This window comes from Diospyros lotus, chromosome 10 (assembly GCF_014633365.1).
Source record: "Diospyros lotus cultivar Yz01 chromosome 10, ASM1463336v1, whole genome shotgun sequence".
Taxonomy (NCBI): domain Eukaryota; kingdom Viridiplantae; phylum Streptophyta; class Magnoliopsida; order Ericales; family Ebenaceae; genus Diospyros; species Diospyros lotus.
The window spans coordinates 14,386,213-14,458,301 of NC_068347.1; the positions used below are offsets into that span (position 1 = coordinate 14,386,213).

The 72,089-nt window shown below is 38.9% G+C and overlaps 3 protein-coding genes and 1 pseudogene across 3 annotated transcripts; all 4 read left to right on the forward strand.

The window, feature by feature from the left end:
* The first annotated feature begins 1,361 nt into the window (after positions 1 to 1,361).
* Positions 1,362 to 35,042, forward strand: LOC127812028 (disease resistance protein RPV1-like). Its single transcript, XM_052352286.1, has 2 exons — positions 1,362 to 1,943; positions 34,648 to 35,042. Exons 1-2 carry the CDS (start codon positions 1,630 to 1,632, stop codon positions 34,898 to 34,900), a joined length of 567 nt encoding a protein of 188 aa, XP_052208246.1. The 5' UTR covers positions 1,362 to 1,629; the 3' UTR covers positions 34,901 to 35,042.
* A 2,295-nt stretch (positions 35,043 to 37,337) lies between these two features.
* LOC127811124 (uncharacterized) lies at positions 37,338 to 38,702 on the forward strand. Its single transcript, XM_052350835.1, has 2 exons — positions 37,338 to 37,898; positions 38,091 to 38,702. The coding sequence occupies exons 1-2, from the start codon at positions 37,338 to 37,340 to the stop codon at positions 38,700 to 38,702; spliced, it is 1,173 nt and encodes a 390-aa protein (XP_052206795.1).
* A 457-nt stretch (positions 38,703 to 39,159) lies between these two features.
* On the forward strand, positions 39,160 to 41,706 carry LOC127811125 (uncharacterized). The gene is made up of 2 exons (XM_052350836.1): positions 39,160 to 39,993; positions 41,026 to 41,706. The coding sequence occupies exons 1-2, from the start codon at positions 39,160 to 39,162 to the stop codon at positions 41,704 to 41,706; spliced, it is 1,515 nt and encodes a 504-aa protein (XP_052206796.1).
* An 8,010-nt stretch (positions 41,707 to 49,716) lies between these two features.
* LOC127811126 (albumin-2-like) lies at positions 49,717 to 61,345 on the forward strand (annotated as a pseudogene).
* Positions 61,346 to 72,089: the final 10,744 nt, after the last annotated feature.

Consider the following 72,089-nt stretch of genomic DNA (forward strand, 5'->3'; position numbering starts at 1 on the left):
ATGTGGGGGTATTCACACGCAAGGTCTTTCCCAGTCATGTACAAGTAGGGTTGGCAATTGTTCGATTTGGTTTCGGTTTTTACCAAAATCATAACCAAACCAAACTTAAATTACTAAAACCAAAACCAAACTATTACCCATTTGGTTTTAAAAATTTAAAACCATAACCAAACCATTCGGTTTCGGTTTAACCATGATTTTTTTTAGTTTAATCCATATCAACAAACAAAGACAAATAGCATTCATAAATTTTTTTGATAATTTCATAACAAACAAAGATAAATTATAATAAAGTTACCTTATTCTTGCATAAAGTTATAAAACTTATTGGATATAAAATCACATTTCCAAACCTACAGTTGTTAAGATCAATAAATTAATATGTGCATAATTAAATTATAATTTAAGCTAAAAAAAAAATAGCTACGAAAAGTTAATATCTTCATCAACAATATTAATATATTCTTCGTAAATTGATGCATATCCATATGAAATGAATGAGCCAACTCCATTTAACAAAATTATAAATATAAAAAATAAATTAATATAAAGAGAGATGAGGCAGAGAGCGAGAGGCAGCAAAGGTGAGAGAGATCCAGGGCGAGCGAGAGCAAGAGGGGCTCGACCCCAGTGAGAGCAAGAGGGGTCGAGCCCTAGCGAGAGCAAGAGAGATCTAGCGAGGGCGAGTGAGAGCAAGAGAGATGCAGAGAGCGAGGGCGATTGGCGAGCTCTCGCGAAGGAGCAAGAGAAATGAGGCAAAAAGGGTGAGAGAGATTGAGGGCAAACGAGAGCAAGGGCCGAGCCCTAGCGAGAGCAAGAGAGATCCAGCGAGGGCGAGCGAGAGCAAGAGACAAGCAGAGAGCAAGGGCGAGGGCGGGCGGACGAGCGAGAGGCAACAAGGGTAAGAGAGAGTGAGAGCGAGGTTGAGAGAGGAAGGAGAAGAAAAGGGGAGAAGGGTTTGCAAGCAAGGCAATTGGGCTGGGGTGGGCTAGCCTCAGGTGGGCTGGGCTCAAGTGGGAAAGGTTGTATATAATATATATTATATATACATATTATACATATTATATTATATATATATTCGATTCGGTTCGGTTACCCACCATTTGGTTCGGTTTCGGTTCGGGTTTTGGTTTGGTTTTAGTGAAAACCATAACCAAATCATACCCATTGAAACAGTGTTCGATTTTTCCCAAAACCAAATCATTACCCAGTCAAACGATTTTTAACCGCGTTGACCGATTCAATTTCGGTTCGATTCCCCACAATTTCGATTACAATTGCCATCCCTACGTAGAAGGCATTTTGGTACATATAGGGTCCCACGGACAATGCTAGACAAACAACTCCCTAGCCAACTTATTTGACAACCTAATTTATTCCCATCCCATATACATGAAATTACAAAACAAGTTGTCAAAAAGGAAAAAGTAGATAAATTAAGTTTGAGAACCGGCCGGAGAGGGAAAAAATGGAGGAAAAAGACGGTGTTGTGGAGTCGACTCCGGCGTTCCGGCTAAAATGGGACGTGTTCTTGAGCTTAAGAGGCGAACATACCGGAGACGGATTCACTAATGATCTCTACAATAGTATCTTCTCGAATGGAATCGAGTCTTTGTAGACAATGAAGAAATGGATTGGGGCGACGAAATAGCGCCGAGTTTGCTAGAAGCGATTGAGGATTCGGCTGCAGCAATTGCTGTTATATCACCTAAGTATGCATCCTCCCGGTGGTGCTTGGAGGAGTTGGCGAGAATTTGCGAGGTGAGAAAACTTGTGCTTTCGGTGTTCTTTGAAGTTGATCCGTCGGATGTACGGAGATTGAAAGTACCATTTAAGAAGGACATTGAGGATCTGGAGAGAAGATTTGGAGTGGAAAAAGTGGTGAGATGGAGGAACGCCATGGAAAGAGTTGGAGGGATTTCTGGCTGGGTTTACAACCACAGGTTCTCTCTTTAACCCTTTGTCTTTTTGTACGTAATTGAAGATCAGGTTTGATTTTTTTTTTTTTCATGTTATTAGTATATTTACAAGGTTATAATCTATGAGGATTACATGATAATAAACATAATTTAGCAATCTTCAAAATTTGAAATTGGTGCTTTTGGCTTTTATTAAGAACACCAATCTTGATTCGTGAGAATTTTTGGGCCTATCTATTAGAATAGGAGAATTGGATCCCCCTATATATCATTCTATTGATTCATTTTGTCCGAGATCGAGGAGAAAAGCTTCGATCTACGTATGAAACAAAAGGGTCCTAACAATTTGTCAAATAAGAATAAATGAATTTGGAAATATGTATTAGATGAAAATAAGGAGTATAATGGAACCAAGTTTCAATTTTCTTTTAATAGAAATATTACAGTAGGAGTAGGAGATTTTGCAATCGTAATATAGATCTTCATTGTTCATAGTTTAGACTTTTTTATTATAATTTTCATGAATTTTGAAGGTCTTTTAGTGTATGGTATATGTTTTGACTAGATGAATTTATGAGACCAAATACGTGTCCATTCTCCTTTTTAATAATGTTTTTTTTTTAATTTTATTTAAAAAAAAAAATAGAGTTTCGACGATGAAAACATATTATTATTGATAGGAAATTTCAATAAGCTCGAGATGTGATAAAGTCTCGTAAGAGCCAATCATGTATCCATAAAAAAAAAAAAAAATTGGTGGATAATCTAGTTATATAATTGTTTTTTTCTTTTGGAACGATGGAAAAGTAATTAATTAAAAAATAAAATAAATAATTAATAGAGTGTTGAGCGCCCAACGCCCGATGAAGGAATCTTTCAAAGTCCTGAATAGTCATGCAATTATCTCCTTAATTCAAATGTGGTGTAGTTAGTCAAGCAAGAATTTTTCATTGGTAGATGATTTATTTGACTTTAGTACTCCCATCATTTTTAGAATGTTTACATTAATAAGCCAAATACTCTGATCGAGGGTTCCAAGAAATAAATGAAGTTTTGAAATAAAGAGGCCGTAGCTACTTAAACGTGCATCACATATTTATCTCTATTAATTTGGCCATGTAAAATTGGGTAGGCAAACTCGAGTTCGGATATATCGATTTATCTGTCTGGCAATATATATATACTAGGGTATACCCATGCCTAAAGACACGGTGTAAATAATATTAAAATTAAAATATAATTATAATTTATATATATTATATTAAAAATTATAAAAAAAATTCTTGTATTAAACACTCTACAAAACTCAAATAATAAACAAACATATAAGTATTATAATGTTCACCAGTATATTACAAATTAAAATATAAGAGCAAGTAAAAAAAAATTGTAAACACTGAATAAAAAATAAAAATAAAAATTATTGTATATACTTGTTAACATTTTATAATAAAAAGAAAAAAAATTACTAAATTTATATAATAAGTACATCAATAAGTGTTATACAATAAATACCAGCCGTCGTTGGCTGCCATGGGCATGACCGTGAGTGGTCGGGAACCCTTGTGTTCCCGAACTTTGTGTTCCCAACTCTTGTGTCTAAATTAAAAAATAAAATTAATAAAATAAATAAATTTTTTTTAAATATTTAAAAAAAAAAAATAAAAAATGAAGGGAATCCGACCTGTAAAACCCACCCATCAATAATTTTCAAACAACACTAACCAAAAGTTTAATTCAACCAAACCAATACTTATTTTACATTGTCCCGCATAATATAAATAATTTAAAAATAATTATTTTTACATCAATTAATCTAGAGGAGAAACCCAGTAAACGCTTATACCTGCGTCACCTCTTTGGCTGCCTCCCTTACTCTAAAATCCACCCATCAACAATGTCATTTCCCCCCATTTTCTCTTCTTTTTTTTTTCATATTTCATATAATTTTTTTTTTCTTTTTTTCCTTTTTTTTCTTTTCTTTCTTTATTTTTTTTTCCTTCCCATCTTTTTCTTTCTCCCACCCATGCCAGTTGCCTCCGACTACCGATTGAGGGTTCCTTGAACCCCCCATAGTCACCGATCGGGGGCGATAGGTCGGTTGTTATCGGCGGCCAACCGATGCGAGCACCGTTGTCGCCCCCCACCGCCGTGAGTAGCATTTATCGTTTGTTGCTCCCCCGCCGCGAGCACATCGTGCGAGTGTATGTGTGTATATGTGTATATATATATGTATGCGTATGTATGTGTATATATGCCTCTGTATGTATATTCATGTGTGAGAGAGTGAGTGGGTGGGTATGTGAAAGAGAGAAAGAAAGAAAAAAGTTGGGCGGAAAGTCTAATTCATCTCAGCCATTCACCAACATTCAAAACTCATCTCAATCATAGGATTGTATCTCTAATACATTTTAGATATTTTCAAAAAATCATTCTGTTTTATTATATAAATAGTTACCACGCGTTTTTATTTTTAATCGACAGAGAACACGATGATAGAGTTAGGAACTTGCCTTGAAATGACCAATTATCAACTTGTACGAACTCCCGCTAGCTCGAAACCTTATTGGCTGCCACCCTGTACCTTGATTCTATTTTCGAGCCTCTGACACGTTCATCGAGCTCCAAATTAATTTTCAAAAAGATACATATATATATGTTGCTGCTGAAACATTGTTGATTATTTATTCGTGGGAAGTTTTGTGGGTGCGTTAATATACAAATTTATTATTGCTGCTTGCTTGTTGGGTCTATAGTATTTTCAGGGGGTTTGCTGTTATTATAGTTATATATATTTGTACAGTTATTCCAACAGGTAATCCCAAATGTCAAAATCACATAAATCATACAATGTTGTGTTGTATGTGATGACCATGCATCGATGTTTTGGATGAAAGTCAAATAGTTTCAATACACAAAATAATTTAAATATCATTTTTTTATAATTTTATTTTTATCGATAATTTAATTTAAATATTATTTTTAAATAAACAAAATTAAATTTACACAATAAAAAAAGAAAATGGCTATAATGCTTTTGATTAATTTTAAATAATTACATATAATTCTATTATTACAAATCATTGACAATTATGGCTAAGTAAAAGAAATTTGTACCACTTGATAATTTGGGAAGGAAAAATAGATAAAAAAGTAAAAAAATATAACCACCAACTTTAAATATACCTTAAACCTAAACAAAATCTCAATTTATTCCAAAAAAGTACAAAAATCAATTCGTCCATAACACAACAAAATCTATTTCATTTTTGAATTTTGGGTAAGATAATTTTTAAAGAATTAACTTTGTTAAGTTTTCTTATTTTTGTCTTAGTAAACATGGTTTTTTTTATTGACATTTTAAATAATAATTTTTTAAAATTTATTGTTTTTTTATTTAATATAATTTTTTATTGAATTTTAAAACACTATATTTGTATTCTAATTTTTAAAGTTAAAATTATTTTACTTTCACAATTAAAGATAAATTTGAGATTAATTTGATTTTGTTACTTTAAAATAAATTGAATTGTGCTTACGTTATGGACTTATTGGCTTTTTAATTTTCTTTAGAGGTTAATTAATTTCTTTAGTAGTTAAATTCCTTTACTTTTTTTCCTATTTTTTCCTTTAAATTATTAATTGTCGTTACTTTAAGTTTGAAAAAAATAAAAAAATTTCTTCCTTCCTCTTCTTCTTCATGAGCACAACTCGCTGCGCACAGAGCCGCCGCCGATCAGCGCTGCCTGGGCCTCATCCGGCCACCGTTGCAGCCAGCTTCGCCACCGCTGGCCGCCTCCGACCGCCGCGAGCCATCGTAGTTGGTCCCTTACGTCTCCAGCCATCGACCGTCGCAGCTGCTTCAGCCATCGCTGGCCACCAACGCTCCTGGCCACTTCGCTGCGGCCGCCTTCCACCTCCGCTGAGATCCTAGCCAACCGCTTTCCACCTCCGTTGAGACCACTGCTGCACGGCCGCCCTTATCGCTGGTTCGCCCCTTACAGACTGCTGGTTCGCCCCTGCCGCTGGCTCGGTGTGTATATAGATATATATATATATATGTGGCTGTGTGTGTATATGAAAAATGGTTGTGCTGTGGGTGTGTTTGGAGGGAAGATGGCTGCGTTGTGCGTGGCTGTGGGCGGATATATGTGTATATAGATTTATATATGTGCCTGTGTGTATAGAAAAAATGGCTGCGTGGCTGTGGGCGGGAAAATTTTTAATCCCAGCCATCAATCCATCAGAAATTGATCCTAGGCATTGAAATGTCTTCCTTTGAGACATTTTCAAAAACCATCCTGTTTTATTATATAGATATATATATAATTGGCCATCCATCCCAACTCACGAAACTGCATGCATGCGGCCCTAACCCTAACCCGGACATGCCCTAATTTCATGTTCACAACACGTCTAGGTTGTCTGTCGATCGAGCCACTTTTTCAAAATAGGAGCCAACTAGCTAGGGCCAGGCCTATCCCATAAAATGTTGATCAAGCTGGTCCTAGTGAAGAGTAGGCCATGCGTACTCTTTATTCATGTTAAGGTTAAGAAAGAAATTCAAGACAAGAAGAACACTCAATAACTTTCCCTATATTTTTGGTTTTTATTTTGTCTACAAATTGGTAATTATGTACAAATTAATTGTATAATTGATTTGAATAATAACACTAGTTTTAAAATTTAGCTAGGTGGAGTGATTATGGGAGTATTTGTTTTATATAATTTGTGTGTTGCACAAAATACAGAAATGCACACACACACTGATACCACTGACGTCTTTTTCGAACCCAACAACAGAGATATAATCGGTACTGAAAAATAAACACAAGTAGCAAACACACAAAGACAAAAAGTAAAGAACACGAGAGATTTTACCGTGGTTCACCCAAAAAAGAGCTACGTCCACGTTGAGTTCCAATGAGAAGAGCTCAGTGCACTATATGAGAAATAGAGATTACACCCACGAAAGAAGCTCACAAAACACTCTGAACAATATTGATTTGATAAACAAAATCGCTCAAAATCACTAATATAGATGAGGGCACAACTATCAAACTAGAAAGAAAATCATATGTACACAGACCTTGTAAAGAGCTTTACTAACCAAAACGAGGGACACTACAAAAAAAATGATTTTTTGCCGCAGTTTAGAAAATCGCTGCAAAAAAACGTTTTTTGTGACAGTTTTTTTTACATTTTGCAGCAGTTTTCAAAAATCGTCGCAAAATTCACTAAAGCATTTAATTTTGCGACGGTTTTTGAAAATCGTCGTTAAATTAACAAAATAATTAAAAAATTAAATTAAATTTCACGACGATTTCTTAGAAATCGTCACTAAATTAAAAAATAATTAAATAATTAAATAATATTTGTGTCAATTTTTGAGAAACCGCTGCTAAATTCAAAAATAATTAAATAATAAAATAATTAAAATTAATCACAAAATTATTAAAAAATAAAATGAAATTTAACAAAATTTTAATAATTTTAAAAAATATATAAAATCTTCTTTTTATATATTAATTTTAAAATCACAAAATTTTAATATTAATTTGTTTAATTTAACTCAATTAATTTATTTTTAATTTATATTTTATATTAAAATAATGAATTAATTAAATTTATTCTTTTATATTAAATTTTAATAATGAATTAATTAATGTTTTTTAATTTATATTAAAATATATAAAATATAATTCTATAAAATAATGATTGTATTTGTATATAAATTATATGTGCGCACATAAGACAAGTGGGCTTCACAGATCAAGCGGTTCGCTCATGCATGCGCGTAGGAGAAGTCTGAGGATCGAAACTTGGGGTTGGGAAGGGGGCGGAATTAATTTCCAGCCGGCCACGTGGCGCGCGCGCAAGGAGGGCTGCGGCGCGGGCGGGGCCGAGTCTGCTAAAATTTAAAAAATAATTTTTTAATTTTAGTGATAGTTTTGAAACCGCCACTAAAATAATTTAAATTAATAATTTTTTTTTGCGGCGGTTTTGAAACCGCCGCTAAAATTAAAAAAATATTTTTTTTTATTTTTCGCTAAAATTTAAAAATTAAAAATATTTTTTTTTTAATTTTAGCGACGATTTTGAAACTGCTGTTAAATATTTTAAAAACCGCTGCTAAATCACATATTTAGCGGCGGTTTTTAAACCGCTGCAAAAAATGTTACTTAGCGGCGGTTATTCTAGTGGTTGTTGAAAATCGCCGCTAAATACTCCGCGACGGCTAGTTAAATTACTTTTAACCGCCGCTAAATGCAAAAAAAATCGCCGCTAAAAGTCATTTTTTTTGTAATGGGAAGCCACAAGGCTACCTCAAACGAAAAACACCAGAAGAACTTACCTTCTTCCTCTCTTTTCTTTCTCTGCTCCTAGGCCTTACCTTCTTCTTTCTGTCAATGGCGAAATCGGGGTATATCAGATGCCGCTTCAAATCTTGAGAGAAAGATAAATAGCTATCTTGGACAGATGAGATGAGGCAGCATAAAGCAAGATGGAGGGCTGTGATCAAATCGTGCAACATGATATTTCTCAGCACAGAAGGCTCAGATAGGCGCCATCTGGAATGCACGGATGGTTGCCACGTGGCCATCCATTGGGTGCCAAAAGGAAGCCCGAGGTTGCCTACGCGACCTTCTAGCTCCTGCAATTAAATGGTGCCGCTTTGATGCTTCACACGAAAACAACAATCTCCACCTTTAAAGCATCAACCATATGGGTAACCTCACATTCTCATATTATGTGCAGCATGCTCATATTCTCACCTTCACTGCTCGTGTAGGTTAATTAACCTACTCCGACATGCAGCAAGCCCAAACAGTGCTTGAACTTAGCTGCAGTTACTACCTTTGTTCCAATGTCGGTTGGGTTATCCTCAGTAGGCACTTTAAGGATTATAACAGTTCCATCACTCACCTGATTTCTTACAAAATGATACTTTACATCAACATGTTTAGTTCTTTCATGGTAAACATGATTTTTACATAAATGAATAGCACTCTGACTATCAGAAAATACCTTGACCTTACCCTGTAACAGATTGATTTCCCGCAAGAGACCTTGAAGCCAAATGGCTTCCTTAACAGCATTAGTAACAGCCACATACTCTGTTTCAGTGGAAGACAGAGCTATCAAAGGCTACAGTTGAGACTTCCAGCTAAAATAATTACCTCATAAGGTGAAAAAATATGCTGTGGTGGACTTATGAGAGTCTCTATTTCTTGCAAAATTTGAGTCTACATATCCCACTAGTTCAAGAGTATCACTCATTATCTCAAAATTTAAGCCAGCATGTAATGAACCATTAATGTATTTTAATACATATTTTAAAGCTTCCCAGTGAGGTTTTCCAAGGTTAGACATAAACCTACTAAGTAGGGATATAGAATATGCTAGATCTGGCCTAGTGCTTATCATGGAATACATTATGGTCCCAATTATATTGGCGTATGATATATTTTCTATTTTAAGAGTTTCTGATTCAGATGATGGACATTGAGTTTTAGAAAGTATAAAATGTCCAGCTAAGGGAACATTAACAATTTTACACTCAGCCATACCAAATTTTTGAACAGTTTTAAGTAGGTAATCATGCTGGTGTATTTTCAGTTTGCTTTTACTTTTCTTTCTTTCTACTGTCATCCCTAAGATTTTCTTAGCTGGTCCTAGATCTTTCATGTCAAAGTTAGTATTTAACAGAGACTTTAATTCACATATTTTTGACTTGGACTTGCTAATGATCAAGATATCATCAACATACAATAAGAGATAAACAGGGATATCAGATAGTATGTAGTAAAAACAGCTATCATATTTACTTCAGTTAAAACCAATCTTAGCAGCAAAATTATCAAACTTTTTGTACCATTGCCTAGGAGATTGTTTTAATCCATACAATGATTTTTTAAGTAAGCAGACATGATCAGGATGATTATTGTCAATGTACCCAACAGGTTGTTCCATGTAAATTATCTCATCTATGTCTCCATGTAAAAATGCAGTTTTGACATCCATTTGTTCAAGTTCCAAGTCAAATTGCACTTCAACAGCAAGCATCATACGTATGGTTTTAAATTTAACTACTGGTGAAAAGATTTCAGTGTAGTCTATTCCTTATCTTTGAGAAAAACCTTTAGCTACAAGTCTTACTTTAAATCTTAGAGGATCAGATGGAGACATTCCTTCTTTAAGTTTAAACAACCATTTACATTTAATTAACTTCTGCTTATCAGGTCTTGAAACTAGTTTCCTGGTCTCATTGACTTTTAAAGAGGTCATTTCATCATCCATTCCCTATTTCCACTTAGTGTTGTCATGGGAGCTGACAGCCTCCTCATAGTAGGTAGGCTCACTGCTCCTCATTTTCATTTTGGAAACTAAGGCACAGAATGCCAGTTCTGAATATGCATATCTAACAGAAGGCTTAATAGACCTCCTTACTCGGCCTCGGGTGAGTTGATAGTTACTGAGGTCTTGTTGAGGAGAGTCAAACTCCTCAACCTCAGGCTCATCAGGTTGAGCCTCATGATCACTATCTTGATAAGAGGTTTCTTCTTGGTTTAAGGGCTCATCAAAGGTGTGGGGGTAATGAATGGGTGAAGCTACAAGATGATCCTGTTACTCCACCTCAATCTGAGTACTTCTACTTATTATAAAGTCATTAGGGCTGCTAGGTCTTGGGTTATCTTCATTATTGTCAGTTTTGCATGGAAAGATTGATTCATTAAATTTTACATCTCGGCTAATAATGATTTTAACTCCACCTGAAGTTCTGTCCCATAGCCTATAACCCTTGGTTCCCTCTTGATATCCAACAAAAACACATTTAATAGCCATGGGATCTAATTTTCCTACTGATTGATGGGCATAAGCCTCACAACCAAACACTCTTAGATAGTCTAAGTTCAATTGTCTCCCAGTCCATTACTCATCTGGACACTTAAAATTAATAACAATCGAAGGGCTCCTATTCACTAGGTGAGAAGCTGTAGACAGGGCTTCTCCCCAAAAAGTTTTAGGCATTCCAACAGTAAACAAAAGGCATCTAATCTTCTCTAAGAGGGTTCTATTCATCTTCTCAACAACCCCATTTTGCTGAGGGGTGTTCCTTACTATTCTATGCCTAAGAATACCATGGGTTGTACATAATTCATCAAAATCTCTATTACAAAATACCAATCCATTATCTGTTCTTAGAGTTTTGATCTTTCTATCAGTTTGGTTTTCAATCAAAGTTTTCCATGATCTAAATTCTCTAGAGTTTGATCCTTAGATTTCATTAAAAATATCCATACCTTTCTAGAAAAATCATCAATTATGGACAAGAAATACATGTTTCCACCGTGTGAGAGAACTTGGGAGGGACCCCAAAGGTCTGCATGTAAGTACTCTAGGCATGCCTTCGCCAAGTGAGTTCCTTTTGGGAAACTCAGCCTGTGTTGCTTGCCTAGTGTACATGGCTCACAGAAGCCTAAGGCATCTGCAGACACTGGACCAAGGTACTCTTGGTTTGATAGTGCCTGTAGCCCTTTCTGGCTCATATGACCAAGTCTCAAGTGCCATAGATCTGTTCTATCAGATTTAACTATGCATGTAGATGGAATATGACAATAGCCATTCAACACGTATATGCCATATTTCTTTGTACCAGAGAGAATAAGGTCATCATTCTTAAACACATGCAAGAAACCATTTTCAGCTTTATAGGAAAACCCTAATTCATCTAAGGCGCTAAGAGAAAAAGTTTCGTTTTAATTTAGGTATCTCACATCAGTTAACATTCTAATCTTGTTATCATGCAATTTCAGAGAGATGTCATCTATACCTTTAATTTTACATGAATGATTATTTTCCATAAACACAGTACCAGTTTCTTTAGTGCTAAAGTTTTGAAACTAATCTATATTTGGACACATGTGAAAAGAGCATCCTGAATCCATAATCCATTAATTAACAGTTTATGTATAAGAAACATTTAAAACTTCAGCTAGAGAGTTTGAATTACTGGCAGCTACTGTTACATTCCCACCCTGTTTCTATTTCTTAATAAAATCATAGCAGTATTTCTTAATGTGGCCCTCTTTCCCACAGCGGTAGTATTTCCATTAAGATTGTTTTTGTTTTCCCTTCTTTCCATTATGTTTTCCCTTATGTCCTGTACCACCATTTTGATTGTTGTTAAAACTATTTTGACCCTTTTCAAGTTTACCCTTAACAAATAAATTGTTACTTAGTTTCTTAGAAGTATTAAGTTCTAACTCCCTTGCCTTGATTCTAGAGATTACTAGTTCTAAGGTGGGCATAATACCGGTATACTGTAAAGCATGTTTAACTACATTGTAATTCTCAGGTAATGAGTTTAATAGTATCATTAGCTCACTGGTGTCTCCTAAGGCTTGGTCAGTTCCTCTTAACATCAATGTAAGTTTAGTAAATTCATCTATATTATCACCCATAGACTTTGATGCATTCATTTTAAAATTGAATAACATACCTTTCAGATAAACTAAGTTAGAAGTAGAAACAACAACATACAAAGATTCAAGTCTATTCCATAAATCAAGGGGGTTAGTCATACCGTCTACCTTCCTGATAATAGTATCCCCCAAATGGAGAAATATCAAGTTGAATGCCTCTTCCCTTATCTCATCGGTCCTAGCTGATTGCTCAGTGGACCATTTTCTGTCATCCGGTTCAAGTGCAATAAACACTTTTGTGATAAGAGAGTAATACTCTCATCTTCTTTTTCCAACTTTCGAAATCCCCCTTTCCATCAAATGTACCGATTTTAAATCGGGTGACTCTTCAAAAAAACCTTAGAGATTCAAAATAGGACTAATCGAGCGAAGAACAACCCTAAACCGACTCTAAGTGGAATAAAACAAAGACTCTCTCAGTGCGTATCAAAGAAATGGCTCTGATACCACTTGTTGCGCAAAATATAGAAACACACACACACACACTGATACCACTGACGCATTTTTCGAACCCAACAATAGAGATATAATCGGTACTGAAAAATAAACACAAGCAGCAAACACACAAAGGCAGAAAGTAAAGAACACGAGAGATTTTACCATGGTTCACCCAAAAAAGGGCTACGTCCACGTTGAGCTCCGATGAGAAGAGCTCACTGCACTATATGAGAAATAGAGATTACACCCACAGAAGAAGCTCACAAAGCACTCTGCACAATACTGATTTGATAAACAAAATCGCCCAAAATCACTAATACAGATTAGGGCATAACTATCAAACCAGAAAGAAAATCATACGTACACAGACCTTGTACAGAGCTTTACTAACCAAAACGAGGGAAGCCATAAGGCTACCTCAAATGAAAAACACCCGAAGAACTTACCTTCTTCCTCTCTTTTCTCTCTCTGCTCCTCGGCCTTACCTTCTTCTTTCTGTCAATGGCGAAATCAGGGTATATCAGATGCCGCTTCAAATCCCGAGAGAGATAAATAGCTATCTTGGACGGATGAGATAAGGCAGCATAAAACAAGATGGAGGGTTGGGATCAAATCGTGCAACACGATATTTCTTAGCACGGAAGGCTCAGATAGACGCCATCTGGAATGCACAGATGGTTTCCACATGGCCATCCATTGGGCGCCAAAAAGGCAGCCCGAGGTTGCCTACGCGACCTTCTAGCTCATGCAATTAAACGGTGCCGCTTTGATGCTTCACACGAAAACAACATTGTGAATAGGAAATTTATAATAATAATAAGAAGAAAAATCCTTTTTTTTTGTGGCGGTTGGGGGGTGACCGTGGTGCGGTGAGAATGGCGATTTGGGGGGGGGGGGGCAGTGGTGGCCGTTTGAGATGCAGTGTGATGGGTGCAGAAGGTTGCTTATGATTGAGGGTGGGGCCGATGGTGGTCCCAGCGGCAGAGGGAGGGCGACGATGCTTTGTGGCCGGTGGTGGGTGTGAGTGGTAGAGGAAGGGGTGACGGCGGCCAGTGCTTGAGCCGGGGGGGGGGGGGGCGACAATAGTCGGTGCTCGCGATAGGGGGCGATGACGGATTGTGCTCGACACGATGGGGGGGACGATGATGTCCAACTTGATAGGGGGCGACAACGGTGCTCGATGCCGTGGTGGGGCAAGGGGGGCGATGACGATTGCGGAGGCTTAGGGTCTGCACAATTAAATCCACAAATTTCAATATTATATGATACTTGTAGGTAACTTCACGAAATATATATGATTGTATCCAATAAAAATAAACCGGACGAGCCAAGCCATCTCATCCTACCACTACCCGAGCTTGGGCTCTGCCCTATGCAATAGGAGTCAAGTTTGGGCTCGACTCATTATGAGTTTGATCGGAAGACAAGTTAATTTTTTTTTTTTCGCAAAAACAATTGTTGCAAATTTTGAAAATAAACTATAAAAAACAAGCATAACACGTGTGTGCTCATGTAGGCTCATTCAACTCACGAGCATTGAATGTCGAGCTCGACTTGATTCCTTAGATCGAACCTGGAGGTTGGCTTTACCCAGAGAGCTTGTACAAACATGAAACATGAGCCCCAACCACCCACTATAAGAAATTGGACTTTTAGTGATCACATTTAATGATAACCAGTCAAAAGTTGTCACTAATTTCAATATTTAGTGATGGTTAGATAGAATCCATCACAGATGGTGGGCAATAGTGACGATCACATATGGTTGTCACTAAAAATGCAACCTTTAGTGAGAGTCGTGGAACGTCAGTCACAGATGGAGGCACAATAGTAACGGCTAAAAGTAGTCGTCTCTGAATGTGCAATCTTTAGTGAGGGCCAAGAAATGTCGGTCACAGATAGGGGAGCAATAGTGATGGCAAAGCACGTCATCACTGGATATGAAACCTTTAGTGAGGGCTAGGCAACATTGGTCATACATGGGGGTGAAATAGTGACGGTCAATGATAATGGTCTTTGAATGTGCAACCTTTAGTGAGGGTCGGGTAAAGTTGGTCATAGATGCGGGAGCAATAGTGACAACTAGGGTTTAGGCCCATTGCCACCAGTACTCAAATCCCATTTGATTATGGTCATTGGTTGCCAAACAACAGATTATCAAATTAATCGAATACCAACTCCAAAATTGGGTAATAAATAGCTATTGGAAGTTCTATTTCATACTTCCTTAAATCGTCAAAATCTTTGAAATTTTAATCTCCAAAGCCAAATATTTCACATTTTGTAGAACACACAACTACTACCCACTTTTTCACCGCTCATTTCTTTCGATTATAATTGAATTATAATAGAATCCAAAACTGCAACCCATCCAAAATTACCTACACATGCCACAAATTGGATTCCAAATCACATCCATGCATGTGTTTTCCTTGGTTACAAACTCTCCCATATTTAATACCTATATATAATGTAGCTATAAATATCTTCTATCTTCAAAAGTTTTAATGATTGACATGCATGCACTAGCTAGCTACTTGGGGAACATGCGTTTTCTTGTTGTAATTAATATTCGTTCACAGTATTCCTGTGAGCTCCTAAACCCTAAACACATTGTGTTATTGTAAAACATGTTTCATTTGACTATGGAACACATTACCATTGACTTTCATTTCATGCGAAAGTAAGGCTTCGTACTTTTTGTTTTCAATTTTCAGTTTTGAGTTTTGAATTCATTTTCAGTTTTCTGTTTTGATAGTCTATTGTTAGAAAATTAAAAACGCGTTCTCTTTATTATTTTGAAAAATTATTTCTTAAAACAGAACATTAGAAAATGTGTTCTTTTTGAAATTTTAAAAATAAATTTTTAATGATATTTTATTTAATAAATTTGATTATTCAATAAATTAAAAATATTTAATGTTTATAAATTATTAAAAAATATCTAAATTTTAAAGTTAATGAATTTTATAATATTTTTTACCATTATAATAATAAAATATGAATCTATATAATAAAGCAAGACTGTTTTTGAAAATGTGTAGAGACAATCTATCTTTGTGTGGCTGAGATCCATGGCTGAGATCCATCAACGGCTGAGATCCACGTCGCCCCCCCTCCCCCCGCGCGGCCGCCCGCCCAAAACCATCCCATCACGCCTCTCTCTCTCTCTGTTTCCCTCTCAGCCTCTCTCTCTCCCTCTCTGTTTCCCACTCGCCCGCCATTGTCGCCCACGCCCACACTGCATCTCTCTCCCTCTCTCTTTCTCTCTCTCACCCGCGGCCGCTCACGCCTCTCTCTCTCTGTTTCCCTCTCAGCCTCTCTCTCTCCCTCTCTGTTTCCCACTCGCCCACACCGCCTCTCTCTCTCCCTCTCTGTTTCTCTGTCTCACCCGCGGCACCCACCCAATCGCCCACTGCCTCTCTCTCACCCGCGGCCGACCCTCGCCCGCCCCCTTCTCTCTGTCTCTCTCCTTCTCTCGCCTCCGCGTAGCCCACCCACGCCAGCGTCGCCGCCGCGTCTGCACACTACCGTCGCCCCCCGCCACGCCTCCGCCGCCGCCCACTGTCCCTTTCCCTCTCTCGGCCGACCCTCACCCGCCCCCTTCTCTCTGTCTCTCTCCCTCTCTCGCCTCCGCGTAGCCCACCCACCATCGCGTCTGCACACTGCCGTCGCCCCCCCGCCACGCCGTCGCCGCCCACTTCCAAGGTCCTCTCTCTCTCTCTCTATATAGATATATATATATATATATTTGGTGTTAGTTTAGTGTTCACTTCCAGGTCTTCATTTTAATTTAGTGTTAATTTAATTTAGTTTAGTGTTAATTTAATTTGATTATGTGTGTATTTGATTATTTTCTGTATATAGATTTACTGTTTTATTTAGTTTAGTTGACTGTTTTATGTTTTAATTTCGTGTATTACACGTGTGTGTGTATTTAGTTGTTTTAATTTATGTTTTAATTTAGTTGTCTATTTTCTGTATTTAGTTTAGATTTACTGTTTATTTAGTTTAGTTGACTCTGTATTTGACTCTGTATATAGATTTACGTGTGTGTGTTACACGTGTGTGTATTTAATTTAGTGTATATAGTTTAGTTTAGATTTACTGTTTATAGATTTACTGTTTTAGTTTAGTGTTAATTTAATTTAATTTAGTGTTAGTTTAGTGTAAATTAATTTAATTTAATTTAGTTTAGTTTATGTAAACAAATATGTGTGTTAATTTATGTACAATTCATTATTTCTATCCTATTATTTTGTGTATTTTTATAGTGTTTTATGTTTTATTTAGTGTATTATATAGATATACACGTGTGTGTGTTAATTTACTGTTTTATGTTTTGTGTACATTTAATATTTTAAAATTATTAATTTAGTGTATTATATAGATTTACTGTTTTATTTAGTTTATTATTTAGTTTAGTTTACTGTTTTATGTTTTAATTTAGTGTATTACACGTGTTTGTGTGTGTGTGTTAATGTATATTTGATTATGTGTGCTAATTTAGTTTAGTGTAAATTCATTTAGTGTTAATTTAATTTAATTTAGTGTTAGTTTAGTGTAAATTAATTTAGTGTTAATTTAATTTAATTTAGTTTATGTAAACAAATATGTGTGTTAATTTATGTACATTTCATTATTTTTATTCTATTATTTTGTGTATTTTTTATAGTGTTTTATGTTTAATTTAGTGTATTATATAGATATACACGTGTGTGTGTGTGTTAATTTACTATTTTATGTTTTGTGTACATTTAATATTTTAAAATTATTAATTTAGTGTATTATATAGATTTACTGTTTTATTTAGTTTATTTAGTTTAGTTTACTGTTTTATGTTTTAATTTAGTGTATTACACGTGTGTGTGTGTGTATATTTGATTATGTGTGTTAATTTAGTTTAGTGTAAATTTAATTTAATTTAGTGTTAGTTTAGTGTAAATTAATTTAGTGTTAATTTAATTTAGTTTAGTTTATGTAAACAAATATGTGTGTTAATTTATGTACATTTCATTATTTCTATCCTATTATTTTGTGTATTTTTTATAGTGTTTTATGTTTTGTGTACATTTGATATTTTAAAATGTTAAGTGTATTAATTTAGTGTATTATATAGACATACACGTGTGTGTTAATTTAGTTTAGTGTAAATTAATTAATGTAAAAATATTTTTAATTACTGTAAAAAATTGTTGCTTTCTACAATAATTGAAAATTTTAAAATAGTCTGTTAAAATATTATTATTTATATTTATATTAAATAATTAAAATATTTATTTTTTTTGTCATTTAAAAATTTATAAATTGTTTATAAAATGACTAATAATAATTATATTATGAATATTAATAATAATATTTATAATAATGAATAATTATATATGAATAATCAATAATAATGAATAATTATAAATAATATTTATAAATTTAATATTTGTTATTTTACTAAAAAAGAATATTTAAATATTAATTTACTGAGTTTAATAGAAATTAGTTAATAGAAATTTGTCAAATATTAAAGTTTAATAGAAATTGGTCAAAAATCTTCTTGCTTTATAATAAGAGAATTTTTTTTTTACTATCAAAGTTTAATTTACTAAGTTTAATATTTAATTTACTATCAAAGTTTATTTTATTATAATAATTTTTTTAATTAAAATAACATAAAAAAAAAACGTGTTCTCCGACCAAGAATTCCTAACCCATAGGGGTCGGAGAATACAAGAGTTCTCGACCACTCATTGTCATGATTGCAATCATGTGTGTTTGTATATATATTATATCTATATAATAAAGTAAGAAGATTTTTGAATTGTATAACATAAATGTAAGGGAGGATATTTTTTCAATGGTTGAGATGGGTTTTGATTTTTCATCAATGGCTAAGATCAAGCTATGTTTCCCCCCCAAAACCATCACATTCTCACACGCACTCTTTTTATATGTATACAAATTTTGGAATTAAATTTTATATATATGCACAAAAGCAATAAATTTTGGAATTAAATTTTCAATATAATTTTTTTATATTTGATATTTATATTCACAAATTATATTTTTTTATACTGTGTGTATTGTTTGATATTTAATTTTTAATTTAATTTGTTTAAATTATAAATTATTTTTTTTTAATTTAATTTTTTTATTTTTTATTATACAACGTTAATAAATATACACCGTGTCTTTAGGCACGGGCATTCCCTAGTAAATAAATATGTTTTGAGTTTGTTTTGGATGAAAACACTCAAAACAACTTTTTATTATTTTGAGTTTTCTTTATAATTTTTTTTTTGGTTTTCAAAAATATATTTTTAAAAACAGTAAATAGAACGGGTTTTTATTATTTTAGAAAATTAAAAACTAAAAATGATTTGAAAACAGTAAAGAGAACGCACCCTAAATGTCCAAGAATCACTTTGTGTTTGACATCACTTGTTCATTCCACCAATTAACTAGCCAAATCTTTCATCAAACCCCTCTCACACTAGCAACTTCAACAACAATGGACAAGATAAGAGTTCTTGACCGAACACCTATCTTGTATGACTGAACGCCTATCTTGCAAAAGCGTAATAAAAAAAAAGAAAAAGTGACTAGTTCATTTAGCAAAACCCATATGGTAACTTCTAATTAGTATATTCGTATCTAACTTAATATAATTAAATCAATTTAAGTACATAAATAAGGTCTATGCCGTTTCTTGTATCATATACTTCACATGCATATTACTTGTCAAGTGTCCTCATGTGAAGTATATAAGGGTTATTTGTTTTATAACCCGGACTGGTCGTCACTAAATGTGATTACTAAAAGTCCAATTTCTTGTAGTGGGTGGTTGTGGCTCATGTTTCATGTTTGTACAAGCTCTTTGGGTAAAGCCAACCTCCAGGTTCGATCGAACGAATCGAGTCGAGCTCGACATTCAATGCTCGTGGGCTGCATGAGCCTACATGAGCACACACGTGTTATGCTTGCTTTTTATTGTTTATTTTCAAAATTTGTAACAATTGTTTTTGCAAAAAAAAAAATAAAAAAAATTTAACTTGTTTTCCGATCAAATTCATAATGAGTCGAGCCCAAACTTGACTCCTATTGCATAGGGTAGAGCCCAAGCTCGGGTAGTGGTAGGATGAGATGGCTTGGTTCTTCCTGTTTATTTTTATTGAATATAATCATATATATTTTGTGAAGTTACCTACAAGTATCATATAAAATTGAAATTTGTCGAAGGATTTAATTGTGCAGACCTTAAGCCTCCACATTTGTCATCGGCCCCCCTCGCCCCGCCACCGCATCGAGCACCGTTGTCGCCCCCTATCGGGTTAGGCACTGTCATCCCCCCTCATCGTGTTGAGCACAGTCTGTCGTCGCCCCCTATCGCGAGCACTGGCAGCCGTCGCCCTTTCCTCTGCCACTCACACCTACCACCGGCCATAGACCATTGTCGCCCTCCCTCTGTCGCTCGGACCATGCCCCCACCCTCAACCGCGAGCAACCGCTTGCACCCACCACATCGCGTCTCAAACGGCCACCGCTAGACCCCCATTGCCACTCTCACTGCACCACGGTCACCCCCTGACCGCCAAGGCCCCCAACTGGTCAACCCCACCAGTTGCCCCCCCCGACCCTTTCACCTGCCATTCGTCCGACTGAGTTGGCCCCCCGGGGAGTTGCACATACATTTATATATTTTTGTAATACCTCATTTTGCAAAGTGTCAAGTAAGTTCAAGGAACTGAAAATCAGTTTAAGAATTTAGTTAAGTAATTGCCGAATCGATCGAAGGAAGTACCCTAGAATGTAATATCTAAGGAAAAAGGTATGTCATTGACAAGTGTCTTGAGACATGATTTATGACACTTAAAGAAATTGGAACAGAGATAATTTCTCGGTACGACTAATTTTAGTTTGGAAAATCGAATGATCGTAAGGAATGTAATACTCGAGATTTTTAGATTCAGATATGTAAGGAAATATGATATTTTAAGGAATTGTGGATATTTGGAGACAAAAGTTCAATTTCTGAACTAGGGGTAAAATCGTAATTTTTGAGGTTCAGGTCATAAAAGTTCAATTTCTGAACTAGGGGTAAAATCGTAATTTTTGAGGTTTAGGTAAAAGTGTAATTTATCTAAAAATTAGGGGTATTAGCGTAATTAATCCATTCTTCACGGACTAAAATACAATTAAAAATTAGCTTGGAACCATGTTGAAAAAGGTCTAAGTGCAATTACTCAAAAGCTCGGGCCAAAGTGTAATTCTTGAAACCTTTTTCATAAGGGCATTTGGGAGATTTAGGAAAAGCCTCATAATGACTTTAGAGATAAGGATCAAGTCTCATGATGACGTTGAAGATAAGATGAAGCCTCATGATGACGTTAGAGATAAGATAAAGGCTCATGATGACTTTAAGGATAAGATTTGGATAAGGTTTGATTGGATAAAATAAGATTTTATTGGATATGATTTGATTTGAATAAAGATTTGATTTGAATAAAATTTGATTCAGATAACAATGATTGCAGAATATCTTAGAAAATTTACAATGATGCAGATGATCTTAGAAGATTTGGAATGATTGAAAAAGATTCTGGAAGATTTGAAATGATTGCAGAATATGTATTTCTTGGTGGCTAAGTTTTCAAAACCTATAAATAGGGGTTCATGGCTAAGGATTCTCTCATTCAAAGTTGTGATAAATTTCGTGTTAGACGAGAGTGCTTCGGGTTTAGTGGATAGAGGGCTTTTAAAACATACGCGAGGCATCACACGTGCAGAGCACTCGGGCACCGCATGAGGGCGTGTAAGGAGGTGGTTTAGGTCAAAATACTTGAGGAGTTGCACAAAAGTCGAGGTTGGGCATAAGATTTGAGGTGTTATGAGTTTCAGGTGAGTGGTTCTTTGTAACACCCAGTGTTACCGGTGTTAAGAGAATGAGAAAAAAAGTAAGAAAACTTTCAAAAATGCCCTTGAGAATGTGTTAGATCCTTGAGAATATTAGTGCCCTATGAGGGGCATTCTGGTAATTTGGATAGTGAAGTCCAATAAAAAGAGTATTTTGGTAAATTGGAAATAATTCCTATGTGGAATTAAGTGAGTAAGTGAATTAAATCCCAATTTTGTATTTATGTGAAGATATATGGGATTAATAAATTTACAAAGGATATTTTGGTAATTTTGGAATTAATTCCATAGAGGAATTTAATTATGAAAAATTGAAAAAATTGTGGATATTCAATTATGTGGTAAGATAATTAATTTTCCCTGTATTGGAGAATAAATATGGTGATGCCACATGGATGGATAAGATTAGAACTTGGAAGCCAAGATTTGTGTCTTGGAGTGACACATGGCTTAATGTGGTCCAAGTTAAATAGAGAAGAATTAAATAAATGCAAAAAGAAATGATATTGGTCATTCTTGCATTAATGAGAGACATGATTATATGGATCAAGGAAAAATCCAAAAGAAAATGAGAAATTAATTGCCCATTAATGCTTTGGAAAATATGGGATTTATTTAAATGCATAAGTAAGGATTTATGTCTCTTATGTGATGGTTGGAAAATAGTCAAATTAAATTAATTGAAAATAAAAAGAAAATTTCCAAGTGATCCAATGGTTGTGCTTGAGTCTTGAAAAGAAAAAAATAATCCAATGGATAAGATTAATCAAGATAAAAAGCATGGATTGTACTTTCTCCTAGAGAGGAGACTTGTTTTTTTGAAATGAATGGTGGAGATTTAATTCTCCCAAAGCACATGGATTGTGCTTTTAATGAATGGTGGAGATCCATTCTTGAAAATGGGAAAGAGTAGTATTTAAGGGCAAGTGAGGAGGACTTGTGTAACGTCCCGCTCCCACTTACGGGTGTTACTCGTGAACAATCGCCCGAATTGTCCACCTGCTCGGCCTTTGGCGAATGATGGACCATATTTCAAGACGAAACGCCCTAGGTGGGAACTAGGCTCGTCCTTCTCTTCGCAGAATCCTGAATCCCAGGATTCACTAGCAGAATTGGGCTTTAGCCACACCGCATTGGCTATAAAGAAAATCTCATTCCGATGCCCAATCGCCATTTTCTCAATTAATTTTAATTCTTTTCCCATTCAAGAATTTTTACCGGGCTCCACAAAATCACCATTTAAATCAATCAATTGATTGATTTCCAAATTTGGAGGAAAAACTCAAATATTCAATTTTCTAAAATTTCGGCATTTTCTCAAAAAATGCCCGAAAAATTCATATATTTTGAAAATTCCTCCGGGGCCCAAAATCAATTTAGAAATGTCCATTAATTTCCCAAAATTCCAAATTTTTAAAAAAATTTGGCCGGCGAGGCCCACTGGCGCGCCCGGGCCCACCCGGGGCCCTGCTGGGGATTGGCCGTGCATGCCACGCGCCCGGCCTCTCGCACGCTGCCGCCCGCCCCTGCGCGCGGGGCTGCTGCTTGCTACCCCTTTCACTTCTCTTTTTTTTTTTTTTTCTTTGGGCTATAAAACCCCAAATTTCCAAAAAAATAAACACCCTCAATTTGCCTCAAATCCTTCACTTAACTCCTTTCAAAGCCTCATTTCATAAATAAAATCTCTCTTATTTTTATTTATTACAATATACTTCAACATCTCAAAAAAAAAATAAAACTTCACCAAAGCTTAGGCTTCAACATGCCATAGGCCATAATCCAATACCTCATTTCTAAATGGAAACATACATTCCCCAATATAAAATACACATATGCTCTTGGGCTTTAACAAGCCATCACCATACAAATGAAATTACATCTCATAAATTAAACATAATAAGATAGGCTTCCATAAGTCATAACATGCACTTGAATCTTCTTTCCATTCTTCCACATGCCATTCCACCATTTCCTTTACTTTACCATGCTTTCACAATCTACATGTGAGGGTAAAAACCTCATGAGCTATTAAGCTCAATAAGGGTGCAATGCCAAATAAATATGAACATAACAAGTTATATGATGCCAAAAGCATGCAAGTGTGGCTAGGTTTCTTTGCCCTCACAACCCTCCAAGGTTAGAGGCATCAACCCACCATTTCAATCATGTTCTCAAACTAACCTATGGCCATAAGTCTCATGAACACAAAGAACATGCCAAATGCAACATATACATTTATGAAACATATTTAAAATCCATTGCAAGGCCACCCTCTCATGGGGCCATCCCTTACCTCTTCTTGAATAATTAAATCTTCACTTCAAGAGAGCTTCCAACATCACTTTCTCCCATCTAAAATGGCATTCCAAAAGAAATTTACTTTGCATACAAGCATACTAAAATGAAGAGAAGAAAGAATAAAGCTTACCTTAACTTCTTCGTCTTTTTTTCTCCATTTCTTTCCTCCATGAGAGACTTCTTCCTATCTCTCTTCTTTCTTTCTTCTTCATTTCTACAAATGGCCAAAAGGGAGACAAGTCTCCCACACTTGCTCTTTTATACTAGTTTTCCCATATTTCAAGAATGCATCCTAGCCATTCACTAAATGCACCATCCATGTGCTTAAGGGAAAATTAATCTCAACCATTCATTTAAAACAAACAAGTCTCCTCTCTAAGAGAAAACACACCTTTAAATATGTTGGCAATCCATGTCATTTACTTTCTTTAAATCCCCACCATTGGATTTATTCTCTATTTCAAGAATGCATTTCAACCACTAGATCTCTTGAAATTTCCATTTAATTCTCATTTACTTAATTAAACTATTTTCATATCCATTTTCAAGACTTAAATATAAGCCATTGGATATATCTCACCTTTTGAAGACTTGATCCTAACCCTTGGATCATTTTAGTCTTCCAATACCAAAATTAGCCATTTTCTCATATATTTATTTTGACTAATTTCAACACATCACACTTGAGAGACATAATTAATTTCCTTCCCATTTAATTTAATGGGGCTAATTTCCACCATCACATGAGAGACCACTTGAAAGACATAAATCCCTCATTTTCCATTTAAATAAATCACACCATTTTTCAAGCATTAAGGGGTGACCATTTTTCCATTTTCCATTTCATTTATTTAATTCACCATAATTTCAAACATTAATGGTGACTATTTTCCCATTTCATTTGGATTTTCTTTAATCCAACACCATAATGCCTCTCATTAAATGCTTGAAAGACCAATTATTCTTTCTTTTTGCATTTAATTAAATCATTCTCCAACTCATAAATCCATATATATATATATACATGCTCCCACATTTCTAATATATATGATTCATCTCAAATTTCCAAGATTATGTCAAGTGTCACTCTAAGACACAAACTTGGCTTCCAAATTCTTTATCTTGGTCATCTATGTGGCATTACCACATTAATTCACTAACTTAGGGAAAATTTAATTATTCTCCTCAAATAATTTAATATCAACCATTTTCCCTATTTCCAAAATTAATTTCCTTCATGGAATCACTTTAAAATTCCCTAATACTCTTTGTGAATTTATTAATCCCATATATCTCCACATAAATACCAAATTGTGATTTTTTATTCACTTACACTCCTAATTCCACATAGGAATTATTTTTAATTTATCAAAATACCCTTTATTGGATTTCTCTATCCAAATTACCAAAATACCCTTCTCATGGGCATTCTCAATCTCAAGGATCATCACTTCCTCAAGGGCATTTTTGGAAGTTTACTTACTTCCTTTGCTGTTCTCTTAACACCGGTTACACCGGGTGTTACAACTTGTCTTCCTTTGGCCATTTGGAGAAAGAAATGAAAGAGAGAAAGAGAGAGAAAGAAGTCTCCTATGGAGGAAATAGTGAAGGAAGAAGAAGAAGTCAAGGTAAGTGCATTTTTCTTTTCTTTGTTTAGTGTTCTTGTATGCAAAGTAAGTGAGTTCTTGTTTGAATGCCATCTTAGATGGGAGAAAGTGATGATGGAAGCTCTCTTGAGATGAGGATTTAAAGCTTCAAATAGAAGAATGAGGTAAGGGATGGCCCCATGGGAGGGTGGCCATGCAATGTGTTGTAAGTATGTTTTATAATTGTATATGTTGCATTTGGCATGTTTTTTTATATTCATGAGACTTATGGCCATAGGTTAGTTTGGGAATATGGTTGAAATGGTGGGTTGATGCCTCTAAGCTTGGTGGGTTGTGAGGGCAAAGAGACCTAGCCACACTTGCATGCATTTGGCATCATATAATCTTGTTATGTTCATATTTATTTTGCATTGCACCCTTATTGAGCTTAATAGCTCATGAGGTTTTTACCCTCACATATGGGTTGTGGAAGCATGAGAAAAATCAAGACAAAGTGAAATGGCTTGTGGAAGCATGAAAATGAAGATTCAAGTATATTGCATGGCTTAGGGAAGCCTACCTTGTTGTGTTTGGTTTATGAGATGTAATTTTATTTGGTTGATAATGACTTGTTAAAGCCTAAGATCATGTATGTATTTTATATTTAGAATGCTTGAATTTATATGGAAATGAGATTATGGCTTATGGCATGTTGAAGCCTAAGTTTTGGTGAAGTCTTATTTTTGGAATGTTATGGAAGCATCAAGAGTTTGGTTTAAGCCTTAATTGTGGAGTAATTGAGGCAAAATTTGAAGGAAAGTGAAGTATATTTATTTAGTTTAATTTCTGAAAAATTTGGGTTTGGAAGCCCAAATAAAAAAAAAAAAAAGAGAAAAGAAGTGAAGATGCAGTGGCATGACAGCAGGCAACATCTGCAGCAGGCTAGGGGCGCAGCTGGGCTGCGCGGGCACATGCGGTGGCGCGTTGGGCCATGTGGGCGCGCGGGGGCGCGCGCGGCGGGCGTGCGCAGCTGGTCCCTGGGGTGAGCCGCGGGCCCCGTCGGCCGAAATTTTTTAAAAAAATTCAAAAATTGGGAATTTTGGGGCAATTCCTAATTGGTTTTGGGCCCTAGAAGAATTTTCAAAATAAAGGAATTTTTCGTGCATTTTGAAAAATAATGCCAAAATTTTGAAAAATTAAAAATTTGAGTTTTTCCTCCAAAATTGGTAATCAATCAATGGTTTGATTTTAATGGTGATTTATGGCGCCCTGTAAAATTCTTGGATGGAAAAGAATTAAATATAAATAAGAAAATGGTGGTTGGGCATCTTCATGAGTTTTCTTTTTAACCGAATGCGGTGTGGTTGAAGCCCAATTCTGCTAGTGAATCTTGGGGTTGAGGGAAGGGAAGGACGAGCCTAATTCCCACCTAGGGCGTTTCGTCTTGAAACATGGTCCACCATTCACCAAAGCCCGGGCAGGTAGACAATTCGGGTAATTGTTCACGAGTAACAACCGTAAGTGGGAGCAGGTCATTACATTCTCCCCCAAACTTGTTTATTGTGGGTGTTTTACCCTAAAACATTTATATTTGTTCTATCTAAAAGTGTTGTGAATTCATGTAAAATGGTTTTGTTGCATGCAAATGGTAATCGGTGACGGTTGGTTTTATGAGGGAGGTTCGTCCCTAAATGTTTTAAACTTGTGCATTGCATTGCATTTTATAAAATGTTGTTTATATGATACATTAAATTGTGAAATGTGGCATTGTCTTGTGTTTTGTGGCTGGTATGGAATGTCAGCCTAAGATGTTGTCTGCATAGTGTAGCCATAATTTTTCAAGGGCGTGACAGAGTAATAGGGGTATCTTGTGCTTGTGTACATACCGGGATAGCCACCTTGGTTTTCGTGCCGGGTCGTTTGATCAGGGAAGTTGCACTAGGATGACTGGGTGGTCCATATTGTGTTGTTCATGAGGGATGTCAGTCTAGGATGTTGTCTGGATAGTGTAGTCATAATTCTTCAAGGGCGTGACGGAATAATAGGGGTATATTGTGCTGGTGAGTATGCTGGGATAGTTTCATTGGTTTTCGTGCCAAGTCGTTTGGTCAGGGAAGTTGCACTAGGATGACTAGGTGATCCATGTGAAATTTTGGAGTTGGGATTGTTTGGAGTTGGGATTGTGTGGTGGTTCCTGGATGCTTAGAGTGAGAACGTAATCTCCGATATAAATGTGGTGAGCCGGGTTCCTGCGTTGATATGACCCTCCTGGGTTGGGAGTTGGTAATGATTATTCCTGAGATGTTATTAGAGAGATGCGTTGACTTGCCCCTCTTAAACTAGAATCGCGTTGTGTCTATGTGTCGGTATGGTGGCATACCTTTTAGAGAGATTGCTTTTTTCCCGTGGTAGGGTCAAGCGCTTGAGATTCTCTTGGGCTAGGGCTTACTGGGTGTATTGGTTTATTTCATGTCTTAGATTCATTCATGAAAAATGTATTTTTGAACTCTTTTAGATGATTCATCATCTAATATGGACTTTGTCTCTGGAATATTCAAACGTTCTAGGTGAAGGCAACAGTGCGAAGGGAAAAGGGATTGCCAAGGAGTGACGACGATTAGTGGATTGTTTACTTTATGTCGTTTTCAATTATGTTGTCAATTTTTGATGATATCATGTAAACGTTGGTTCGACTTTATATTATGAATAAAGTGGTTTCGATTGTGTCTATTAAGGTTTCGATCTAGCTTCCGCATTTGAGATAATGTAGCTGTCTTAGTTTATCGATGATTCATAGTTGATATATTGAGAAGGTGTAACGGGATCTTCAGGGATCGGTTTTTGTGATGGATTTTTTTTTTGAAAAAAAAAATATTCCTGGATTCTTACGTTACCTAACGTTCTGGAGAAGTGGAGTGTTACAATTTTTTTTTTTTTGCTTTAGTTTTTCTATTTGTTTCTGTTGTTTGTCCTATGTGGTGATGACGATGATGATGATTTGGTTGTGAAAATAAAAAAATATTTTTTTATTTGATTGTGTGAGGAGTTTGGGATGCAGGCTTTTATAGAATATCAAGTTTATATGATGTAGTTAGGGAATGAAATTTACCCGCTAGTAAATGTAGTTGGAAAATGATTGAAGACGGTCTTGAGAAAGATGAAAATGTCTAAATATTACTTTGTTTGTAATTATTTTAATTTTGAAAATGAAAAATTTGTTATTTGAATGTAAATTTAGTCCTTGAAAAATTAGAATTTATGTAATTAATTTTATATTGTGAAATTTATGTAATGTAATTAATTTTATATTGTGTAATATATTTAAAAAGTTACCAAAATTCGGCCAAAAGTTTATGCGTGGGTTGAGTTTGGTCGAAAGTTTATGATTAGATCTATGGAGATACGGTCGTTGAATTCTATTGATTTTTGAGTATGTTGATGGGTGGGGATAAGGGTCTCAGATACTTGTCTTTGATCGTTGGAAATCACAGGCTTATCATACCAAATGTCAATACTATTTCCACTCTCTTGTCCTATCATACCAAATGTCAATATATATAGTTAAAGTAAAATTGGGAAATCTCAAAATCAAATGAGCTCATGAAAAGAAAACTATTTTAAGCTTTTTAAACGAAAATAGTGAGATTGTGATTCTATCAAAATTTAGAGTGAACTTAGAAACACTCTTTTAAATTTCATGAATTGTAACTTACATTACACAATATAAAATTAATTATATAACATAAAATCTCATGAATGATAATTTTTTAAATATATTACATAATATTAAATTAATTATATTACATAAATTTCATAATATAAAATTAATTACATAAATTCTAATTCTTCAAGGACTAAATTTACACTCAAATAACAAATTTTTCATTTTTAGAATTACAAGAACTAAACTCATCATCGTCCGTTCTTAATTTTTCATTTTTACAATCAAATCATCATCATCATCACCACATAAAAAATAACAAAAGCAAATAGGAAAAGAAAAATTTATAATGTATGTGCAACTCGACTGTCGGGGGGACCTTGTGGGGGCGACGGTGGTGGGAGGGGGCGACCGTGATGCGGTGAGAGCGGCGATAGGGGTCGGCGGTGGTTGTTTGAGACGCGGTGTGGTGGGTGTGGGTGGTTGCTCGCGGCAGATGGAAGGGCAACTGCCAGGCGGGGGGGGGGGGCGATGGCGGTCTGTGCGACAGAGGGGGGCGACAGCGGTCTGTGGCCGGTGGTGCGTGCGAGTGGTAGAAGGAGGGGCGAAAATGGTCAGTGCTCACAACGGGGGTGACGGCGGACTTTGCTCAACGCAATGGAAGGGGCGATGGCGGTGCTCGATGCAATAGGGGGGCGACGGTGGTGCTCGATGCAGTGGTGAGGCGAGAGGGTTGAGAAGGTGGACGCTACAACCCGCGGGGGTGAGTTTGAGAGAGAGAACTTAATGATCCTTGGTCCATGAAGTTAATTCGTGGCTTAAAAATTGAAGGCAGATGTGATCTTTAGAACCTTGTAGTTTGACCAATCTTGCCACTGTTAAAGGAAAAAAATAAGATGTGAAAAAACGTAAGATGATCCAATCACACTCAAACACAAGGGATTTTTACGTAAAAAGCCTAAAAAAGAGAAAAATCACGGCCGTCAGGACGATAGAGAAAAAATATCACTCTGTAGTAAAGTTTACAATTACAAAGGCCAATATTCTCTCTCTAAACCCAAGTCCCAATTATACCTAATTCCTAACTCTCACTGGTCTCTCACAAGTGATTTGCTCACTTTGAATAACAAGTCAAAGATCCTATTTATAGACTAGTTTTCTTGTTTGTCAAGGTTAAGGTTTCATTGCCTAACAACAATTAACCACTGACTATGAAATAAGATTACAAAGTAAACAAAAAACCAATATTAGGAATACGAAATAATCTTCAAGACTAATTAGGATTTCTCGCTAAAAATTCTAACAAACCACCACCTCAACGAGAATTTCTAAAACCATGTGTCCATTCTCCGATGACAATCATAATTATCTATTACCGATAATCACCATGATCTCAATCATCAAGATCACCATACCCCACCATAAAAGGTACAACCACTTAGGCACATACGGCCCTAAGATTTTCACGGCATTATGTTGAAAAGTATCTTGTTGAAAAACTATGGTACGACCCCCATGCTTGGCTTCCTTGGAAGCTCTTCAACCATCGACATCTTTTCCACCACACACCTTGCATCACCGCCAAGCCAATGCCCGTGTGTGAACTTGTGGATCCGCTAGAAGTACCACATCCTCTTTCATGGCAACTTTAGTAGTCTAGCGGCATGCCATGAGGATGTATCCATCTCTTTAGAGAACATCTTCATCTCCTACAAAATTGAGAGTTGAAAACTTCTAGCATCACAATATTTGGAGCCATTTGCCAGACTTGCTCTACCAGATTTTTTAGAGCCTTCAAGAGTTGGTTTGCCTTTCAACACCTTGCGTAACCACATTGGATCAAGATGTCCTTCACTTGTATTTGCCACAAGTCAAAATTGATCTTTCCATCGAACTTTTCAAAATCAAACTTCATCATGCTTGGTATATCCTTTGCATACTAAGCAACTAATAATTAAAGCTCTGATACCACTTGTTAAAGGAAAAAAATAAGATGAAAAAAAACACAAGATGATCCAATCACACTCAAATACAAGTGATTTTTATGTGAAAAAGCCAAAAAAGGGAAAAACTACGATCGTTAGGACGACAGAGAAAAAATATCATTATGTAATAAAGTTTACAATTATAAAGTCCAATATTCTCTCTCTAAACCCAAGTCCCAATTACACCCAATTCCTAGCTCTCACTAGTCTCTCACAAGTGATTTGCTCACCTTGAATAACAAGCCAAACATTTTATTTATAAACTAGTTTCTTTGTTTGTCAAGGCTAAGGTTTCTTTGCCTAACAACAATTAACAACTGACTATGAAATAGGATTACAAACTAAACAAAAAATCAATATTAGGAATAAGAAATAATCTTCAAGACTAATTATGATTTCTCATTGAAAACCTAATAGCCACACATTTGACAAACAACCCTATTCTAACAAAATTAAGCACATCCTGTTGATTAAAGTTTATGTACCCTATCTAGGTTAGGAATGAAATTCATTGTTGATTCATAGTCCTTTGATAAATGTTCCTTTGAAAATACTTTCAGATTTAATACCTTGTCATTTGTGTTATTCGCTTTTTATTGGCATAAGTGTTGTGTAGTCGATCACACGCTTCTTGAGTAGATGCCGTGGATCCAAGCAAATAGGCTATAGTTGTATTGATTGATTCCATAATAGTGTGCAGAAGTAGGTTCTCTTGACACTTTTAAATTTTGAACTCAGGATTAGAAATGATCACACCATAGTTTTTGATAGTTTTTCAAGGTGACGAATGTAACCCATCAATGTACCTGATCAAATTATACCAACATAAGTGTAGCAAACATATTCTACAAGAATTGCGGCATTTAAGAGTGGAAATTTGGAATTTGATTTGCGACTTGTTTCAACATTGCTTTCCATGCCCATCCTTTTATATGACCTTCAAGATTCAAGGTTAATAGGGTTATTTACTCCGGGTAGTGATATGTAACTATAGCTTGGGTGAACCATGCTTGGTCATTGGTTTTTAGTGTAATTAGGAACACCTTGTACGTAGATGACATCATCTAGAAATCTGTAGAGTAGCATGATATATTCAAACCTCTTTAAATGGTCCTTCAAATTTGTGGTGCCATCATAATCGGGGACAATAGGGAGCTTGAACCCCTGCGGTAAAGGGTCCCCCAAGATGTCTTCTTAAAAACGGATTTCCATTTTGGCCAAGCTCCAAAGCTATTATGAGTGTTAGTTGTCACCGTTACCTCTAGAGCCTGTCGATCTCGTCAGTGACCTTCCCTAACTCCATTCTCTCAATTCTCTGCCACTTCTTCTCTCTTTGGTGGTGGATTATGAACTAGTTCCTCCAGAGGAGGTTGGCTACTCCTACCTTATTCTTGTACAACAAGTGGGAGTGGTGCATGATGTTTTTCTTTCCCTCTAACTTTATTAATATATCTGGCTACAATTGCCCAACCATCACGCCACTTACTCCAAAATGATTCCCACATTATATTTCTAGCAGCGGGCTCACCAATGATGCTGTTCCCTTTCAGATCTACCGCTTTTTAGTCACAGCTCCACATCTTTCTCTGCTTGCCATTACACAACGTTTTATTTAATGTTTTCTACATATGGTGCCACCAAATGTTAAGAGTAGAAATTTTAAATCTGATTTGTGACTTGCTTCAACAATGCATGTCACACCCATCCTTTTATAGGAGCCTCAAGATTTGATTTAATATTCTTATTTATTTTTGACTAGCGAATGCTGTCCATTTATCCTGGATGTAAATGCATATGATCTTCAGGAAGTAGTAGTTACATATATTAATTTGCTAGTATAGAGATTACTAAATGTGGACCATTGCATAAACTAGACTCAATAAGACCTAAAAGAGAATCGGCAAAATTTAAATGTCTAGTGTCTTAACTTCATTAATGTACAAGCATTTAATCCTTCATTAGTTTAGGGTTTTAAGGCTATTTGTAGTAAGCTTATAAGTAAAAATTTATAATTTTCTTTGTACTTTACTATTCTTGGATCAAATAATCTTAAGGTTTCATATTCTTGTCTAATAGGAACGGTTTGTTCCACTGCTTTGACTATTTTTCTTGACTCTGAGTAAAACATTTCTATTTTATTAACATTGTCAGGTCTGACATTAGGTAAATTTCAATTTTTTAAATAATCTTTTACTTCAGAAGATATGATTTTCGAAGAATTCTTTAAGAATTTATCTGGTAACAAACCAGAGATAAAGAATAGTATCGAAACTAAATGTCTTTTTTTAACATAGAAAATTTTTATTATTTTTTTCTGAACTTTAAAAATATCTAACCCAAAAACAGCCTTTGCATGGCTTAAAAATTCTTCTAATGTTAATTTAAAGATTTGGCTCAATACCAAATTAGGCCCAAGTTAAATGACGAGTAATAATATAAATTAATAAAAGAAAGAATTAAATATAAGATATAATTTATATACAAATTTATAAAATATTATTAAAAGCTTTAAGTTTTACTTACAAAAGTATGGATCCATTGTAAAGTGTTTCCTTTTCAAAGATGAAGACAGGAATTTATGGAGACGAAATATTTTACGAGAGAGGAATTGTAAAGTGTTACAACAAGAGGCACGTCTCAGCTAGTTTGAGATTTTGCCTATAAATAAAGTACATTGGTGGACTTCAAAAGTTATTGCAATGGTATGAATCAGGGGAAAATATTTGAACTTCCTTCAAGTGTGAAGAGAGGGAATTTTACAGAGACGAAATATTTTACAAGATAGGAATTTTAAAATATTATAAGGAGAAGTGTGTCTCAAAATCTTTCCTATAAATAGAGTACATTGGCGAACTTCAAAAGTTTGTGCAATGGTTTAAGTTCGAAGAAAAAATTCAACCTTTCTTTTAAGTGTGAAGGATGATTTTGCACGAGCATCTCCAATAATGGAAGGTGGGTTGCTTTAAAAAGTGTGTTACTTCACCTTAAAATGATTACATAATAAGAAAAAAAAAAAAATGTCTAGCATACCATCTAGAGAGTGTGCTAGATAGCCTCCATATAATTTTTTCTTGATTCATCTCACTCCTTCACTATATCTTTTCACTTTTCTCTAAAAAAAAAATAACTATGAGACACATAACTTCGCCGAATCTCTTAGCCTAAGTAAAATTGTCTTTCAAGGGGTTTTGTCAACAATGTGCAAAAAATGAAAACAAACGAAAAATGTAATGGCGTAATATATACTGAGAGCAAAACTGTGATTCTTTGTTGACAAAATGGATTTTCTTTTATTTGTCTATAAACTGGACAAATCTGTGATTGATATCCTTTCAGTTTAATGTGAATGAACTATCGTTTTATTGGCAGGGAAGCGGCACATGTGATTGAAACTTTAGTTAAAAGGATCCTGAATGCAATGAGCAACTCCCCAGTTGTTGTTGCTCCATATATGGTGGGGCTTGATTTTCCCATACAAGAATTGATGGAAATGTTGGATGTAACTCACAATGTCCCCCAAGTTCTAGGGTTCCTTGGTACCGGAGGAATTGACAAGACAACTCTTGCCAAAGCTGTTTACAATAAACTTACAAGGCATTTTGAATGCCGCAGTTTCATATAAGATGTTAGAGAAACTTTTGCTAAGCCCGATGGTGTATTGTTACTTCAGAACAAACTCATTAAAGATCTTTCTACGAGTTTAGTGCATCCCAATTACAACAATAATGATTTTTTGTCAGAAATCAGAAGAATATTTATGGAAAAACGAGTTATGATTGTTTTAGATGATGTTGATGATGCAAAGCAACTGATGTACCTGGGAAAGTCAAGTGGATAGCTGATCAAAGGTGGGCCCCAATACAGTTGAAGAAAGCAAAGGCAAGGTGTCGTAAGGAAGAAGAAGACCCACTCGGCATAACCGAGTGGGGGCCCACTCGGTTAACCGAGTGGGCACCCGCCCGCAGCTCGGCCTAACCGAGTGGGGATCCACTCGGTTATGCCGAGTGATCCCACTTGGAGCATAACCGAGTGGGGGTCACTCGACAGCCGAGTGACCCTTCGGCTCAGCCATTTTTCACGGTCCACTCGTTTGCAACCGAGTGGACCCCCTCTCGTCATTAGACGCCCAACCGATTGGGCTCCGAAATCCTTGGAATGGGCCGTGAGATCTTCGGAGCGGGCCGTGAGATTATCGCTAGGCCTTCCTCACCCTCCGCTATAAATACAAGGTCCCCTCTCCCTCACAAGGTACGCACTCTTGAGTTAATGAAGTACAATTTCGCATTTTCTCTCGAGATTTGACTTAAGCATCGGAGGGTTTACGCAGGGATCCCCACGGGCTCCCTAACGGTGCTCTCATTTTGTAGGCCACTCGTTGCCTCAGGTTACCTGGTTATCCAAGGCCACTCGTCGCCTCAGGCTACTCGGTTATCCAAGGCCACTCGTCGCCTCAGGTCACTCGGTTACCCAAGGCCACTCGTCGCCTCAGGTCACTCGGTTATCTTGGTCCACCTGATCATCAGCCCATCAGATCTACCAGATCCACCAGATCATCAGCCCACCAGATTTGCCAGATCTACCAGGCCATCAGCCCTATTAGACCATCAGCTCTGTAGTACCACCAGATTTGCTTGGCTACCAGATTCAGTTGCTCGTTAAGACTCTCATCTTTGAAGGCACGACTCCCAAGACTTTTGCGTCTGTCCACAATTAAAAATAGATTGTTGTATTTCGGCAACAACAGTTGGCGCCGTCTGTGGGAAACGCAAGACAAAAAGTCAATCTAAAGAATGGAAAACACTCGTGGACACCGACGAACTCTCTCTCAAGGCATCGAAACACGCCTACCTCCACGGAACTCTCAACAATAGGGAGCGCCCCCTATTATTTCCGATTCTCACCCACAAGGAACACCTCCGCCCCCTCATAATGCTCAACCCTAAGGAGGTGATCGCTCAGTTTCCCCGAGCCAACACGTGGGGAACCAATCAGTCCCACCTCCACTTAACATCGGCTCAAGGCCACTTCCCGCTGATCAAGCTGGGACTTCACGACATCCACCATGTACGGTCCCGTGGGAAGAGTATGAAGTATTGAGACAGCAGCATGTTAAAGGTATGCAGGCACTTCGAGACATGACCGGTATACTCCAGGGTATGATGCCTGGAGGGACATTGCCTGATACCTTGAAAAAGTTTATGCGCCTGAAATAGGAGCTGATTCCTATCGAGAGGCCACTCCCGATTCTCATTCCCGATCCACTCCTCGACGGGAGGATAGGCCCAAATCACCACCACCAAGAAAGAACCCTTATACTGTGCCCCGAAGGAATGAAAACCCAAGAATGGAGGATAGGGCCAGGAGTCCCCAAAGGCAAAGGTATCATGAAATAGTGGCCAGTACGCCAACAAGATATGACAACCAAACAGCAGCTAGTATGCGTGATGACATGAAAAGGGTGGTAGAAGAAGTGCTTGAGCAGAAAAAGTTATTCCCTGCGACAGAAGAACACCAGCGCATTAAATGTCCTTTTACTGCAGACATATTGGAGAGGCCTTTGCCCTGAAAATTCAAAATGCCACAAATCACCCTCTACTCAGAAAAAGACGATCCATATGATCACGTTCAAAATTATGAGTCATTGATGATATTGCATGGATGGGACGATGATATATTGTGCCAAGCCTTTTCTTTAACGCTATCAGGACACGCTCGAACATGGTTTAACAGCTTATCGGAAACCTCCATTTCATCATTTGAGCAGCTTAGAACATAATTTATTCAGGCTTTTGTGATTAACAGTCAAAGGAAAAAGGATGCCACATATTTGCTCAGCATATGATAGGGGAATAAGGAATCCTTACGCCAATTTGTGGATAGATTTCACAACGCTACTCTTGAAGTCCCTGATCTGCTGGCCCAAGTAGCAGTGTTTGCTATGTTTCAAGGGACACGTCTCGCCTCTCTCCAAGAGTTGCTTTCCTTAGATCCTCCAACGTCCCTAGCCGATTTGTTTGTAAAGGCAAACCGGTATATCCTCCACATCGAGATTATGAGGAATGTGGGGGGGGAATGAAGAAAGAGAGCGAAAGAGAGAAGATCGTGAAGGGGAAGAAGAGTCTATTCGACGACAGGAAAGGATTAGGAGAGCAGATGCACCCAAACCTCAGTTTAATCACTATACTCGGCTTTTGCAAACGTGGTCAGCTATATTAGCCGCAGTAGAGGGGGAGGGACTCCTTAAACTACCCAGCAGAGTTGACAGACCTATGGGAAAAAATCAAGAAGAGTATTGCAGATATCATCGAACCTGGGGACATTCTACTGATCATTGCAGAGAATTAAAGAATCAGATTGAAATGCTCATTCGAGAGGGGCATCTACAAAGATATGTGAGAAATGAGGGAGAAGAAAGTAGGGAATCCTGGCAAAGGGTAGACAGGCGTGATGGGCATGAAAGACAAGACCCAAGGCAACAAAAGAGGGAAAGAGACCGTAGGCAAGATCCTCATTTAGATAATGAGCCAACTCAACAGGCCATTCACGTTATTTTAGGAAGGGAAACCCTAGGCGGGGACACGTCGGCCTCCCGAAAGGCATACGCCTGTCAAGCTTACCAGGTTAATTCAGTGATGGAAGTTAGAGATGATGATGAGCCAATTACATTCGCTCCTACTGACAGAGGTGATATAATACTCCCGCATGATGATCCAATGGTTATTTCAGCAGTCGTGGCCAAGCACCCCATCAGTAGAATTCTAGTAGATAGTGACAGTTCTGTCAATTTGATCTACTGGAATTGTTTTGAGCAGATGCATTTATCTCATGATCGATTAAGAAAAGTGTCCTCGCCCCTATACAGCTTCACTGGGGAAGTAGTCCCAGTTGCAGGATCTATTCAATTACCCATCACGTTGGGTGTAGACCCCCAACTCGTGACTCGACAAGTGAATTTTATAGTGGTTAAAACCTCTTTGGCGGCATATAACATGATTTTGGGCCGCCCATTACTCAATGATCTGAGGGCCGTGGTGTGCTCATGCTACTTATTGATGAAATTCCCCACACCTGCTGGGGTTGGACAGGTTCAAAGAGATCAAAAGAAGGCACAAACCTGTTATGTGTCATCTACAAAAGGAAAAAGAGATGAAGAAACCTTATCTATAGCAGAGAAGGCCATACAGAAATCCTTGGAAGAAGGAGCCGCACGTAAACCCCAACCTGTTGAAGAATTAGAGGCAGTGCATCTGAGTGAAGCAGATTCTGAGAAAGTAGCATATGTGGGTTCACAACTTTCGGAACATATAAAAGAAGAGAATGCAAGATGCCTGCGAAAAAATTCAGACGTATTTGCTTGGAAACCAAAAGATATGCCAGGAATCAGTCCAGAAGTGATATGTCACCATTTGAATGTAGATCCCTAGTTCAAGCCAGTTCGACAGAAGAAGTGAAACATTGCCCCTGATAGGCTACAAGCATTGGAAGAGGAAGTTGATAAATTGCTAAGAGCGGGCTTCATTCGAGAAGTATTATATCCGAAGTGGTTGGCCAATGTCGTTATGGTCCTGAAGCCCAGTGGAAAATGGCTCGTACGTGTGGATTTCACTAATCTCAACAAAGCATGCCCCAAAGACTCATACTCGCTACCTCGGATCGACCGTCTCGTAGATGAAACGTTTGGGTACTAGTTTCTGAGCTTTTTGGATGCTTTCTCGGGGTAATCACCAAATAATGATGTACCCACCAGACCAAGAGAAAACGTTGTTTATCACCGAAAAAGGGACATATTGTTACCAAGTCATGCCCTTTGGACTCAAGAACGCTGGAGCCACTTATCAACGCATGGTGAATAGAGTCTTTAAAGAATTGTTGGGCGACACAATGAAAGCGTATGTTGACGACATGATTGTGAAAAGTCGGAAGGATGAATCACATGTGAAAAAGCTAGCACAGGTGCTCGGAGTCTTTAGACAACACAAGATGCGGTTAAATCCAGCAAAGTGTGCCTTTAGAGTGCAGTCTAGAAAATTCTTGGGATACATGATCACACAAAGAGAAATCGAGGCAAACCCCGAGAAAATTCAAGCGATACTGGATATGGAGTCGCTGACATCAACCAAGGAAGTTCAACGATTGATAGGACGGATAGCAGCTCTCGGGCGTTTTCTCTCCAAGTCAGCTGAAAGAGAGCTCCCATTCTTACGAACATTGAGGGCGAGAAAAAGTTTTGAGTGGACAGAACAATGCCAAAAATCATTTGAAGCATTAAAGGAATATTTGAAAGAAGTTCCCCTATTAACACAACCAGAAATTGGAGAGACATTGTACTTATATTTGGGGATAAGTGACGGAGCAATAAGTGCAATATTGATCAAGAAAGAGGGACAGGTGGATAGGCCAATGTACTATGTCAGTAAGGTATTACACGGCCCCGAGAGATGTTACCCCTTTGCTGAAAAAATGGCGTTAGCTCTATTGAACGCCTCCAGAAAATTGAGGCTGTACTTCCAAGCTCATTCGATCATCGTACTTACAGACCAACCCTTATGGAGTATTTTGCAAAAGCCTGAATATTCCGGTCGCCTTACTAAATGGTCCATTGAGTTGAGTGAATATGATATCCAGTATCAACCCCGGCAAGCTATAAAGGGGCAGGCATTGGCTGATTTTATTGTGGAATGTGCACACTCCAGTAAAATGGGAGAAAATGAACAGGTAGAATGGTTATTGTTTGTTGATGGAGCATCTAGCTCACAGGGAGAAATGTTAGAGTATTCTCTATGATTTGCTTTTCTAAGTACCGACAATGTGGCTGAATATGAAGCACTAATTGCAGGAATGATGTTAGCACGAAAATTGGAGGTAACACAGTTGGTTGCCCATAGTGATTCCAGTTGATTGTGCAACAATTTCATGGATAGTATGAAACTAGAGAGCAGATAATGGCACGATACTTGCACAAGGGAAAAGACCTGGCACAGACATTTCAGAGTTTTCAGTTAACACAAATAAATAGATCGCTCAATGGACACGCTGATGCTTTGTCTAAGTTAGCATCTACTAGAGAGACAACAGGACGAACAGTATTTGTTGAGGTGCTTCATTAATTGAGCATCGAAGAAAAAGAAGTATCATGTGTTAAAGCAGGAGTAGACTGGCGAACGCCCTTCTACCGTTATCTCACCAGCAATGAATTACCAGATGATCCACAAGAAACAAGAATACTTAAGATACGGGCTGCAAGGTTTACCATTATAGACGGGATGTTATATAAGCGAGCTTACACTACACATTTTCTCAAGTGTTTAGGCCCTCAAGAGGCCGAATATCCTCTGGTAGAAACCCATAGCGGAATATGTGGAGAACATTTGGGAGCAATAGCCTGACTACCAAAATTTTGAGAGCCAGTTTCTTTTGGCCCATACTATGATCAGACGCATTAAAGAAAGTCAAATCATGTGACAAATGCCAACGGCATGTCCCGTCTAATCTGCCTCGATATCTCAGCTACAGCTTGCGTTCTGGCCTATACCATTCGCTCAGTGGGGTTTGGATATATTGGGACCGTTCCCCCAAGCACCTGGGCAAAGAAAATTTTTAATAGTAGTTACTGACTATTTCACCAAATGGATTGAAGCTGAGGCATTAACCACCATTACAGCAAGAAAAGTAGAAGTAATGGTATGAAAAGACATTGTGTGCCGATTTGGGATACTAAGAATTATCGTTACGGACCATGGGAAACAGTTTGATTGTGATTCCTTTAGAAAATTCTGTGACAACCTAGGGATTGAACTACGATTCGCCTCAGTGGTATACCCCCAGGCCAATGGACAAGCTGAGGTTAGCAACCGAACCATACTGCATGGCCTAAAAACTCGACTTGAATGGGCCAGGGGAACATGGGCCGATAAGTTACCCTCAATTTTATGGGCTTACCGAACGACTAGTCGAGTCGCTACTGGAGAAACTCCATTCAATCTGGTATATGGAACAGAGGCATTAATTCCCATTGAACTTTTAGCTAAGTCCCCAAGACTGATGGCATATGAAGAAGAGAACGGTGCGAGGAATTTTGAAGCATTGCGAGAAAATTTGGATCTGATTGAAGAGCAGAGGGATAATGCTGCCATGAAGGTAGCTGCATATCAGAGAAGAATCACCAGTTATTTCAATTCTCGGGTAAAGAATAGACCTATGAAAGAAAGAGATCTAGTACTTCGGAGATCTGTCGTAACCAACGCGCTAAAGGATGATGGAAAGTTGCGAGCAAATTGGGAAGGGCCATACCGCATTCTAAAGTTGATTGGTCCCAACACTTGCATTTTACAAACCCTTTCGAGAGACACCCTTGGGAAAACATGGAATTTGAATTATCTGAAGTTGTACATGAACACTATACCTGACAAAGTATTTGCAATAATATAAGTCCTAAATGGGACCGTGGATGTAGGCACATTTAACCGAACCACGTAAAAATGCTTGTGTGTGCATGAATGTCGTTTTATTTGCATCTGCAAAAAGGAAACTCAAACCCGTTGCCCTGCTTATGGCTCGATAATGAGGTAAAATGTGATCTAGCCCGTTGCCCGGCTTATCGCCTAGCAACAAGGTAAAACGTGACTTAACTCGTTGTCTCGCTTATGGCCCGACAACGAGGTAAAATACACTCACACCCGTTGCCTTACTTATGGCCTAGCAACGAGGTAAAATGGAAGAGCCCGTTGCCTTGCTTATCACCGGGCAACGAGGTAAAACGTGATTTAGCCCGTTGTCCCGCTTATGGCTCGGCAACGTGGTAAAATACGCTCACACCCGTTGCCCTGCTTATAGCCCGGTAATGAGGTAAAACGCGATTTAGCCCGTTGTCCTGCTTATGGCCCGGCAACGAGGTGAAATATGCTTACACCCGTTGCCTTGCATATGGCCCGGCAATGAGGTAAAATGCGATCTAGCCCGTTGCGTTGCTTATGGCCCGGCAACGAGGCAAAATGCAATCTAGCCCGTTGCCCCGCTTATGGCCCGGTAACAAGGTAAAATGCGACTTAGCCTGTTGTTTCCCTATTGGCCCCGCAACGAGGTAAAATACGCTCAAGCTCGCCACTCCGCGCGTGACCCAATAACGAAAGAAAAGCTCTGACCTCATGTCACTAAGATTAACAATAAAGGAATAAATCAAGCAGCAAGGAGCGGAACATGTTGGGTAAAACAAAGAAGAAAACACCCAGTGATAAAGCAAGACTTGCGAGAGGAGCACTTAGTAGACCCGAATGACACAACAGGAATCTTAGGAGACACTGTTGGAAGTTTCCCTTCCTTAGTGTAATACCCGGTATTACATGGTGTTGAAAATAAATAATTTTTGATTATTTTGAAAGGATCTCGAGTGATTCGGGAAGCCTAAGAGTTAAATTCGAGTAATTAATTAATATAAAATTGTCAAATTGGCGGCAGGGAGTGGCTCGGGACTTGGATGTCCAGGGAAGAAGGCAAGGGATTGGTGAGCGTCTCGAGATGATGATAGTGACGCTGTTGACGGTCCGACTGGGAATAATTTTCGGAATAAATTCTGTATAATCCCGAGTGGGTGCAAATACCGAATGGTTGCAGGGGACCTCCTAGAAGCTGAGGGGACCCTAGGGGTGGTCCGGTTTTGCGAATAAAGCAACCCTTAAGTGCTTTCGGGTCGAATAAAGGTCCCGTGCAGGCGCCGGTTCAAGGTCGGTATTCTCGAGTAGCGGTTGGTTATTAACTTCGAATAAATCGAGATTTTGAGTGGCTTAATTATAATTAATTTAAGCATTGGGAGGGCCCAAGTGTAATTAGTAAATTCCTAAAGTGCAATTAATAAGTTGTTTAAGTGGAAATTAAGTGTGATTAGTGGGTTTATATGTAATTAGTATATATGTATATATATATATATAGGCGGGTGTATAAGCTTGGAGGCCAAGCTTCTAACAGTGCCCGCCCCTTTTCTCTGAAAATTTGGAATCAGAGTGAGAACTGGTGGCCGAGAGAGAGAGCCTGCGAATGAGAGTGATTGAGAGAGAGATGGTCTGCTGATGGCGGCTTGAAGCGTCGGCGACGCACCAGCAACGGAGCAGCTGGAGGCAGCAGCGACACCGAGCAGCGGCCATGGCTGCTCGGCGATGGAGGTCGGGTAGCGATGGAGAAGCAGCGGCGGGTAGTGCTGCAACGGTCGTCAACGGCTCTGTGCGGGGCGGCGTGAGGCGGCCTCTGGTGGCTGCGACAACCAGTGACGTCGGGGGTGGCCAGCAATGGTGGCCATGGCAGTAGTCGCGTGCAAGCCGAGCGTGCGAGATGGAGCCAGCTGCGTTGGAGATGGCCTGTGGCGGCGGTGCTGGAGGCGACCGGTTGTGGCAAGGCTGCCCTCAGCAGCAGCCAGCGGAGGCTTGCAAACCGGACAGCGGGCGCGGCCAGTGGCCATGCGCAGTGAAGAACAGAGGAAGAAGAAGCGCTGGAGAAGAAGAAAATAGGAGGAAGAAGGAGAATAAAGAAAAAAAAAAGAAAAAGAAAAATAGAAAAGAAAATAAAAGGAAAATGAAGGAAATAGAGGAAAAATCTCCAAAAATTCCAAAACAATTCTGGAATAATCCTGAGAATTATTTTGGGGCTTGATGAGTGTACTAGAAGCTCGAGAATGAGATTTTGGGCATGAGACGGCAGCTCGGGAAGCAACGTCGGCGTGGGCGTTTGGCCGAATTTTCTTTCCAATTGAATGAGGTAAATTAATTTAATTATTTTCATTATGTGAGATAATGAATTAGATAGTATTGGTTGGATTGAACCCTCGGTGGGGTTGATTGAAAATTGTTGATGGATGGTTTTGATGGTGTGTGTGGCGAAGTTGAGGGCATTGGTTTAATGCCGGATGTTGATAGAGTTGGGTTTGTGTGCATTTGTATCTAGATTCGACCAGGGAGACGGTGATCCTAGAAGAGCTCGGAGTTCGGGCTGGCGTTCTCGCCGAGGCAGAGATGAGGCTTCGAGCCAGGTAAGGGATGGCCCTACGTGGAGGTGGCCTTGCAAGTTGGTAAATGTGTTTGATAATGTTTTTATGTTGCATTGGCATGTAGTGGTTATATCTTGTGTGATGCAAGCTCTAGTGGACCTGTGGCCATATAGAGGACTAGTGTGGTGGGGGCTGAAGGTTGATGCCTCAAATCTCACTGGGTTGTGAGGATGAGTGGACCTAGCCTCATTTGCATGCATATGGCATACATAAACATGATTATATTCATATTTACATGCATTGCACCCTTACTGAGTCTTTATGACTCATGAGGTTTTACCTCATGTGTAGATGATGCAAGTCCGGATACAAGCAGGGATGGCGCTAGGAGGCTGTTGTGGCAACTAGCTGTGTTGCCCGAGTTATATATTTTTAATATTGCTTGTATGTAGCCAGGGGGCGTGGTGTATATATACCCTTGTGAGTAAATGTATGTGTTATTGAGCTTAAATGTATTTAATTGTGTAATCATCATAGTGTGATAGATGATTGTGAGATTGCTTGTTGAATGTGGCATAGTCGATAAAGCTAAGTTTCGGACCGAGTCAAGAGCAGCAAGGTATGTTCTCATAAATCCCAATACTCAGTGAAGTGTTTGCATGCTAGCTTTATGCCTGGGTTACCTCTAGCTTGCTATGGGGTGAGCTGAAGAGAGGTGAAGCTCACTCGGGTTTCGGGTCTTGGTCCGCTGAATTTTTCTTTTTTGAGTTGGGACCGATTCTTGAGTGGAGCGAAGGGAAGGACGAAGCCTAGTTCTCACCTAGGGCGTTTCCTGTTGAAACATAGTCCAATCCTTCAGTCGTGGTTGTCGGGTAAGTAATCCGGTCGATTATTTACCGGTGGCGCCCGTAAGTGGGAGCGGGTCGTTACACTCAGCCTCGTCCGTATGTGGGACATCTTCAACAGCTGCGCCAGGATCCTCTTCAATTGCTTCGGGGTGGACCGCCATGCCTTCTCCCGTACGATTGAAAGGAAACGGATTCCATGGGCCTGTCAGAATTTCCAAGTCATCCACCAAATAAGAATCCAAATAAGGACTCGTAGGGTCATCCGGCTCGTATTGACACCAATCCACCTGAGTAGATTCCTCAACTTCGGGAGTAAGCAGAAGTTCAGGAAAAATCTCTCCCGGACGCTAAAATTCCAGATGGGCGTGTGCCAGATAAAATTCATACTTCAGAATGCCTGAAGCATATTTCCCCTTCCTATCTGGGCGATCGGTTGAGAGACGATATTCCTTCATCGCTTCAGCTCGAATAGCACGAGCGTCCCTACGACTTATCTTTAGTTCCGCCAGGCGTAAAGAGTGTTCTTGCAAAAGTGCTTCATGCGTCGTCATCAAGCCAACATTCTTGTGCTCTTCAGCTTCTAGCTTAGAACGTAAATCTTGAATTTCCCCTTGAAGACCCGAGGTACCAACAGTAACCTCGGACAACCGATCACACATACGCTCAATCTCGGCCTCTACATTTCTCTTCCCGACCTCCACCCGATGAGCACGACACTTGAACTCTTAGCATTTTCGTTCCAGGAAGATTGGCGGTTCCTCCAGTCTGACATCTGGATGTCCACTTGTTCATGATATGCCCTTTCCCTAGCATTGGAAGCAACGATCCCCTGAATCCCTTGTACAAGGAGTTGTTCCGCTTCATCCATAGCCTGAGCATGGTTATTGCCAATAAATTGCCGTTCATCTCGAGAGAGAATGGTGGAGTAAATGAGACGAGCACTAATCCCGGGTTCAGTAACAGAGTCTGTCTCTAGTATCCCAGGGGAAACTTGAAAGTCTCAACCACTAAGCTTCGTACCATCCCCGAGAATCATAGTATGTCTCACCTCACCGGGAACGAGAAGTATTAGAGTCGGTTTCATTGATTTCTCGCCCTCTAGACGACGACGATCCTTCCTGTTAGGAATCACAGGGCGACGACATTCTTCTTCCACCCGAGCCATGTCGCCAGCAAACCGAGAAGATGAACTTCGCCCCCCTCGAGAACTAGGAGCCGGAGATGGAATGCCAATGGTCTCTTCACGGGAGAGAGGGGCTGATGATGGGCTTTCCAGGGGAGAAGGAACTTTAACACTAGAATGGTCGCCTCTTGGACGGCGACGTCTTTCCACCTCGGTAGAAGAAACTCCGACAGGTCTGAGTGATCGAGGAGGATGAGAGCTCGTAGATCCCTTGGCCCCACAAGCAGGAACCCCGGTTGTTACCGCAACGCGTGCCTCCTCTTCATGATGACGTCTACGCAATTCCATCACCCTACCTAATCCATCCATTTCTGCAAAAATTCACATAAAGCATTTAGTATGAAAAAAATAATGCAATAATGGAACAGGGAAGGCAATGACAAAAGATACTCTACCCCCAGGAGTGATTTTCTCCTGAGGATCGAAAGGAGGATGCGAAAACTGCCCAGGCATTCCCATCTCCTCCTTGACTCCTTCCATTTCCCGAGGAGCAGTTGGCGTAACAACCCCCCAACCCACGGCTCTAAAATTTTCTAAATTTAAGAGACTCAGCAAATCAAGAGGACCTTGCGTCGTTAGTATCCCCACAAGACGATGATACACGCCCTTAACATCCTTGCAGGGAGGAAACCCTTGGCTGGCATCATGATGATTCCAATGAGTGGGAGCATCCCAACCGGGTGGAGGCTCTATCACCAACCATCGCTCTTCAAATCGGTTGATTTTGTTAGGAAGGGCACTGAACAGCTTGAAGCCCGATACCTTCTGGAGTGTATAAAGATGACGGTCTTTGCTAGCCTTTCGTAACCGGTAGAAGCAACTGAAGAGCATCAAGGAAGGGATTATATCTCGCTGATGACAAAGAACGGAAAAACCCACCAACTGGGCCCAACCATTAGGGTGAAGCTGAGTGGGAACAATCTTGTAATGACGCAACCACGCCATGACAAAGGGCAAAAGAGGAAAGTGGAGTCCCATCTCAAATGAAGCAAAATGGATTCCAATGGAAAATTCATCCACTTGGGAGGGGTCCGGTTCATCAAGACGAGAATACCTCACCATATATCTCGAAGGGGTGGCATTGTAAGCCTTCTCGAAATCCCCGTACCGGGGTCGAGAACTTGAAGTGACAGGAATGTGCGCGGGCCGGGGGGTGATGCCAGTCTTCTCTTCGACATATCGAAAAGACTTAAGGGCGTTACCTTGTTATGTTGAGGAAGTGGAAAAGACGGAGGATCGCAGTAAACAAATACCTACAAGCAAAGTAAGAGCATCAGTACAAGACAAAGAGAAGCGAAGCAGGGTAAAGAGGCAACAAGCGGCCGGAAGCAGATGAAGGCGCCGCGAGACCATGACCACTTGGTCATGACTGAGTGGCCTTATTTGCCGCCGAGGCCACTCAGTCATGATCAAGTGGCCCAGTAAACTCGCGCCGAGGGATGGAAATGAGACGAGGCCTGAAAATGCGCCAAGACCAGAGAGAATTCGAGTTCTGAAGACACCACGGCTAATCCTTATGAGGAGCAAATGAAGACATGGAGCCCTATTTATAGAGTCTCAAAAGGCAAAAAAGCATCAAAGCTGTCGGACAAATGCAGAAAATAAAGAGCAAACGAGCACAAATGGCCTTCCGAAGATAAGTAAAAAAGGGAAAGAAGCGCGCTAAAATTTCCTAGTACTTTATGCTCTTTTACCCGACTTCTTGTAAGGAAGAAGAAGACCCACTCGGCATAACCGAGTGAGGGGGCCACTCGGTTAGCCGAGTGGCCGCGCCCTAGCTCGGCATAACCGAGTGGGGAACTACTCAGTTATGCTGAGTGGGCACTCGCCCCCAGCTCGGCCTAATCGAGTCGGGATCCACTCGGTTATGCCGAGTGATCCCATTTGGAGCACAACAGAGTGTGGGGTCAGTCGCTAGCCGAGTGACCCTCTGGCTCGGCCATTTTTCACGATCCACTCGTTTGCAACCGAGTGGACCTCCTCTCGTCATCAGACGCCCAGCCGATTGGGCTCCAAAATCCTTGGAATGGGCCGCGAGATCTCCAGAACGGGCCGCAATATTCTCGCTGAGATTATTGCGAGGCCTCTCTCACCCTCGCTATAAATACAAGGTCCCCTCTCCCTCACAAGGTACGCACTCTTAAGTTATTGAAGTATAATTTCGCATTTTCTCTCGTGATCAGACTTAAGCATCGGAGGGTTTGCGCGGGGACCCCTACTCGCGCCCTAACGGTGCTCTCGTTTTGTAGGCCAATCGTCGCCTTAGGTCACCCGGTTATCTAAGGCCACTCGTCACCACCTCAGGCCACTCAGTTATCCAAGGCCACTCATCACCTCAGATCACTCGATTATCCAAGGCCACTCGTCGCCTCTGGTCACTCGGCTATCCAAGGCCACTAGATCATCAGCCCACCAGATCTACCAGATCCACCAGATCATCAGCCCACCAGATCTATCAGATCTACCAGGCCATCAGCCCTATCAGACCATCAGCTCTGTAGTATCACCAGATCTGCTTGGCTACCAGATTCAGTTGCTGGTTAAGACTCTCATCTTTGAAGGCACGACTCCCAAGACTTTTGCGTCTGTCCACAATTAAAAATAGATTGTTGTATTTTTGTAACAACAACAACAACAACTTAATGAACTAGCTATTCATAGGGAATGGTTTTTCGAAGGAAGTCGGATTATCATTAGTACCAGAAATAGAGATGCTTTGCCTACTGATGTTGTGAATAGGATTTATGATGTCAGAACATTACGTCCTGATGATTCATTAAAACTTTTTAGTTACTACGCACTGAGAAGGGAGAAGCCTAGTGGGACTTTTCTGAAGCTGTCTGAGCAAATAGTTTCCATTTTACTGATGGATTACCTTTGGCTCTACGAGTATTTGGTTCACTCCTTTTTGACAAGAGGCGATTGGAAGAATGGAGCGATGCATTAGAGAAGCTGAAGAAGATTTGTCCTGACCATCTTCATGATATCTTGAGGATAAGCTTTGATGCACTTGATGAAGAAGAGAAGTGTATATTTCTTGACATTGCGTGCTTATTGATCAACTTGAAAATGAAAAGAGAGGATGTAATCGATGTTATGAAAGGCTGTGGTTTCAGAGCTGAGATTGCGCTCTCAACCCTTACAGCAAGATCTCTAATCAAAGTTAATGAGAATGATGAGTTGTGGATGCATGATCAGATTAGAGACATGGGACGGCAAATCATTTTACAAGAAAGCTATTCAGATATTGGATAGTAGTAGAATCTAGGATCGTGGAGATGTTCTTGAGGTCTTGCAGGGCCAGAAGGTAAAATATTATCTTTCTCTCTTTCAGTGATTCAGTTATGCTCTGAAATTTAAATATCAATCTATAGGGGACACAAAGCATCCGGGGCCTCCTCGTTGATTTGGATGTGATGACCCGCACAAGCGCTATGAGTTCCAAAACTATAGCTTTGGATAATCTTCAAAGAGTACCCAATTTCACTGCTGCATTAACATATATGAAGGAGACATACAAGGAATATTTTCAACATGTTCCAGAGGAAGGTGAAGTAATAGTTGATGCCAGATGGTTTAAATCAATGGTTAATCTAAGGATGCTTTAGTTTAGTAATGTGCGACTGGAAGGAGATTTTCACTATATACCTTATGCGGTGAAATGGCTACAATGGAGGAAATGTTCACACAGATGTCTTCCTTCTGTATTGTTGTCCAGGGAACTGGCCGTCTTGATCTCGTAGAAAGCAAGATAGAACGTGTATGGGGTGGAAATGGTTTTGGGACAGACGAAAGGTATGTTTCACTTCAATGACATTTAGAACCAAGGATATTACAACGCAGGCAGTTTGTAAAAAAAAGAAGGAAAAAAGAAACACAACTGTCATATGATTTTGCATGAGAAATATAAACCAATTCGTAACAGCCCCCACTATGCTTGTGCCCATTATGATATTCCTCCAAGCTTGCAAGTACCTTCTTTATTTGAATAACTCAGAAATATAAGATTCTTAAATGTGAAATTTTATGCAAAACTAAAATTGTAGTTTGATTGAACTTTGTAAGTGCGCTTGATCAAGAGTATTTATCTACAGAAAATTTAAAAGCAAATAGTTAGAATTGAATTTAGACATGAAAAGCCTTTGGTTATGGATATGCCATGATTTCATTGCTCTTTATTTGATTGCCTTGAGTTGTGAGATTATCAAAATTGAGTTGCTCTTTATTCTTTCTGTTGCAATGATTTGTAGATGTTTATTTTTTCTATTGCTCTGAACTGTGAGATTGGTATCTTTGTTCTTATTGCTTAATGTTCTAGGATGGCAAAGATTTGTTGCTTCTTATTCTTATGATAGCCATGAACTGTAGTATTTTCTTGATTTATGTTGATTTAATATTTGTTCTTTACTGTGATCTTCAACAATTATAGTACATGTTAGACAGTTGGCATTTTAATTTCAGCATATTGCTTTATTGTATTTTATTAGTTTTTTCAGTTTCTATTCCCTTCATTTTCTCTTTTGACTTTGTCAAAGTTAGTTGCTATTTTTTTGAAGTTAGTGGCTGCAACATTTTCTTATCAGTTTTACCCACTATGTTTAGTGGCAAGTCTTTAGGAAAGTTGGTTATTTTCCTTGTATATAAAGACTGCAATAAATGAAAGAAGTATGCTGGTTTTTTTAATCACTTTGTGTCCTTGTTTCAATTACTGCTACTTTGTTTTTTGAACAGTATGATAATCAAAGAATTTATGAGGACCCCTTCACACCAGTGTATAGAAATAATTAGCTCTCCCTTTGACGTGAAATTCTCCACAATGATGTTTGGGAAGTAGTTTGGTTAAGACTTAAGATACCATCAAGATTACCAAGGGCAACTTTTCTGCAAACCAAAGTGATAATTAAGCTCAATCACAATGAGATCATAAAAATTGAATTTATGGTCATGTGAAGTGCACTAAGATTGTCGCTGAAAAGATAACCTGTTTGAGAGAGATGGATCCCAACCCCAAGATGTTGCATGAGATAATTAATATGTTAATTCCACAATGGTGGTAACGAGGGCTCGATATTCTCCCTCAACACCAGATTGAGAAACAATAGATTTTCTCTTGGAAGACCACAATACACAATTTTAGCCAAGTATGTAACAATAGTAAGTGGTGCGTTGGTAGGCTGAGGACAAGCAACACAATGTACATACATCACAAAAACAATTTAACAGTTCATTATGACATGGTCAGCATTATTTTGTGTGATTATAGCTGTTTTTGTCTCCATGAACTCTCAAATCCATTATGATTCAAGATACGCGTTGCCTATTATTGCCGAGGTTGAAGCAAAGATCCTTAGGGTGACAAGAGCAGTTTTTAATCATGCATTGTACTTAAGAGGAGTCCCATCTTCGCAAGAGGATCAACTTTATTTGTGCAGATATTTGGATTGTCATCCATTAGTTACAATACTAGAAGACAGTGACAAAATACAGGTGGCAAGGCGCAACCCTCATTTGATCCCGGAGTTACCCTTGAGAGGTGCGGGATACATTTAGTTTACGAGAATGATGATGATTATGATGGCAACGAAGAATCTTTGAACAAAAAGCTACATTCTGTAACACAGAGATTGAGTAGGTTTATTCGCTCTCCAGAGGAACACAATATTATCTCAAACTCTATCCAGAAAGGTGTAATTGAAGGAATTAAATAAGATCGAGTCGGGCCTTTAAGATTTCAATAGACTCATCCATTATCATCTTTTTATTTTGTTATTTTGCTTATTTATTTTGTTTTGTATTATCTTGTATTATTTCTTAGATTATCTTTGTATTATTTTTTAGTGTTGTAATCTAGAAGAATAACATCTAATCCTAGATAATAGGGTTGTAATCTAGTCCTAAATCTTAGGAGAATTCTTAAAAAACTTCTTGTATAAATATTTCTGATGTATATCAATAAAGTATGTGGGAATACCATTTCCCTTTCTCTTTTTTTACATAGTATTAGAGCTTCGTTAATAGACTGGTACAGTAAACCCTAATACCTTTATTGCACTATCACTTCAATCTGTTCAAGTGCCTTCATTGCACCATCACTGTCAAAGTCGAAACACTACTGTCCGGTCATCGCCTACTAGCACCGCCACCACCATCGGGTTTGCTGTCATCAAATCGGTTGACCATCAGAGACTTGCTGTTGCCGGGGTCTTCACGCGCCCTCATGCGTCGCCGCCAGTTTACCTCCGACCCCATGCGTCGGCGTGTGAAGGCGCGCTCGCTGACCTTTCATCTCCAATGACTCTAGATCAGTCCTCCAACTTCTATTTAGCCCACCCTTGGTGTCGAAATCGTTCATGTTCATGTTTGATTCTTAGCCAGTTATCTTTACTTTCCCTTCAGCCTTAATTGCCATCATTCATGCTCCCTCACATAAATATACTAGAGGCTTCAGCGTTTAACATGACCACTAGTGAAAGAACACCTGAAGATTAGGTAACTAGAGTGATTGCCGATGTAATTGTCGTTGCGAGTACTAGCATTGGAACAATAGGAAGCGAACTACCAGGGATACTACTTTCCTACCGATTGGACGTTAGGAACTATTTTCAATAGGCTACCAGGGCTGGTGGCTATAAATTAGTTTGTTTAATGGGGGAGGATGTTACATCTTCTTTTGAGCAGCTATATGTCCTCCTGGCTATGTAACCATCACTTTATAGATAACAAGTGAATTTTGCTCTCTTTCAAGTTATGTATTTTACTCAATAGTTTGAATAACTATTTCAAATAGACTACTTATGTTAAGATTTGAAATTACCATGGGTTCTTCATTGATTATATAATTTTGGAAAGATACTATGTCTTTTAAAAGTTATGATTTTGGAAATTTGGTTGCTTTTAGTAACTGTCAGGGTCTTGCGCACAAATAAGGCAGCATGACTAGTTTGATCCTCCTGCAAAAATCATGTTGCATTTTTTTTTTAGATTGATTTCTAACAATATATATATATATATATCATCTTTCTCTCTTGGGTTTATCCATCCATCCTGCTAAGATAATTGTCCCCAGCTACCTTACTCCTTGTGTTAAGAAAGATGTCAGTCCCTTCAGACTCACCGTGGAGAGGGGCTATAGCAAGCCTATGCATAGCCTTTAGACCCAGATGAGTTTCTTGGAGTTGAAGCTTTGGTAGAACAAGTTTACTACATTAATTACCGTTTAGCAAATCCACGTTTGGATGATATTGTAACGACCCATTAGAGGGTTTAGATTTTTATTTGGAAATTATTGAATTTCTTAATTAGTTTTGTTTGGAGAATTTTTGCCAATTAATTGTTAATGTGGCAATTTAGAGATTTAATTGAGAAAATAGCATTTAATTATATTTAATTATTGTGAAAAATTAAATGCAAGGACATGTTGGTCATTTAAGATTTGATATTAGCATTTAATTATTAAATAGAATTATTGTGATTAAGGGATTGGAGAATCCATCCGTGAGACGATTGGGTTAGAAGACTCCTAGTTATAATAGGAGAATGAGTTATGGCGTTAGGGCTTCTTAGATCAGTGTATATATAGTTTCATAAGTCATATGTTCTTCACGCCGCAAGAACAGAAAGCCAAGAAGCAATCAGTGAGTTCAAGTTTTGCATATGAGGCTCTCGTGAGATCATTAAGTCGATCAAGAAGATCATAAGGCATGTATCCTTCCCCTGTAATCCTTTCTTACAGGTCTTGATTGAGCTTGATATCAGATTTCCAGAATTGAATCAGTTCCAGTGCATGTATATATATATATGTGCGTTACAGTGAGTTATATCAGTTCAGTGCATGTTTATATATGTATTTACATGCGTACAGTGAGTACCAGCCAGTTCATGCATGTTCCTTGCAACGTTTACATTACTTATGATCAGTAAATTATCCCTCAAGTTGTTTATATATCAATTGGGATTGTTCTCCCAATATTTCTTTTGGAATGGTGTAGTGAAGCTAAGTTTTGATTCAAGTTATGATCTCTGTTATCGTAAGCTTTATATCTGATAAGATTCCAGTCATTCGAATAAGTCTTATGTTATTCGAATGAATTTCAAAGCATCCGAATAAGTTTCAGTGTTATCGTAATGTTTTTCCCTTGTAATGTATCAGTCATTCGAATGAGTGCCCTGTCATTCGAATGAGTCCTGAGATATCGTATCATTCGTATGAATTTTTGAGGTTTTTAGACTGTCATTCGAATGAGCCTTGTTGTCATTCGAATGAGCCCTTGAAGATGTGAGTAAGTTGTTGCTTTGTATAGCTTAGCATTCGAATGAGCCTTCTTGTCATTCGAATGATCTTCAAATTGATTCGAATAAGGTTACTGTTGCATTTGAATGAGTCGAGTTTTGCCAGTTCAAATGTTGAAAATTTTCAAAATTCATTCGAATGAATTTGAGAGTCATTCGAATGAGTCCCAGATCAAATTCGAATAGCCTTTGATTATCATCTATCATTCGAATGAGCCTTCTGTCATTCGAATGAGTCTCTGTCATTCGAATGAGTTTTCTGCCATTCGAATGAGGTTGCTAAAATCCTTTTTTTCATTCGAATGGGCTGCTTTTTCATTCAAATTACCTCCTTAGACTTTCTCAATCATCCAAATAGTATCAAATGGCATCCAAATGGCTTCTAATAAACTCTCGATTCAAGTCTTAAATTTAATATGAATATTCAATTATTCAAATATTGAATTTTTATGCTAAGATATGATAAAATCCAATATGCCGAGCCTATACGTAGAAATTTCAGAATATTTGAATCTTAATATTTCCAGTAAAAATCATATACCATGTTTAGCAGTTCATTATGACATGGTCAGCATTATTTTGTGAGATTATGTGCATACACATTGTATGAGCATTGAGCATGACTTATGTGGAGCACTACATATCGTGTGCCAGCATTTATATGAGCATTGCATTATGCGCGCCAGGCGGCTTGTCCGCGGGGATCCCACTAGTATCAGTACAATTATATCTCAGTTATGAGTTGCTCGCCTGATGTCGACCAGGGAGCTAGGGGCATATTGCCCAAAGTATGTGCTTACAGTTTTTATGTTTACAGGACTCAGATCAGCCAGGTATGTGTTACAGTTATGTGGGCCTATGGGCCAAAGTTGCATACCTGCATTTAGTTTACAGCTTATGTGCATTTCATCTTATAAATGCCATCCAGTGATTATTATATCTCTCAGTACAAGTTCAGTAAGTATTTTTATCAGTATCGATATTCTTCGATTCAGCTTCAGTTATTCTTTCCAGTTTATTACTTGCTGAGCTTTGTAGCTCACCTTGTACTCTTCACCATTCCAGGTCCTAGTGGGGGAGTACCAGATGTGGGGCCTAGCAGCAGTGTCCAGTAGTGTGTGTACGTGGAGCTGCTCAAGACCAACGATGTCTGGGAGTTGTTAGTTTATTAGTTAGTGCTTGATTAGTTTAGATTTATTTTATATTCCAGTTTAGGGATGTCCCTTAGATGCAGTTATGATTTCAGTTTTTGTTGACTCAGAGTTTTATTACAGTTAATTGATATATACAGTATTGGTATCAGAATTCAGTTATCAGTCAGTTTATTTTATTATCCCAGTAGCACCTCTTCTCGGGTAGTTCTAGGAGAGGGGGTGTTACAGATATCATATTGATGAGGGAATATTTATAGGCGGCAATTTTACTGTACTACTCTTGGGAGGTTACCATTAACTTGGAGCCATGTGTGCCAGTAAAAGTCAATATGCGATCGCCACATGTCAAGTCCTAGGAGTTCCACGTGTCTTTATAATCTCTATTATGATTTTGAACTGGAAAGAGATAGAGAGGAAGATTGAGTCAACCAAGAATATCTCCAACATCCCAAGAATTATCTCAATTGGGGAATGTTATATTTTCTCCCCATGGAAAGGGGATCGGCCTCTAATTTTAAAAGATATCTTATCTTCTAAGGGAAAGGCCAAGCGACATCTATAAATAGAGGATAGCCTCTATAGGTAGGGGGATTTGATTCCTAAGGGACTTTTCTATTATTTTTTCTATTACTATCTCCAATTTATAACCCTATGAACTGACTTAAGCGTTGGAGGGATCATGGGGAGCAAGTCCCCACCCTTTTTGCAGGTACTTGGTCCAGGACAGAAGAAGGTGATCGGCTCTGCATCGTCAATTGGCGCCCACCTTGGGGCCCTCGTCTTTTCCTTCTGTTTTCCAAGTACAATTTCAAGCCGTAGGAAATATATTCAACTCAATTACACGTATGTGCTGATTGCATCATGGGTACGCTTGTTTCTCTTTTAATATTTTTTTGCGTCCTACGGTTTTATTTTTCAATTATTATTTTATGTAAAAAATAATTGAAAGAGAAGGCCGAAAGATTCATACATACATATATATATATGTATATATATGTTCAATCACATAAAAGAAGCGTAATTCTGCCATTATTGTGGATCACACGCACATACATACATGATATACATTTACATTCATATTATATATATATATGTTGGAGAAAAGCTCATCATGGAAGCCTAGCAGAGTAAGTAAGAAAAGAGGTGTTATATTATAACATTAAAGGGGAAGGCTTCCTAGAAAAGGGGTGTATACCCAAAAGCCACCATGGATGAGCCAGGCGATGGCCACAACAAGCAGCGATAATGGCTGCGACAGAAACACCGTTAATGTCGCTTTGGTTAAAACTTATTTCCCTTGTTTTATCATTGTAGTGTTTTAACTATTATCCATTGGAGAATTGCATCGTGGATATATAGGTAGAAGCAAAAGGTTTTAATTTGAACCAGCAAGGGAGAAGGAGATTTCAATGATGAAGACGTCCATGGCATCGAAGCTGAAAGCGTACTGGCTTCCAATGGTGCTCTCCACACGCGCCTGCTTGCTTCCGCTGCCATCTCTTACGTGTGCCTTGCAATGCCTTATTGTTTTGCTTAGTGTGTGAGTGGTTGTGTGGGCCGAGCATGGCAGCTTGCTATGCACAAGGTGATTGTGTGATTGCCTGCTGCGTCTGCATTTTTCTCCAATTGCCGATTCCAATGGGATTTTTTGCTTAACAATAGAAGAGGACTTTTTGCTTACCAACAAAAGAGTTCACATCATTGTTATCTTGGAGTCTTGGATATCTCTATTATTTGAAGAGACGTGATATACCCAACATATATATATATATCATATTCTAAGCCACGTAGCCACAAGTCAGAAGGGGGCAGACATGGCCCACGCATCGAGCAAATGGGCGAGCGGATTTGGATCTAGTTCCGGTGCCAAAATGGGGTAGGGGTGTTTTTTCTCTTCCAGGTTTAATTAATTTATTTATGCTTCAATGATTTGTATTTTAATTATTTTTGTTAAAATGTTCGGGATTAATAACGTTAATAGACGAATGACTTGCCTTGAACACATGCGGATGTAGGCGTTACGCCGAACCTCGAAAATAAAATATTATTATTCTTTAATTGTGGACGTAGACGTTACGTCGAACCGCGAAAACAAAATATTATTATTCTTTAATTGCGGATGTAGACGTTACGCCGAACCGCGAAAACAAAATATTATTATTCTTTAATTGCAGACGTAGGCATTTCGCTGAATCGCGAAAATAAAATAAGGATATTATTTGAAATCCTGTCATCAACTACAATCCAAGCCAGCATGTGCACACGAAGACTAAGGGTCCAAAAGGCCTCGACAACGTAAGAGTAAAGGATCAGATGTGATCCTCAGGGGGCCCTGAACCCTCGAACACTTAAAAACAAAGGATCAGATGTGATCCTCGGGGGGCCCCGAACCCCCGAACACTCAAAAACAAAGGATCAGATGTGATCCTTGGGGGCCCCGAACCCCTGACAACTCAAGACAAAAGGATCACATATGATCCTCGAACTCCTGACAACTCAAAATCAAAGGGGACCACCCCTACTAATTAAGGCAACAGTTCGGAGGCTACGAACCTCCGCCAAATGAGGACCAAAAGGGGACCACCCCTAATAATTAAGCAACGAGTTTGAGGCTTTGAACCTCGACCACCGAAGACCAAAGGGGACCACCCTTACTAATTAAGGCCCCAGTTTGGAGGCTACAAACCTCCTCCAAATGAAGACCAAAGGTGACCACCCCTAATAATTAAGGAACGAGCTCAGTGTTACGAACCTCGACCATCGGAGGCTCAAAGGGGACCACCCCTAATAATTAAGGAATCAATTCCAGGAATCACTCCCAAAACAAAAATAAGGTTCGATGTAACCCCCCCTGGGTTCGGAAAGAACCTCCAACGAAAGCCGAAGGATCAAGATTCTTGTTAAGCAAGTAGTGCTATATGAAAAAGCTGCCTTATCGGGATAGTAGACCTTATCCTAGTACACCTAAATGGTTAAGGGCCAAGATTTTATGAGCTTTGGGAAGCAAGCGAAAGAGGGAAACCTCAGCCACCACAGCCTCGGCCAACGGCCCCCGAAGACGAGGCAAGCAGCCTCGGCCAGCGGCCCCCGAAGACGAGGCACACAGCCTCGGCCAGCGGCCCCTGAAGACGAGGCAAGCAGCCTCGGCCAACGGCCTCGAAGATAAGGCACGTGGCCTCGGCCACCACAACCTCGGCCAGCGGCCCCCAAAGATGAGGAATGCGGCCTCGACCAGCATAGCCTCGGCCCTAAGCCAAAAATAACAATAAAAATATATATGTACTAATTTAAGATCTGATCGCTTTCTACCATAGGAAAATCCCCGAACGTCTCTATCACCTTGAGCGACCTAATCACTCTCTGCATGGGAAGAGTGAAAGGGCACTGGGAGACTTAAAAAGCGAATTCAGCATCTGAGACTGCTAACCCAATTTTTAGTAGAACTTTTTTACAGAGGCTTAGAAAAACAATGATGACTACTCCTTCCACTGCCCAACCTCCTCGCTCGGTCAGCTCAAGGAGTGGGGGGCAAGTGATGAGGGAATATTTACAGGGGGCAATTTTACTATACTACATTTGGGAGGTTACCATTAACTTGAAGCCATGTGTGCCAGTAAAAGCCAATATTAAATCGCCACATGTCAAGTCCTAGGAGTTCCATGTGTCTTTATAATCTGTATTATGATTTTGAAATGGAAAGAGATAGAGAGGAAGATTGAGTCAACCAAGAATATCTCCAACATCCTAAGAATTATCTCAATTGGGGAATGTTATCTTTTCTCCCCATGGAAAGGGGATCGGCCTCTATTTTTGAAAGATATCTTATCTCCTAAGGGAAAGGCCAAGCGACATCTATAAATAGCGGACAGCCTCTACAGGTAGGGGGATCTGATTCCTAAGGGACTTTTCTATTATTTTTTCTATTACTATCTCCAATTTATAACCCTATGAACTGACTTAAGCGTCGGAGGGATCACGGGGAGCAAGTCTCCACCCTTTTTGCAGGTACTTGGTTCAGGACAGAAGAAGGTGATCGGCTCTGCATCATCACATATACAGAAGCGGCGAAGAAGACCAAGATATCAGGCAGCACGTGTTTCATTGGGACTCGACTCCTTATCAACAGGTCTTTACTAATGGATTCGAAGCAAGGCGTGAACATAACACTCCCAGCACCACTTACTTCAATTTGAATGACCGTGTCCATAATGGTGGGCGGCCTCTTGGGCCAACTAAGCCTGCAACTCATGCCTTCATTAGCATAACTCTTAATAGTAATTGGTGTCCTGCGCCTACCCTCCAACCTGAACAGGAGATGTTACCAGTCTTATCATTACGAGATCAATGCTCCTGGTGGTATTTGAGTTTCTCAGACCCTCGGTAATCTATACCAATACCCTGCCCAAGACGAAGTTTGCTTTATTGGTACCATTGCACGTCAATATATTCGCTTTGCTCAATTATTCCAGGTCACACATGAATTTGGATCAAGGTTACTTTTAAATTTATAAACATTTCCTGAATAAATTTTTGATTATTTGTAAGTTAAAATAAATTAATGGTCCCAGGCCCAAATAATAAATAATGAGTAACACATTATACATATTTATTTCCTTTAGCTTTTGTTGTGCAGGTATCGAACGTGGAGGAGAGTTGATGAAACACTAATACTAAATGCCTATTTCAACCCACAGTCGCATCCGTATAGGGAGCTCCGACTCCGGTTGCCTGTAGTTGATTACAGTGATCAAAATGCTGGACGTAAGCGTCTGAAAAAACTAAAAATTTATCCAGCAGAATCGGATGTTGCGAGAGTGAAAAGACAAGACTTGGATGCCATCTATGATTGGTATGCAAATCGTGTAGAAGATATACAGAGCTATATAAATGCTGCATTCTGTGCACGTAGTACAGATGAAGCCTATTTATTCATGAAAAATGAGTATGTGCTGGTGAATTATGCTCCAGGATCAACAAAAGACCGGATTGTGAATGGTCCGCTTTTTATTTGTGATGGGTATCCATCGCTTATTGGTACAGCATTTGGAGAATATGGAATAATTAATAGACTCTGCGTTTGACACTGATAGCACAGAAGCATTCATCTTCTCTGGGAAACTTTGTGCCTACATAGACTATGCTCCAGGATCTAAAAATGACAAAATACTCCAAGGTCCTATGACAATCACTACCATGTTTCCCTTCTTCAAGGGTACAGTGTTTGAGAATGGCAAAGATGCTGCATTTAGGGCAACTGTGAGAAACGAAGCTTTCTTATTCAAAGGCAACCAGTATGCTCTTATAGACTATCATTCCAAGAGTCAAATCGCTATCTGTTACATTAATCAGGGTTTTGATAGTTTGATAGGCACCATCTTTGAAAGTGGAATTGAAGCAGCTTTCGCATCTCACAGGGGGAATGAAGCTTAGATTTTTATGGGAGACCAGTATGCACTTCAATTTTGCCCTGGGTTCAACTAATGACTATATACTTGGTGGTGTGAAGAAAATCCGTGACCATTGGCCCTCTCTTAGGGCAATATTGCCCCGCAACAATCGTGGGCTTGACGATCATGATCATCACGATCAAGCACAAGGCGACCGAGACCAAGATCTTTAAGAAGAGCATATTCATATGATGGTATGATTTGGAATAAAGACTTATGTTGTTGATCTTTGTTTTCTACTTCTTAATGTAATATATATTCTTAATTTACACCAAATGAATAGTTTTATTTCTATTTTCTTATTTCTTTAATTCATAACAATTAATTTATCTCAAAAAATTATTTAATTATTTACATAATTGCAAATTAAATATGTAAATTTTTTTTATACATTTTTACATAAAATATTGCATTTATTTAAAAAATTAAATACGATTTTATGTAATCAACAAGATTTATAATTTAACATGACAAGATTCAAAAGGGATTATTTGAACGAAAAAATCTGAAAATAATCTATCAGAACATTAAATATTTGTCTTTCATTTTTAGTGTATGTTACATTTTAATTTTCAATGTTTACGTTTTTGTACTGTGTATGTTGTTCTCAACTTTTTAAATCTTATGGAGTAGTTTATTTTATTTTGTTAAATAATTATACTTATTTTTGCTTAATTTTAATTTATTATGTTCTTAAAAATAATGATCAAATTAAATATATAAATTAAGACCAAAATTAATAATTATACATATTAAAATAAAATTAAAAAAAGGATATAGTGGGTATAACATTTTTTTACACTGAAAGGGGAAGGGTAATTTGGGCATCAACTTCTTGAGAAATTCTATCTGCAGCTCACAAAATTGCTTTTCATAGCCCATACCCCGCCAAATTCTCGGATAATTTTAAAATACCTATTTTACCTCCATAGCCCACAACCCACTCTCTGCTCCGACCACCCCCGATCGTCGTCTCGTTTCTCTCTTTCTCTCCCGTACCAAAAACACACAAACACATACATATATATATATATATACACACACACTATTGTTAGGTCGGCCATGACCAACCCACACACACACATGATTGTTGCATGGCTGGCTGCGGCTGCCATGGCAATTGAGGAACGCGAGGTGGGTCGGCATCGCCTTTGCCAGGGTGGGTCAGAAATGGCTGACCCACCGGGGAACCGTCTAACCCCCCCCCCCCCCCCAATTAGAGAGAGCAAAACGGCAAAATGGGCTGATTTTTTCGTTTTGCTGTATCTATTGGAGATGGCCTTATAAAACTAAGCAAACTATCTAATGTAATTAAAATTAAAACATTGGATCCTTATACAAGTTTACTGGATTTATATCATTCGCTGAATCTAGTAAACTTTTACCATATTCCAAAGAAGCCAAACCATATTTAAGGGCTTCCAAAAAACGCACAAACTAGTAGTCACAAAATAACATAGGGGAAGAAAGAAGAGGTGGAAGAGGTGGGTCGTGCTGATTGGGGATAGGGGAAGAAAGAGAATAGGAAAAAGGGTTTTGATCTTTTAAGATCAAAACGTACCGTTCTGATTTTTTTTTTTTATTTTTCAATTATTTGGAGACATATATGCTCCGGCTCTAATTATAAATTAATTTTTTATTAATTAATCTCTCAATTAGAGATAAATCCTTTTACTAATAGGCAGTTGGAGCAGGAAAATGGACTGCGCCTCTAGACAAATTTCACAAGAAAGATCAGGGGTTTGAATCCTGGAGTCACCACTATTGGGAGGGTTGAATACCACCTTCAGCTTGAAGGGATTAGTCATCCACCTAATAAAGTGGAAGGATACTCTTGGTTCACATAAAAAAAGAGATAGATCATTTTTGTCCCTACGATAATATTTATAATTTTCTTATAACTTTTTAATTTTAGAGACGAAATAAATTCATCTCTAACATTTTTTTTAAACTTAAAAAGTAATTTTTATGATTTAGAAATGGAAATATTCCTTTTCTAACATTTTTCTAAATTAAAAAAATAAATTTATCATTTAGAGACGAAAGTTTTTCGACTCTTAACATTTTTTAAAATTCATTTATAATTTAGAGACGAAAACTTTCCATCTCTAAATATTTTTAACTTTAAAAAATAATTAGTTGACTAAATTAAGATGAAATTAGAGACGATCTACATCAGGTAGGATGAATTTTGGCTCTAATAAGTAAAAGTAACATTTCATGGCTAACATTAGTGATTTATCTCAGTTTCCATCTCAATTAGAGGAGGAATTTGTTTTGTCTCTAAATCTGGTTTTTCTAGTAGTAGAGGGTAAAAAAAATCACGAGTACATCTCACAAAACCAATACCAATGGATACTTTTTCCCCCAAGATTTGACTCTCTATTCTCACAATTTTTGTTCTGTCACTATAATTTCTAGTGACAGATAATAAATCATTACTAAAACACCTATACATTTACCCACGATTTTTATCATGTCACTTCTATATAGGTTTTAGTGATAGTATAGTTGTTAGATCTGCAGAGGAAAATAAAAACAGATTGGCGAGACAACAACAACAATCGATAGAAATCAAAATTATGTTGAAGCTGCCCAAAATCAAATTCCCCACTAGTACCAACAACAACAACGAAATATATATATAAATGGAGTTTCAGATTGCAGTAAACAGACAACTCAAGAGCAATATACTCCCAATATAGCAACACAGCAAGCAAGAGTTATTAGAAACTCAAACCCAGCTTTTGACAATGGCAGAAAGATGAAGGAACGACCGAGGCACGCAGGGAAGCGCTGGCCTGAAGACAGATGCGCCCTGCTCCGGTCACTGGCAGGCTACGGCGACTGTTAACGCAGGCTACAACGGTCTATCTCCGGCGAACGACGACCACGATCGACCGGATCTGGCGGAACTCGAGGAAGACTTTGCTCTCTATGGGATAGAATGCGAAAGAGGAAGGAAGGCAGACGCTGCAATTCGGATTCACTGAACTGGAGGAACATCCATCCTTTTATAGGCTGGAACGAGGGCACCGAGATGACGCAACATTCAAGACGGCATTGATCGCTGGCTTGAATGTCTGACGATTCGAGGAGACGAACAGACCAGCGAAATAAATAAAGAACGCCACTTCGGGTACCCAGATCTACTTCTAGAAGATGAAAAAATAAAATTAAAGAAAATAATTCAATTTCAGATTTTCTTTATGTAAAAATATATCTATATGACCCGACCCGACCGTCCGACACGCGGCGGCGGCGCGCGCGTGGACTAAGGGGTTCGCCCGCTCACAAAATCTGGGTGCCCCTTAGGGCCCAAACCCAAGTGTGAGGGAGGAGTATAAATACCTACTCTTACCTCTTTACACAACCAATGTGGGACAACCACCCACACACACACTGACAGTCATACTCTAGGAAAACCAACAATCCCCCACATGAGTGTAAGTGTGATAAACCGACAAACCGACACGACACCACAGAGAGCAAACAACAAGTTATGCATCAGAGAAGGTGTCTTTTGAACTTGAACCTCCCTTAGTGAGTATCTGTCGAACTTACCGAAGAAGTAGTGAGCCCAGCTCTTGAACTACCCTCTTGGTGGTAAATCAACATAACAGATATCACACACAACTCATCTTACACCTTCGAGTTCTATACGATTGTTTCCATTATGGTCCTGGACAGTATCCTGAATTCATGAGAGCTCTAGAGAACCCAAGCCTTTAGAACAGTTCTCATAGAAGCGACCCACTTCTACTCTCACATAAGTAATCATTGATTAAGAGCACTCTGTTAATGCTCCTCTTATGTCAAGATATCAATATTACCTGTACCATCAACAGAATACACACTCTTACTACTAGGAACTGGGAAGGAATTATAAGTTCCTTAGTGTGTAAACTTATGAATTATTGTAACGACCCACTCCCACTTACGAGCGCCACCGGTAAATAATCGACCAGATTACTCACCCGACAAACCACAACTGAAGGGTTGGACTATGTTTCAACAGGAAATGCCCTGAGTGGGAACTAAGCTTCGTCCTTCCCTTCGCTCCACTCAGGAATCGGTCTCAACTCAAATAAGAAAAATCCAGCAGACCAAGACTCGAAACCCGAGTGAGCTTCACCTCTCTTCAGCTCACCCTATAGCAAGCCAGAGGTGACCCAGGTATAAAGCTAGCATACAAACACTTCGCTGAGTATTGGGGATTTATGAGAACATACCTTGCTGATCTTGACTCGGTCTGAAACTTGGCTTTACCGACTATGCCACATTCAACAAGCAATCTCACAATCATTTATCACACTATGATCATTACAACAATTAAATACATTTAAGCTCAATAACACAGACATTTACTCACAAGGGTATACATACATCACGCCCCCTGGCTACATACAAGCAATATTAAAAGTACATAACTCGGGCAACACAGCTAGTTGCCACAACGGCCTCCCGGCGCCATCCCTGCTTGCATCTGGACTTGCATCATCTACACATGAGGTAAAACTTCATGTGTCACAAAGACTCAGTAAGGGTGCAATGCATGTAAATATGAATATAATCATGTTTATGTATACCAAATGCATGCAAATGAGGCTAGGTCCACTCATCCTCACAACCCACTAAGGTTTGAGGCATCAACCTATCAGCCCCCACCACACTAGTCCTCCATATAGCCATTGGTCCACTAGGTCTTGCATCACACAAGATATAACCACAACATGCCAATGCAACATAAAAACATTATCAAGCATATTTACCAACTTGCAAAGCCACCTCCACATGGGGCCATCCCTTACCTGGCTCGAAGCCTCATCTCTGCCTCGGCGAGAACGCCAGCCCGAACTCCGAGCTCTTCTAGGCTCACTGCCTTCCCGGTCAAACCTGGAGGCAAACACACAAAAACCCAACTTCATTAACATCCTGCATTAACCCAATGCCCTCAATTTCACCACACATCGCAAAATCACCATCAACATTATCTCCAAACAACCAACCACGGCATACATCAGCTGTTTAATAATTTCCAAACAACCCCGACCCAGGGTTTAGTCCAACAAATAATACACAGCTCAATATCTCTCATAAAGGAAATATTCTGAAAAGAATTAATTTACTTACCTCAATTAATCAGGAAGAGAAAATCGGTTAACCGCCCATATTGGCATCGCCTATTGGACTGTCGAAATGCCCTCGAATTTCCATTTTCGAGCTTCAAGCACACTCCTCGAGCCCCAAATTAATTTCCAGAACCTTCCCCCATTTTTCTGGAATTTTCTAGGATTTTCTCATATTTTCCATATTTTCCTTCTTTTCTTTTTATTTTTTTTTCTTTTCTATTTTTTTTTCTTCTTCTTCTCTGGCTTCTCCCGCGTGTGCACTGTTCATCGTCTTCTTCTTCTCTGGCACGCGCGGCTGCTCCTTCTTCCTCGTGTGGTTGCCACCAGCCATCGCCGATGCTTGGACCACCGGCTACCGCTGCATCCCTCGTTGCCATCGCCGGCTGTGCTACACCAACCGACCGCCACCGCTACAAGAAGCAGCGCGAGCTCCCTGCGCTGCCATGGCCGATTGCTGTTACTCGCGTTGGCCTGCTGCTGCCTTTGGCCGCTGCTCGCACGGCCTCACCAGCCATCTTCGCCTGGCTCCTCTGCCTCTGTCGCGCGCCACCATCTTCATCCTCCAGCCACCGCGAACAGCACCCAGCGGCCTCCCCTGCTCGCACGGCGCTGCCATGGCCGACCTCCCAGCTTCCAGCTGCGATTGCCAATGATTCAGCCATCTCCGAGCCCTGCATCACGCGTCGCATCCGCCGCCGCACGCCGCGATCGCCCTCGACTGCCTCGACCAGCTCCATGGCCGGCCATTGAAGCTTCGCTTGCTGCAACTGCTTTCATCTTCCATCATCGGCCATGGTAGTTGCAGCCATGGTCGATCGGCTTTACTGCCTTCAGCCCACATTTCCCTCAATCTCGATCTCCCTCATTCTCTCGATCTCTCTCGCGTATGAACTCCCTCGAGTTCTCACTCTCAATCTCATCTCTCAATCGACTCTGCTCTATTCGGCCATTTCAAAATGGCAGAGACAATACAGAGGAAGCTTCCTTGAAGCTTCCTCTCACGTGGGAAACACATATATATATAATTACAAATAAAGCCCCACTAATTTCCCATAATTTCACTTAAGGAAACATTAATTGCACTTGGGGATTCTAATAATTATACTTGGACCCTCCCAAGATTTTAATTAATTACCCCAAAGCCACCCAAACCTTAATTTACCAAAATTAATAATTGACTTTTACTCGATAAAGCCAATTTCATCCCTGGGCCTGCACAGGACCTTTATTCGACCTGAAAGCACTTAAGGGTTACCTTAATCGCAAAATCGGACCACCCCTAGGGTCCCCGCAGCTTTCAGGAGGTCCCCTCCGACTATTCGGTATTGAAACCCACTCGGGCTTATACAGAATTTATTTAGAAAATTATTCCCGGTCGAACCGCTTCCAGCGTCACTATCCTCATCTCGAGACTGTCATCAATCCCTTGGCCTCCTCCCTGGACATCCAAGTCCCGAGGCACTCCCTGCTGCCAATTCCGCAATTTTATTAATTAATTGCTCGAAATTGACTTTTGGCCTTCCTGGACCACCCGAGGTCTTGCCAAAATAATCAAAAATTATCTATTTTCAATACCATGTAATACCGGGTATTACAATTATCCCAGCTAGTTTGCCTATTTAACCCAGATCTTGGGATCTCCTGTCAACTGGGTTAGGTTACCACCGGGTAATTCATTTCACAGGCTTTAACCCCATTCCCTTCGATGTAGAAGTGACTTGTTTCCTTGTCACTCCTTTTGTCAAAGGATCTGCCAAATTTTCCTTCGACTTCACATAATTAATGGAAATTATTCCATTGGTGAGCAGCTGTCTTATAGAATTATGCCTGCGCTGTATGTGTCTTGACTTCCCATTGTAGACACTGTTTTTAGCTCGCATAGAAGCAGCTAAGTTGTCACAGTAGACACATATGGCATTTACAGGCTTAGGCCATAGTGGAACGTCTTCAAGGAAATTTCGAAGCCATTCTGCTTCTTCTCCTGCTTTATCCAGAGCAATAAACTCAGACTCCATCGTAGACCGCGCAATGCACGTCTGCTTTGAAGACTTCCATGTTACAGCAGCTCCACCTAAGGTAAACACATACCCACTGGTAGATTTAGTCTCCATGCTATCTGAGATCCAATTAGCATCACTAAACCCTTCCAGTACAGGTGGATACCTCGTGTAATGCAATCCATACTCTAACGTGTACTTCAAGTACCTGAGTATCCTGACCAAAGCATCCCAATGGTCACGTCCAGGATTGCTCGTGTATCTTGCCAACCTACCTACTGAGTAGGCAATATCGGGTCTTGTACAGTTCATGATGTACATCAAACTTCCGATGACCCTAGCATACTCCAATGGAGATACACCTTCACCATTGTTCTTCTTTAGTTTAGAATTTGGATCAAATGGAGTAACCGCGGGCTTACTCTCGAAATGACCAAACCTGCGCAACACTTTCTCGACATAGTGTGATTGAGAAAGTATATACCCTTCGGCATTCTTTGTTATGCGAATACCAAGAATGACATCAGCAAGACCCAAGTCTTTCATATCAAAGTTGGAATTCAACATCCCTTTTGTGGATTCTATGACACTTCTGTTAGTGCCCATTATGAGCATATCATCCACATACAAGCACACAATGACATACTCATGGTTTATGGTTTTAACATAAACACACTTATCACACTCATTTATCTTGAACCCATTTGCAAGCATAGTGTGATCAAATTTCTCATGCCATTGCTTTGGTGCTTGTTTTAGTCCATAAAGAGGCTTTATGAGTTTGCACACTTTCTTCTCATGCCCCTTTACGACAAACCCTTTGGGTTGATCCATATAAACTTCTTCGTCTAAATCTCCATTCAAAAATGCAGTCTTTACATCCATCTGGTGAATTTCCAAATTGTGTAATGCTGTGATTGCGATCAACACCCTTATAGATGTGATTCTCATCACCGGAGAATAGGTATCAAAGAAGTCTTGCCCTTCCTTTTGGCGATAGCCTTTAGCTATTAGACGAGCTTTGTACTTATCGATAGTACCATCAGCCTTTAGTTTCTTGTTAAATATCCATTTGCATCCAATTGGCTTACTTCCCGGAGGTAAGTTAACCAACACCCAAGTTTGGTTTTGCATAATAGACTCTATCTCACTATTGACGGCCTCTTTCCAATACGGAGCATCAGGCGATGTCATAGCCTCATTAAATGTTTGAGGCTCATCTTCTACCATATAGGTTAGAAAGTCTGGTCCAAAGGAAGCAGCTTTCTTAGCTCTTTTGCTCCTTCTAGGTTCAACCTCGGTCTCTTGACCAACTTGTCCCTCAGAAGAGCTCGCTTCATGCTTTCTCTTGGAACCACCGTCATTGTGTCTTTCTTCCTTAAAAGGGAATATGTTCTCAAAGAACTCCACTTCTATAGATTCCATTATGGTGCTATTATTAATATTAGGAATTTTTGACTTTATCACCAAGAATCTATAGGCCGCACTATGCAGTGCATAGCCAATAAAGACACAATCTATCGTCTTTGGTCCAAATTTGACCCTCTTCGGTAAAGGAACTTGCACCTTAGCCAAACACCCCCACACTTTGAGGATTTTATATGAGGGTTGCTTCCCATTTCACACTTCATAAGGAGATTTGTCAGTCTTCTTATGTGGAATTCGATTCAAAACTAAATTTGCTGTGAGCAACGCCTCCCCCCACAAGTTGTGGGGTAAACCCGAACTATTAAGCATGCAGTTGACCATGTCCTTTAAAGTTCAATTTTTCCTTTCGGCTACACCATTTTGTTGTGGTGTATACGGTGCTGTGGTTTGATGGATTATTCCATTAACCTCACAGAACTCAGTGAGAGACGACGATTCATACTCACCACCTCTGTCTGATCTCAGCACCTTCACCTTCTTTTCAAGTTGATTTTCAACTTCTGCCTTATATGTCTTGAAGACATCTAAGGTCTCGTCTTTACTGTGTAAAAGATACACATAGCAATATTTGCTACAATCATCTATGAACATGACAAAGTACTTCTTCCCACCTCTTGTAGGAGTACTTTTCATGTCACATAGATCACTATGAATTAAATCGAGTAACTCACTGTTTCTTTCCACAGATGGAAATGGCTTCCGTGTGAACTTTGACTCGACACAAATTTCACATTTATGTCCTTTGTCAATATTGAAGTTCAGCAGCAGTCCTAAGTTTACCATTCTTTGGAGATAACGATAATTGACATGCCCTAACCTCGAGTGCCACATATCACACAACTCAACAGAATAAGCGGAAGCCTTGTTCTTATTCTCATTATTTTTGGGAACTTGGGCTAGAACATTAAGTTTAAACATACCATCAAGTAAATAACCTTGTCCCACATACATACCCCCCTTAGTTAAAGTGAACTTGTCTGACTCAAATACAAGTTTGAAACCATTCTTGTTTAGCAGAGTCCAGACACCAAGTTCTTCCAGATTTCCGGTACATGGCACACGTCATTGAGGGTAAGTATCTTCCCAGAGGTCCACTTCAGCAAGACCTTGCCTTTTCCGATCACAGGGGATGCAGAAGCATTCCCCATGTACAGCTTCTCAGAGCCGTCAGCACTTTCATATGTGGCAAACAGAGCCCTGTCACTGCAGATGTGCTTAGTAGCCCCCGTGTCTATCCACCAGCCCTTGGCATTCGACACCATGCAGACATCTGTGACAACCGCTATCAGGTCGACATCTTCTTCCATCATGTTGGCCTGATTGTTCTTGTGCTGGTTGTTGGCAGAGCCCTATCCCTTCTTGTGACGGTAGTCAATGGCCCTATGACCTGTCTTGCCGCAGACCCAGCAGGTCCATTGGATGCGCTTAGTGGGGGTCTTATTGTAACGACCCATTAGAAGGTTTAGATTTTTATTTAGAAATTATTGAATTTCTTAATTAGTTTTTGTTTGGAGAATTTTTGCCAATTAATTGTTAATATGGCAATTTAGAGATTTTAATTGAGAAAATAGCTTTTAAATAGCATTTAATTATTTATTTATTTGTGAAGATTAAATGCAAGGACATATTGGTCATTTAAGGATTTGATATTAGCATTTAATTATTAAATAAAGTTATTTTGATTAAGGGATTAATTAACCCAGCCGTGAGAAGGATTCGGTTTGAAAGACTCCTAGTTATATTATGAGAGTGAGATGGGCTTTAGGGCTTCAAAGTATATATATATAGCTTGATGACTAATAGCTCTTCACGTCGTGTGAAGAACAAAAGAGAGAAGAAGAGGCAGAGAGTTAAGAAGTTTTAGCAGTGTCTTGCTTAGTGGATTTCCATGGAAGAATCGATCAAGAAGATTATAAGTGAGTTCAAGCTTTGCTCTCGGGAGATTATTGAGTCAATTAAGAAGATCATAAGGCAAGTATCCTATCTGTAATTCCTTTCATTACAGATTTAAGTTAGTTCGTTCTCAGTTTATTCAAGTTCTTCATTGAGTTTCATATTTATATCAGTTCCAGTGCATGTATATATATATATGTGCGTTACAGTGAGTTATACCAGTTCAGTGCATGATTATATATGTAATTACATGCGTACAGTGAGTACCAGCCAGTTCATGCATGTCCCTTGCAACGTTTTTCATTAGTTATGATCAGTAAATCATCCCTCAAGTTGTTTATATATCAATTGGGATTGTTCTCCCAAGATTTCCTTTGGAATGGTGTAGTAATGCTAAGTTTTGAATTCAAGATTTGGTCTCTGTTATCGTAAGCTTCGTTTTGTATAAGTTTCCAGTCATTCGAATG

Coding starts and splice junctions, on each gene's coding strand:
- LOC127811125 (XM_052350836.1), top strand. CDS start 39,160: ATGAAAGCGTATGTTGACGACATGATTGTGAAAAGTCGGAAGGATGAA. Junction 39,994..41,025: donor AAATGGGAGAAAATGAACAG/GTAGAATGGTTA, acceptor CATGGGAAACAG/TTTGATTGTGATTCCTTTAG.
- LOC127811124 (XM_052350835.1), top strand. CDS start 37,338: ATGTGGGGGGGGAATGAAGAAAGAGAGCGAAAGAGAGAAGATCGTGAA. Junction 37,899..38,090: donor ACGCCTGTCAAGCTTACCAG/GTTAATTCAGTG, acceptor TGTTTTGAGCAG/ATGCATTTATCTCATGATCG.
- LOC127812028 (XM_052352286.1), top strand. CDS start 1,630: ATGGATTGGGGCGACGAAATAGCGCCGAGTTTGCTAGAAGCGATTGAG. Junction 1,944..34,647: donor GGCTGGGTTTACAACCACAG/GTTCTCTCTTTA, acceptor TTTTATTGGCAG/GGAAGCGGCACATGTGATTG.